The 70,423-nt window shown below is 40.7% G+C and overlaps 4 protein-coding genes and 1 long non-coding RNA gene across 12 annotated transcripts in view; 4 read left to right on the plus strand and 1 right to left on the minus strand.

Annotated features, from left to right (window-relative positions):
• kcng1 (potassium voltage-gated channel, subfamily G, member 1) overlaps positions 1-5,118 on the plus strand; it is an 11,247-nt gene extending 6,129 nt beyond the window's left edge. For both annotated transcript variants that reach the window (XM_044211407.1, XM_044211406.1), the window contains exons 2-3: positions 485-1,321; positions 3,313-5,118. In XM_044211407.1, coding sequence (XP_044067342.1) covers positions 539-1,321; positions 3,313-4,092 — 1,563 coding nt within the window. In that variant the 5' untranslated portion in view covers positions 485-538 and the 3' untranslated portion in view covers positions 4,093-5,118. The remainder of the gene's footprint in view (positions 1-484; positions 1,322-3,312) is intronic.
• Positions 5,119-6,684: 1,566 nt separating this feature from the next.
• On the plus strand, positions 6,685-33,803 carry src (v-src avian sarcoma (Schmidt-Ruppin A-2) viral oncogene homolog). 4 transcript variants are annotated; one of them, XM_044210005.1, is made up of 14 exons: positions 6,685-7,098; positions 23,256-23,517; positions 23,650-23,749; positions 24,795-24,812; positions 25,452-25,550; positions 26,406-26,432; positions 26,629-26,732; positions 28,102-28,251; positions 28,422-28,577; positions 29,131-29,310; positions 29,778-29,854; positions 29,960-30,113; positions 30,518-30,649; positions 31,062-33,803. In XM_044210005.1, exons 2-14 carry the CDS (start codon positions 23,265-23,267, stop codon positions 31,268-31,270), a joined length of 1,659 nt encoding a protein of 552 aa, XP_044065940.1. In that variant the 5' UTR covers positions 6,685-7,098; positions 23,256-23,264; the 3' UTR covers positions 31,271-33,803. The 4 variants fall into 4 exon arrangements, with proteins under 4 accessions (XP_044065940.1, XP_044065942.1, XP_044065941.1 ...); XM_044210007.1 differs by lacking the exon at positions 26,406-26,432 and having other exon boundaries at positions 6,686-7,098; XM_044210006.1 differs by lacking the exon at positions 24,795-24,812 and having other exon boundaries at positions 6,686-7,098.
• A 1,173-nt stretch (positions 33,804-34,976) lies between these two features.
• Positions 34,977-56,646, plus strand: mical1 (microtubule associated monooxygenase, calponin and LIM domain containing 1). 3 transcript variants are annotated; one of them, XM_044209999.1, is made up of 25 exons: positions 34,977-35,139; positions 35,737-35,817; positions 38,391-38,700; positions 39,412-39,619; positions 40,926-41,033; positions 41,209-41,304; positions 42,031-42,186; positions 42,931-43,031; positions 43,295-43,552; positions 44,369-44,484; positions 45,440-45,566; positions 46,065-46,140; positions 46,348-46,495; positions 46,760-46,962; positions 48,009-48,115; positions 48,435-48,491; positions 48,607-48,862; positions 49,308-49,375; positions 49,663-50,488; positions 50,645-50,763; positions 50,863-50,976; positions 52,563-52,656; positions 53,170-53,263; positions 53,565-53,638; positions 55,232-56,646. In XM_044209999.1, exons 3-25 carry the CDS (start codon positions 38,443-38,445, stop codon positions 55,423-55,425), a joined length of 3,858 nt encoding a protein of 1,285 aa, XP_044065934.1. In that variant the 5' UTR covers positions 34,977-35,139; positions 35,737-35,817; positions 38,391-38,442; the 3' UTR covers positions 55,426-56,646. The 3 variants fall into 3 exon arrangements, with proteins under 3 accessions (XP_044065934.1, XP_044065935.1, XP_044065936.1); XM_044210000.1 differs by having other exon boundaries at positions 46,760-46,950; XM_044210001.1 differs by lacking the exons at positions 34,977-35,139; positions 35,737-35,817; positions 38,391-38,700; positions 39,412-39,619 and having other exon boundaries at positions 41,209-41,290.
• Positions 56,647-62,156: 5,510 nt separating this feature from the next.
• camk1gb (calcium/calmodulin-dependent protein kinase IGb) overlaps positions 62,157-70,423 on the plus strand; it is a 10,880-nt gene continuing 2,613 nt past the window's right edge. The window contains exons 1-9 of one of the 2 annotated variants that reach the window (XM_044210010.1): positions 62,157-62,457; positions 64,349-64,460; positions 67,824-67,949; positions 68,105-68,179; positions 68,279-68,417; positions 68,941-69,064; positions 69,271-69,346; positions 69,654-69,766; positions 69,882-69,960. In XM_044210010.1, coding sequence (XP_044065945.1) covers positions 62,334-62,457; positions 64,349-64,460; positions 67,824-67,949; positions 68,105-68,179; positions 68,279-68,417; positions 68,941-69,064; positions 69,271-69,346; positions 69,654-69,766; positions 69,882-69,960 — 968 coding nt within the window. In that variant the 5' untranslated portion in view covers positions 62,157-62,333. Of the gene's footprint in view, positions 62,458-63,072; positions 63,357-64,348; positions 64,461-67,823; positions 67,950-68,104; positions 68,180-68,278; positions 68,418-68,940; positions 69,065-69,270; positions 69,347-69,653; positions 69,767-69,881; positions 69,961-70,423 lie in introns of those variants that run through there. The other variant, XM_044210011.1, reaches the window with a different exon arrangement.
• LOC122882551 lies at positions 65,829-68,407 on the minus strand. The gene is made up of 2 exons (XR_006379394.1): positions 68,276-68,407; positions 65,829-66,466 (listed from the first exon to the last, which is right to left on the minus strand). It is a non-coding gene; the product is annotated as an uncharacterized LOC122882551 (long non-coding RNA).

A 70,423-nucleotide genomic window follows, 5' to 3' on the forward strand; every position in this document is an offset into this window, starting at 1 on the left:
CTTAAAAATATCAGTAACAGTGTTGGAATATTTCATATAACATATAATATGTTTTCACTACACTTCTTCAGTGAGTGGGTTGTTCTGCAAGCAGAAATTGTTTACATAGGGCTATGCCTCCTAATAATGACAAGTGGCCATTAGAATATAAATGCAAATAATCTAAGTGCTTCCTGCTGCAATAATGCTGCATTGTGGTATTACTCATTCTGGGTAAAAGGGTAACCACTGTAATTGTTTTTAGTGGTAAAGCATAGTGGCATAATGTTAAAGAAACAGTGTCGGTTTTAGTCTAACTTAACTCCCACAGTCCCTAAGAGTTTAAGTAGACTTACATTAAACTGTTAATGGATGCTCTTCAATAAATCAATCCATAAATATCTGTTTAATTAACTTTGTAAAATACATTGTGAAAAATCACAATAAGACTCTTTATGTCAGATGTGTAAGACTAATCTGTTCATTCTCTGTTTTCCCTCTGAAGGTGACAGTCTGATGGTGGCAGATTGAGCACAGGGATGTGAGCACACCAGTAAAGATGACCTTGTTGGCGGGTGATGGCTCCGACTATGACTACAGTGCCCTGAGCTGTGCCTCTGATACCTCCCTTAACCCACCTCCCCTACAAGAGCAGGAGGCTCAAAAGGGAGCCTTCTACAAGAGGGCGCAGCGTGCCCCTGAGCTCAGCACCATCCATGATGACACACTACTGTCCAGCGCCCGCAAACTCCACGCCATCATCAATGTGGGTGGCCTGCGTTACCAGCTGCCTTGGACCACCTTAGAGGACTTTCCCCTGTCTCGTCTGGGCCAGCTGCACCTCTGCAGCAGCTTTGACGAGATCATGGGTATCTGTGATGACTATGATGTTACACACAATGAGTTCTTCTTCGACCGCAGCCCCTGTGCCTTCCGTACCATCCTGACCTTCCTGCGGGCGGGGAAGCTGCGGTCCCTCAGGGAGATGTGTGCCCTCTCCTTCAGGGAGGAGCTGCTCTACTGGGGGGTCCCCGAGGAGAGCCTGGAGTGGTGCTGTCGCCGGCGTCTGCTGCAGCGCGTGGAAGAGTTTGAAACCATGGAGAGGGCGGAGGAGGAGGAGGAACTCCTGGAGGATCTGTTGGATTCAGACAGTGGCCACAGGGAGCATCCAGCAGAGTCCAGACTCAATCGGTGCATGGGCAAGCTAAGAGACATGGTGGAGAGGCCTCACTCAGGCCTCCCTGGGAAGATCTTTGCATGTTTGTCAGTGTTGTTTGTCACCATCACTGCAGTCAACCTATCCATCAGCACCATGCCTGCCATGAGGGAAGAGGAGGAGGCGGTGAGTAGGCTACTGACATTTAACACATCACATAGAGGGGAAAAAAGTTTCTGCATACAAAAACATGTTGCCAAGATGCCAGAGCAGAAGTGTTTTCATGTCATTGAGGAAAAGTAAAAATGAGGACATGACACCAACACAACTTCATTGTCCGTTGGGAATTTGTCTTATGTTTTCTACAGTCATACCACATCAAGAGACACCAAAGTATTGAGAATGAACATTTGAACCCCTCAGAGTGGTTTGTCTGTGTCCCTCAGCAGATTTGAATTGAGCTGTATTCAAAAGCTAAACTGAGGTAAATTGACATGTTATTTTGAAAAGCAGTCATTAAAAATTGTAATGATGGCATCTGTCATGTCATTTCAAACCTCCTTGCAGCGAGAAAAGGGAGACTGCTGAGAGAGTCAGTTGTTTTTGCCAGATTAGAAAAAAAATATTTGAAGACGTCTCAGTCTGCTTTTATGAAATGCTTTCATTATTATGTCTGACTTCAGTCACAACCATAATTAGCACACTGGCCTCTTTAGTCAATTCAAAGAAAAATGGAATATTTGAGCCACACATATTTTTTTCTTGCAGAGTGAAGTGCAAACAGGTTTTTAATGAATATATTCATTTCTATTAAATGCTTTTGATGAAATTTCATTCTACTTTGGATGGAGGTGGAGAAGATCTGCAACTACATTACTTTCCGTTTAAGAGACAATGTTTGAATGGTTTTCAAATTTTCTACTTTCACTAGTTCTTGTATATACTGAGGAAATGAAGTACAGATACTGTAGGTGGGTGGAGGGCAAAAGCAAAATCTCAACGGTTTTTATTTGAAAGTAACTGCTAACCACATTTCATGCTGCTGACTCAAGTTTCAGTTCCAGTAGGCCTGGTTTAATTTTGTACTATGACTCTGTATGTTTCATTTAGTCATGGGGCTTCTTGGAGCTCCAGTACATAAAGTAATGTGTTAAACAAATAAAAGAAATACAATGACTGTACTTGATCTGATGAAGTTAGTTTTAAATTTGACCTGGCATACTTGCTTTGTATTCACACTTCAGTATTCTCTGTATATTTAATTCAAAGTGCTAGTAATTGCATTCTAACAACTCCGCCGCCTCTAATTTCTTGCAGCCAGATAAAGTGTTGCATTAAAAGTGTTTAAGTGTTCCTGTCTCTGAGTGAGAATAGGTTTACTGGAGTTTTCAGGTGCTTGTATGGGTCTACTCAAACCATCTCCTCCTCTGTGGGAGTGTGTTTCATAATATTTTTAACTGATATGGACTGCGTTCAAAGGCTGTGTGCCACGTACTACGTGCTTTGAGATGCTTTGAACCTTCTAAGTGAATCAGTGTCATTAATGTGTCTAAGAAAAACACCCGTCTGCCTCTTTTCCAAAAAAACATACATCATGAAGAACAGCATGAACGTTTTACCAGTTTTGAGGTACCAGTTGCTCTGTTTTTATGACACACATCATACATTCAGAGGAGAGACTGTGAATATATTGGTAGAAGGATGCTGAGGTTGGAGCTGCCAGGCAGGAGGTCTAGAGGAAGACCAAAGAGGAGATTTATGGATGTAGTGAGGGAGGACATGAAGTTAATTGGTGTGAGTGAAGAGGACGCAGAGGACAGGGTTAGATGGAGGCACATGATTCGCTGTGGCGACCCCTGAAAGGGAACAGCCGAAAGGAAAAGAAAGAAGATCATACATTCAATCAAAATTTACATTACTAAAACGTCTCTTGCGGTCACATTTATCCAAATAATTGAAGAAGGCACATTTTGCGTGTGAGCTTAATTTATGATATCTACGAAATACTTCCCTTTCCTAATTTTGCTGGTTGTAGAACTATTTTGCGCATTTAAATGCAGCATTTCAAAATGCTTAGCTCCTGGGTATCACATTGAAATGGTTCCCTCTAGTGACCACAGCTATCACTCACACATGCTGGTGATGACCATGCTCACTCAAGTATCTTTCTTTACCAGGGCACATGTTCCCAGATGTGCTACAACATCTTCATAGTGGAGACGGTGTGTGTGGCCTGGTTCTCCCTGGAGTTCACCCTGCGCTTCATTCAAGACCGCAGCAAGCTGACCTTCCTCAGACAGCCCCTGAACCTGATAGATGTGGTGGCCATCCTGCCATACTACATCACCCTTGTGGTGGACAGCACCTCCAAAGGGGAGAAGCGTCCGGGCTCTGGCAGCAGCTACTTGGACAAAGTGGGCTTGGTGCTGCGTGTCCTGAGAGCCCTGCGTATCCTCTATGTGATGCGGCTAGCTCGCCATTCGCTGGGCCTGCAGACTCTGGGCCTGACAGCACGCCGCTGCACACGGGAGTTTGGACTGCTCCTCCTCTTCTTGTGTGTGGCCATCGCACTGTATTCCCCCCTGCTGTACTTGATTGAGAATGAAATGGGCACCACGCAGGAGTTCACCAGCATCCCTGCTACTTACTGGTGGGCTGTCATCACCATGACGACAGTGGGCTACGGGGACATGGTGCCGAGGAGCATCCCGGGCCAGGTGGTGGCTCTGAGCAGCATCCTGAGCGGGATCCTCCTCATGGCCTTCCCCGTCACCTCCATCTTCCACACCTTCTCGCGGTCCTACGTGGAGCTGAAGCAGGAGCAGCAGAGGCTGCTGCAGAGGAGGACACACTTTCTGCTGCGGAGCCGCATGGCTGGCCTGGGCAGCAACCTCTCACTAGAGAGTGATATGCTCTTCCCTATAGGGTCGTCTGACACCAGAGACATGGACGACTGAGACTGTTGAACAGGAAAGGACATAAAAACTGGGAGTAGGACAGAAAGAGAAGAAGAGGGAGGCTACAAAAGAGACGAAGAAGAGAGAGAGAGAGAGAGAGAGAGAGAGAGGAGGAAGGAATATAGATAGAAGGGTGGAAAGAGAAGTCTCTACAAACAAAATACAGAGGAGAAAAAGGATTTTTCTTCCCAGAAATGCAGGCTTGCTGTGTAGCAGTATACTTTCAGATTAACATGAAGAATACACAGAGAGGAGAAGAGGATGAGACGATTAGTATTAGCATTAAATAAATGTTTCCATCAAAAAATGAATTATCTCTGGATAAAATGTTTTATATCATATCATGGTCACAAAATATGAAATATAAGTCCAATTTACAGAATATAAAAAACAGGTAAACCTCATAAAGTATTCCAGCATAATGATGATTTATAGCATTACAACAGTCATTAAAATACATTGTGATTAAAGAGTTTCCCCTCGGGGATCAATAAAGTATTTCTGATTCTGATTCTGATTCAGAGATGTTATTATGAAATATGTTATTTGACAAAAGAAATAGAACTAAAGAGCACAAGCACGACGTCCTTATGATCCAACAACATAGTGATATTTTTCATCTCTGATTTCTTCAGACGTTTTAATGGATTTGTTGATGTCATGTGCTCCTGGGAGTTAACCAGTGTTACTTGATGGAAAATGCTCTCTGCTTTTGTTCCAGAGGTTAAATTGAATTTCTATCTAAGCTAAAATGTGACCCTTAATCCACTGATTATTTTCTGAATGACTGTGCAAACTCTGAATTATGTTGGGTTCCTTAATATTTCCTCTCTCTGGCACTGTCAGCATCCACATATTAATTATGATGTATTAATTGTCCTTCTCCTACTCCTTGAGGATCCATATGCAATTTTTGAATATTTTTGGACATTGAAGATAGCATTATTGTGCTTGTCATTACTGCAGTTGCTGTCTATAGCTGTTTATAATTATCATTTCTCTCCTTAAAGTGGATTCAAACTCAAATCTGTCTGTTTATTGTTGCTTCTCATTTTAACTTTAACTTTAAACTTTATAATCCCAGAGAGAAATTGGTTTGCAGTGTGTGGACAAAATTGAACATGATAAAAACACCATGGCAGACACCCAATACCAGTGACAGCATATACTGTATAGTGTCATACAGGCAGAAGGAAACCAATACAACATCAATAGAGGAAAGTAACTAAGTACATTAGCTCCACTAGATTTCAGAGGCAAATATAGTACCCTTACCCTCCATTAATCTGATTTTTTACTTTTCAGATGAAGAGTTTACACTGAAAACCTATGATGAGCTTTGAGAATGATAGATTGTTAAGGACTAAATTAGCCAACAGTACATAAAGTAGTTAACTGACTGATTGATTGATTGAGTACATGTGTTTATTTAAGTGTCCCGCATGGGCTTACAAGATGGGTGTCTCTGTCTTAGCTGCCGTGCATTTTCTATAAATCTAGCCAAAATAAAAGCCTCATCAAAGATTCAGCTCAACATGTCACTGGGTTGTTTAACTGATAACATCAAGATCATCAGTTTCATATGCAAATAATAATGTGTGTGGGTTGGCCCCTTGTGCAGCAACCCATGCTACCTCATTTTAACAGTAGGTGGCAGCATTGTGTCACCAAAGGGGAATAGAAGTACAAGAAAGCCTGTCATATATGATTTTTTTTTAACCACAAAATGATAGAAAATATGTTTATTTTGTACTGTCACGCACTCTAAGTCAGGAATAGTGACTTAATTAGCCCACATTATGGCTACAGTAACAGTAGATGGCTCAGTTTTGAAGTCAACACTTTTGATGCAAGAATCAAAGAATAAGTTTTGACTTTCAATTCAAAACGGATGCATGGTGTGAAATTGAGTTCACAAAATTTTAGGCGTTACATCTGGCATAAACAAAATCATAGCCTACAATATAAATAACCAGTGGTGGAATGTAACTAAATACACTTACTCAAGCACTGCACTGAAGTACAATATTGATTTTATGCAACTTTATACTTCTACTCCACTACATTTATTTGACAACATTAGTTACTAGTTACGTTGCAGATTGAGATTACTAATACAAAATATAAATCAACAAATAAATTATGATGTATTATGATAAAGCTACCCGGCAGTATATAAAGTAATTAACAGCTCCACCTTTACTAGCTGCAACATTAGTGATGCTTACACAATAATGCTTCACTAATTATAATCCAGTAATATAATATTATCAGTATGAAATGGGCCATTGTGCATAATGAGTACTTTTTCTTTAGGTACTTTATGTTGATGCCAATACTTTTGTACTTATATTTAAGTAAGATTTTGAAAACAGGATTTATATACTGTGGTACTTCAGCTTTCACTTAGGTAAAACATCTGAGTAGTACTTCTTCCACCACTGTAAATAATTGAACACTGTTTGAACCTGCACCCTCAGGTGAGGTTCCATGAAACACCATTCAACTACATCAGGGCTCAATTGTGCATAAAACAATCCCACCAATCAGAGCTTGGCGATATGCTCGAGTCTCCTCCCCTCCCTGCCTCTAATTCCACATCCCGGTGTTATGACCGTGGTGTTCCCGCACAGAAGCTGGCTGTCGCTCGTTGCCACGCGTAATGTTACATTTACATATGCGATAGGCAAACCGGGTCTTTGTTTTTTTTTTTTTTTTTTACTTCCATCTAGTTGATTTAGCCCATATATATGAGAATGCAAAATGTTTTCTTAGCTTCGGAGTCATTCCCCGTCATGACCTCACGGGGCCGCCCCTCCAGTTGAATGGGATCCCTCATCGCCTTTCTGTCGCTAGTTTTGGCACTGCCGCCGCTCCAATCCCCGATTTCAGGATCTGTGAGCTTTCGGTCTATCTAATCAGTTCATTAATGTTTTGATGCGAAATCCGCCTGTCTGATCGGCAGAAGAGCGACGACGCCAAATCTCCGTTAGCCTGCGCGTGAGGGTAAGTCGCCTAAACTTGTTATTTGTGTGAGTGACTTCAGTGACAGACAGGGATTCTTTAAAAATGAATGAGGGGTTTGATCGCAACAGTGCAGCAAATGGCTATGTTGTTTGGAGATGGACACTTTAACCTTCTTTTTAGACTCAAATTGCACCTCTGTGACCTAAATGTATCACTAATCTCTTGCTTTGTATGTAAAATTTTTGCAAATATAATTGCTTTTGTTAATTATGATCAGTAGATTGAGGTCACACTGTAATTTTCTCACTTTGTGATTCACCAAAATCACTGGTTGCAACAAAACCAAATCTGAGAGTTGCAGTGACTCATCAGAGCTTTTGTAAAATACAAGCTGCAGCCTTTGACTTAGGCTACCTACAGTACTGTACAGTCCCTAGTCTGCAGTACTTTTGGGAACATATAGAGCTTAATCACACAGCACTTTGCACTGTGCATATCCTCAATTTTAAGAGAAATGGCTCCCTGGGTGGAAGCCCTCACAAGACAAGACCGAAACCTGGCAGCTCTAGTTGCTCTGCAGTGAGAGTTTTTATGGGCTACCTGCTGTACTTTTACTGTTTTATGTGTGCGTGAGAAGATCAGAGCAGATGATTACTTTATATCTTTTAAGCAGGACTTGCTTTAAATCATTTCCTTTTTGCTTGTTCACTCAGAATGTCACATATTTTCCTTCCCCAGGATCCCACACACTTTAAAGACATGGCTGTCACGCTTAGGATTAGTCTCTCCCACTCAACATGACTCAAAGGCCCAAATATTGACTCTAATGTGGTGGTAACTAATAATAGAAAATACTAGGCATGCATAGACCTCAAAGTAATTGCATAGTCTGTAATTTATTGAGGTAAGCCATGTCCTTGAACATATAGATACAGGCCATATCCTTCCATATTGTTTGTGTCTAACATGGCGACCATTCATTGGCCTGTATATACTGTACACATCAGTCCTCAAGCCAGACTGCTGATCCAGGATCACCGCACAGATCTGCTAACTTAGTTTGTTGTCATCTATCTAGAAAGTGGAACCTGGTTTTGTGTCTAGACCAGATTTCCACTCAAAGATCAGATCTGTCAGTTTGTGCGAGACGTCACCGTATGACACATTTCTCACGATAGGTGAGATAAAGCCTAACTCTTTTTACAGCTCTTGTGCTATCAACAGACACACACACACACACACACACACACACACACACACGAAACTGCTGTACCACTATCGCAGTGTGTTGTTGCAACTTTTTGATCAGTCTCAAACCTAAATATTGTGTATTAACCCGCATTGAATTCCAGCTTGTTTTTTCTGTCTCTGTAATCCTGTCTGAAATCTGAAACATTTCACCTTAGACATATCTCAGAGAGGCATCAATCATTTTTTAATGAAAATAAAATTGCTATTACATTACATAGTGCATTAGACTAATCCTCCACAGATTTTGCTTGTTTTTGTGTGTGTGTGTGTGTGTGTGTGTGTTTTTCCTGAAGGAATTAGGATGTTTGGCAGCAGGCAGGCAAAAACATATTATATCCCATGGATTCAATATTCTTAAATTTTGTATTGGGCCAGTGACATGCAAACTGATTCTGGGGATGAAGCCCGGTTGTGTATTAACATCTCAGGGCATGCACAATGCCCACTTTTGCTTGCTGTTTGTTTTGATCATATATTCTGCTCAATTCACACATCTAACATTGGTCCCAAAGGGATATACGGTAACATAAGAACTTTCATCTACTGTGAAGCCCAGACAAAATGTTGCCAGTTTCACCAGGCTATTAGCATGCATTCTGCACCGGTCAAGGCAGGCAACCAGTGAGTGAGAAGTGTAGCAAGTGTATCAAAGTGGTACGAGACGGTCCATTGTTCGTTCTAACTGCCAGAATTCAGGCTCCACAGAGGGGACCTAATGCTCCTTGGAATCCCATGAATGCCCTCCAGTGAAAGCCATAGATGTTTATGTCAGCTCCAATGAGATTGGTGGAAAGTGGCTCTTGAGGTCCGAAATTCCTGCTAATTGGCAACGTGGCTGTGGACTGGCCCCTTTGTTCCCCCTTATAGTGGAGTGGTCTGTCTGTCAGGGTGATACACTGGGCCTGGTATCAATGAACTGCTTGTTTCCTCAGCTATCCGGCCCTGGAGAATCGGCAGCTTTAAGACAAGTCACTTCCACTTTCAAAATTGCCTTTGTACACCTATTCAGAAAGATGGAAGGGATCCATTTAGGGGTAGTCTACAGAGAGACTGTTTCTCAAGCATCCCAGCCAAGCATTTTGATCGTGATGTGTATATTTGCCTCTGCATTTAACTGCACTGAGGCGAACTGAGCAGTTGCATTGAACAGACTCCACAGCAGCTGGCGGTTTGCTGAGTTCATCATTTGATCTAGTGAGTGCCCCACTTTCCTTTAGGTCAGATGAGGATTAATTGGCATTGAACACTGAGGACATATTGTAATTGTTTGTGATACTATAAAGAGGAACTAGCTTATTGGCCACAGGGCTCGCAAATTGCAGAAGGATGGCTGTAAACGAGTCGGGGCTCTTGTGGTAGTAGTGCGCCTCTTCTTTGTTGAAACAACACGCCATTCCCTTTGGCTTTGGAGTACTTAACAAACAAAACACTTGTCTAATGCCAGCATCAACCCCTCTTCAGTGTGCCAATGAGATGTGCGAAAGACTCCGGAGAAAAAGAGATTGTATACGCGAAAGGGGGGCATGAGATTTGTGATGGCTTCCCACTGACAAAGGCTTTTGAATTTTTCATGTGGCAGATACTAAACTTCTGTCGCTCTGACCCAGATTTGGTGCTAATTAGTGCCCAGCTACTTTCAAGGGCATGCGGTTCAGCATGGGAATGCCAGTGCCACCTGTTCTCTCACTCTTTCTTTCCGTCTCACATCTCGCCCATCCTGTCAGGCTTTATCTGTCTGTCTCTCTCTCTCTGTTTAGACTTTATATGTCAGTGGCCTAGTTTTGTGTCAGTCATTGTTGTCTTCTTTACAGTGTACACTTTGCCAGCCATTAACCTAAAGGTTGTGTGTTTCACTTCTGTGCTAATTCTGCTTTGTAGCCCATGCTGTATTGTATTACTGCCTGAATTAGTGACCGCAGGAGAGAAGTATACACTGTTCAAACATAAAGCCACAAAGCCAGTCCACTGCTCCCAGTAAAGGCAGTTGAATGATAAGGATGCAGAATTGAAGCGCTCTGACATATCCCTCCAAGCTCTCTGTCAGAGGGGCCTGTGCTTGCTGGCCATTTGAATGAAGTATCTGATAGTGGTTTGATAGACAAACAGAGGAGGGCTTGTATCCTCCCAGGATCCCTGGCCACTTCCTGTCCCTCTGTTCTGGGAATGGGCCAGGGTGACACAGGCCACGCATCTCCACTCAATCCACCCACTGTTGCCTCTGTGGAAAAGCGATCACTCTCACACCCTCATTCCCATCGCTCCCTGCGCATTTCTTGTGACAGGAAAAGCGTCTTTGGCATTTAGAAAGATGCTTCTATGTGTGGCTTTGTGTAGGCGCAGCTGTGCGAGCCTGGTCAGGATGATGAGATGCTGGGAAGAGCACATGCTGCTCTCTCCCCATCCTCTGAGAATCACTGCAGTATATGTTGACATGGGAGTCTTTATGCAGATTGGGTACTTGTAGAGATGATTGACCCTGTCAGACTCAACCTCTAAAACCAGATAACAGGAATATATTTGTGTAGAATTTCCAAATCCAAATATACATTATGGGATGTCGGTTCACAATATGATTTCAGATCCTCTCACTGAGTCACATGACAGAATCTCGGAATGAACAGAAAATTGCCTGAATTGAATTTCTTTTTGTACTTCCCACGGTCGTGTCACTACACAAATAACTTGATTAGAGCTGAAACGATTATTTGTTTAATTAATTTCTATGTGTTTGTTTTTTTTTCAAGCAAAAGTGCCAAACATTTCCTAGTTACAGCCTCTCAATTGTGAGGACCTGCTCCTTTTCTCTGTCTTAAGTGATAGTAAACTGAATATCTTTGGGTTTTGGATTGTTGGTTGGACAAAACAGTCAATTTGAAAAAGACAGTGTGGGGTTTAAGAACTTTTGGTGAGCATTTTTCACTATTTTCTGATGTTTCATAGAAGAAACGATCAATGGAGAAAATAATATAATCTAATATAGTAGAATAATCCATAATGAAAATAATTGTTAGTTGCAGCCTTATGCTTTATGTATGTAAGTAGTTGCGATTCATTGTCTTGCATCAATATTAAAGGTGCAGTAATGTTTTACTGTCTCATATCACAGAAATACCATAATATGTCTGTGGGAGGTTGCTAAACAGTACCAATGACTCAGTGATTACTTTGCCAAGTGCCATGATTTCTCACTTTCAAATTTGGCTTTACAGCTCATGTTTTGGAGCAAAAATTCGGCACCTATTGGTTTCAAAATATGTTCACTTTCCACCTACTTGAATTTGGACATTGGTGCAATGAGCAAAGATCAACATTTTCATTCTTGATATGTAAATTCAATTGAAAAGCTGTGTTATTATTCCAGTTTTTTATCATTATATATCACCTCTTACCTTACCTTTTTGTATTCAAACTCAGCTCTTTTAAATGTGACTTTATTGCTACTTGCAAACCTGTACCAGTGACCTGTAATTCTTTGTAGGCCACTCCCTACTGAGGTTGTAGGAAGTACAGGATCTGTTTCCCCTCGGCTCTGACCTCTGGTGTCACCTCGTTCTGTCCTGATGTGAGTCTAGATGAGATACAGAACAGGACCATCTTCCTCTTTCTCAGGGGCAGTTTAGTGAACCCACCCTTCTGTATCTTATAGAAAGCTCCAACCACACCACCAACTCTCTGCTCTCTACTGATTGCCTCGCAGTCAGCGTCCCGTTCACTGCTTCACCGCCCCACTGAGTTGCATTTGAATATTGAAATCAGGGCCTTCTGAACAAAGGGGTGGTTTAAAAGAAATGGAGGAAATCACACCAGTGTTGGGGGGTCTCGCCCTCCAATCTGTTATGGAAATGTCATGGCTGGGAGCAGTTATGTTTTGATGATGAAGCGTGACATGGGCACAGTTTTAATGGCAAACCCTGGTGGGTGTTTCTGATTTTTTTTTTTTTTTTTTTCTGCTGTTCTTATTTGTCTATCTCCAAGGAAGCAGGGCTGGGATCTTTTGTGTCTTGTTTTCAGTTTGAATTCAGTCAAAGCAGCTATAGAAATGTTGATACAGGATGCTTTATTTATACTTCTGCATCTGCACATAAGCACAGAGGTTGTGCTGTTCGCCTGCTCTTAATGTTTTGTGGGATTTGTAAGAAGCCCTTTTCCCCACACACGAATATTCTGTTTTATCAGTCAAGACAACCTCAGTCATTGTTTAAGACTACATCTTTTTTTTATAATAATAATAATAAATAATAATGATAATAATAATAGAAATATTCTTGAAAATACTCAGCTGATGATCAGCCACAGCATGACGCCCTCAGCATGCATTTAATTTTGTGTTGACAATAAGCAGAATCTGGTCCAGAGCTTTTTCATGGCAGGATGAACAACCACAGTGCGTGTCGCGACTTTGACTCGCATTCTTCTTCTTACAACGTGGCTGTTCGATGCTGCTTTTCCTTTCCCTGACAGACGGTAAAGGGAATGTGTTGGGGTAGGAGGCATGTGTGGCTCGGGGCAACCTGGGCATTTGAACATCTTTGGCGGACGGTGTCTCTACCTGCTCCCTGTACATTCCTGCTTTGGGCTGTGGGAGCAGGAGAGGAGTTGAAACTCGCCTGTTCCTCCACTCTGCATTCCTCAAGCATGACTGGGCTCAGTTGCACCGCTGCCACAAACCTGGATTTTGCCACAATGCACACATGGCAAGATTTCCCATATTTGAACATGTTTACATGGTTATGTTTAGTGTCGCTATATGTACTGGGCTGCAGGGATTTCTCTTACTGCCTGGCTGTGCAGATGAGAAGTTAAACGGTGAAAGCCCTTAGTTACTGAAGCATGAGGCACTTGGGAGTCTCTGTGGACTTGAGCAGATAAAATGCTGCCTCTTTGAAATGTGATGAGAGGGGGTGAATTTAAGAGTTTGCTATCACACAGCTTGAGTTCACTGTAGGCAACATATAGCTACTCTGATGCATTAAAACATAAGCCCATATGATATTGCAGAAGATCTGAAGTGCATGCAGCGTCTCTTGTATCTTTGTCATGTAGCATTACCAGCTAAAGAGTTGGCATTTCCTTTTTGGACCCTTCCACTTTCTTTTGTCTCTGAACGTTTCCCCACCTCTTTGAGTTGACTACCAGTTCACTAATATTTTGGAAGCAGAAAAAGGATGTTTTTCCTCCTCACGTGACACATGGCTGACACATCAGAGGAATTCAAATCCTTTATTTCTACCATTTCCCTCTGGAAATCTCCTGAAAGGATTGAAGAAATGATGTGGGAAAGAGTGGGGGGCGGGGGTGGGGGGCAAAGCCCTTGAGGATTATCTTTTTCTTCCCCTCCATCTCAATCTCACTCCCTCTCTCTCCTCTCTGCTTCTTGTTTGAACACATGACCACAGCTCATCAGTCTCAGTTCACATAATGACCATATTTAGATGAGAGCAGGGGTGCAGAGGGGAAAGGATATGAGGCTGATGTCGGAGTAAGGCCCACAAGCAGCACAACCTGGATGTTTGTCAGAAGCAGAATACCAATACAGTAGTAAACTATTCTGTCTATTCTTGGTATTTATTGCACCACAGAGGAACAATATGTGACTTCGCACACCGTCAACACAATACAGCGAACACCTGGGAGTCCCTTCACGGCACTCACAGTACTGTGCATGCCATAGATGCCTCAGATCTCATAGTTTTTCAAGAGGAGAGATAGCTGCTGCTGGAGTTGGACATGTGTCTGTATTCAGTGACAAGGGAACAGCTGGGAGACCTTGAGTCATAAAACAGGGCATGTGTTCTAACGTGAGCTCATAATTGGTTAATGTTTCGTTTGACATGATGCTTTCTCTTCCTTTATAAACATGAAACCGTAAAACGTTTAATTGTGTAATGGTAAGTATCGGTTAATGTGCTGGAATTTATTTGCTGTTTTGCAACAAACCTGATGAACTAAGCGGAGGAAATTACAGTAATGTCTTCTGTCTGTCTCGTCTAAGCCATGCCTGTCACACCCAGTCTAGGAAGGTTAGTCAAAGGTCTCTGTTAAATCAGGTGACTACTTTTTGTGCACGTAGGCACTGTTTTTTTTTTTGCCAGGAGGGCAACAATCTAAGGTAACATAGTGACGGGTTTCAAGAATCTCAGAGGTGAGGATTTCAAAGCAGGACACAATTCACTGGTGCACTTTGATTATGTTGTTGCATCAAAAATGACGAGGGGGATGAGGACACAGACGACTCACAGGTGTACCCAGACTCTTACTCTACTGTATGACAGATAGGTGTCATGACACAGGGACTGGTCTGAACAGGTCATTTTCAGGGAACATTTTATACAACATGTTTACATGTGACGTGGCTTCTCCATTTTTAATCACAGTGCTCTGCCTGTGGAACTGGGAAGTGAGGTGTTGCTGTGTGGGCTTCGACATAATGCAGGGGATGGAGTGGGTGGAGCTGGTTCCAGATGAGCTGAAGGAGAAGGAGGAGATTAGTGGAGAAAATCAGGGAGAAAAGGTCTTGGTGGAGTCCACGTCTCTTCCTGTTCTGCTAAAGAAATGGTTCAGCATTTTGGGAAACGTGTATTCACTCTCTTCTTGAAAGTTAAATGAGAATATCAATACCAGTCTCTTATATGTCCATTCAGTAAGAGGCTACACCCAGCAGCCTGTTAGCTTAGCTTAACATAAAGCTAGCTTGGCTCTGTCCGAAGGTAACATTTATTTATTCCATATTTTGTTTATTCCTATTTCAGTTTAGTCATACAAAAGGCGAAGTATAAAAACAAATATTTGTCGAAGTCACTGCACCCAGCCAAGAAAAAGTCATATAACAACCCCCCCCCGTAAAACCACAAATTCTACTTTTACTTTGTTTGTTTTTTTCTGAATTAAACAAACAAGATATAATGTGTTTTTATAGGTGCTTTACCCTTCAAACAGAGCCAGGCTAGCTGTTTCCCCCTGTTTCCAGTCTTTATGGTAAGCTAGCTAACCGTCTGCTGGCTTTAGCTTGATATTTAGCATACAAACATGAAAGTGGTATTCAAGTGGATCATCTTGCGGCAAGAAAGCGAATGACCATATTTTCCAAAATGCTGAACTATTCCTTTAACAGACATGTTTCGGTAGGTCTCTCCCGTCACTGATTCCTTTTGCAAAAGCCAAGACATCACCTCATTTAAAATGGCCCAGATATATTTTCTTACTGAGCCTCAATCTCAAACCAAAATAATTTGATGTATGTCATACTCAGATTAGGAACAGGGGATAACAGAAAATCCATGAACCTACAGTTGGTGCCAGCAGTGTTTGTTGTTTGGAAGTGGACAAAAAAATTCCTCTGTAAGCACAGGGTTTAAGACAGAGCGGCCAGCTGCTCAGCTCTACGATCCCAGAGATGTCATATGATTTTAAGGTCGCGTTAGCTGTGGCGTTTGGCAAACAAAAGGTGATCTGAACACACTGTAGGTCGCTTTTTTAGCAAAAATACCAGGGATGACAAATGCACACACACACACACACACACACACACACACACACACACACACACACACACAGTGAAAGGGATAAGGGCTCACAGCCTCTGATCCTATTATAGAAGCCAAAGAACTGCAGGCTCCTGAGAGGCTGGGAAAATGGGTAAACATGATGTTTTTATGGGGATCTTCCTGTGGTATAACTGAAAACCTGGAAAGAATTTCTTCAGGAGAGCTCACCTTCTCTTTGTTTCTCTGTGTCACTTTCTCTCTCCGTCTAACCCCCCTCACCCCCCACCCCCTCTCGCTGTTTCTCTCCCAAATGCTTTCAGGAAGTGACATCCCACATAAATTAGAGAGACGGAGCCTCCGCTAATCTTGCCTTTTTCTTCATCAGATAGGCATGCAGTGAGCTTTGAGTGTTTTGGCCCAGAAAGTCTGTGTGCAACTATCCTACATCTGTGCAGTTTGTTGGTTTGTGGAATGCTTGGAATCGCCTCCATGGCAACGGCTAGGCTGTGTGTGTGTGTGTGGAGCGGTAAATATTGACTTCACCACCTCCCCATCCCTGTGTCTGTCCGTGACAGGAGCACTGGAGGGATCGGTACACACGCTTTATCCAGGACTCAGCAAAGTCCTGCCATCGGGGGCGTGTGTTTACCTTCAGACTTCCAAACACGGAGGAGCTTTCTGGCTCTAGAGTGGTTCACAGTTTGATTCAGTGTGTACTTAAAATACAAAAGAGGTGAAATGCCAACAGCTTTATGACTTGCTGTCTGCCGTGTTACTTCATCTTAGCTCTTTGTAATGATCAATCTAATGGCTAGGTAAATGGGAAGTGTGGATGGATACTAGTCAGTCGCTGAAACCTGAGTGGCAAACACATCCAAGCAGCCATTTCCTCTTTACATGTTTGTTGAAGAAGAGAAACAAAATGACATTCAAACACAACCAATGTCTGTCCAGAACCAGGAACAAGCCCACCTGTTGTACGTAATAAACGTGAAGTTACTTACTATCAAACTGTGTGACTAGCTTGTAAACTCTGAATATTTTGCTGTTTTCCCACAGCGGATGGATTTGTTCAGACAGGAAAAGAGAAGTGCTTGGAGGGCTAGCAACTGCAGTGTAGTGGTTCGACTGGTCTATCCTGTCATTGCTGCACTCGTGTTGTTTGCAGACCCCAGATGGAATGTCACCACAGCGTTTGGCGAATAAGATTAGGGAATAGATGTTGATAATCTGGACAGAACAAGCAGGACTTGGATTATGCTACGATTGGTGGCTGGTGACGCAGGAGCCAAAGCCTCCCCACTTGTCCCCTGTAGTAATTACATAAAGAGCATCGAGATGAAGGAATACATGCACCAGGCTGACAGTAGGATCACATGCACTCGCACACACAGGCACAGACACACTTGTATACTCTCCCTGTAGACACACACGTACTTCCTTTGCCTTCAGCTACATCAGTTGTTCCCTCTTCACTCAAATGAGACAAATGCTTAAAAAACAACAAGACTGAGATTTATCAGAAGTTTCCACAACATGCAGTGATTCTTTATTTTTACTCTACCACTGTCAAATGGAAAACCCCTTTGGGAGGAGGTTGTAATCGGTCAAGTGTGTTTGTTTGCACTATTCTGATTTTGATTGAGTACAGCTTGGTCATCCATTGACTTTTGTTCATGCTCTCCAGCACCCGTGAACAGAGCAAACATGCACACACACACACACACACACACACACACACACACACACACACACACACACACACACACACACACACACACACACACATTTTAAAATGTTTGATGTCTGCTTATGCAAAATGCAATAAAAACAGGATGATATCTCCCTTCTGTCTGGCACCTGTTGTTCACTCAGCTCGCTTGAGGACTTGCAGAGGCGGTCTATGGAGACTAAATGTTAATTTGTCTCTCTTATACTGTGCGGGACATGCCCTGAACAGTGGCCACATTCAGGATCATATCTAGCTTTGGTCTATTTTTTCAGTGGTCAAACTAAGGTCATCGCTGTCAGTGTCTGAGCCTGGAATGTACTGTTTGTCTGCTGAAGTACGCAACTTATAAACAGACACAAACCCAATTGGTAGAGTTAGTAGATCATTCAGGTCACTAAAATGTTCAGCAACTAAACATCTAGAAACTCATTTATATAATTATTTATTTATTTTAGTTTTATTTGATTCCTGCATATTAAAATGTTGGTCTTCATTGCTTTAATCTCTAAACTAGTCACAGTAACTTTAAGTTGCAAACAATAGCTAACATTGATTTTTGCTAACAAAAGTTAGCATTAGCAAGTTAACTTACCTTACTAACTTTAGCAAGGTGGCTGTCTAGCATAGTAGCAAATGGTAAAAATCTGCTTTTTGCCAAGTTCAAAGAAGATATAAAATGACCCTCATTAGTTGGCACGTGTATCAGTATCATTTACAATGTCTCTGATAAAATCATAAATTCTGAGGTTTCAAAACTTTCGTGATCTTTTCAGCTTCTTTATCCTCAGTCACAGAGCAGCGAGGCAACACAGTAAAGAGGCGGAACGTGATTGGTCCTCCTTTTTACATTCCGAGCACTGATTGGCTTCATAAGTCGGAACTTTTCAGAGCCCAGTTAGAGACTGACTTGGGAGATCGAACCTTTTTTAAAATTATATTGCCAATAAGGCATACAAGTAAAATAAAAAGTAATAATAAATCCACACAATTTTTGACAGGTAAACAATTTATTAAACAACACAGAAGAAACATTTTTTCCTTTTAAACTCAGTACGTTCTTGTGCACGTTCTTCTGTTGGTTTTTCATCTTTCGGGAGAAAAAATGCAAAGGGCTTCAGACTAATCCCATGTCGCTTGCCCTCAGTGATCCATCAGCATCTGTGAACAGGGACAAAAGAAAGAACTGTCATTATGCAGGAACACTTGTTATTCCTACAATGTCACAAAGTGTTAATACAGTACAACAGTTTCATTGTTGTAATTATAGCGTGATAGCAAAAGCTTAATTGTGACCTTTAACCTGTCGCCTGAGGCATTAAAGACTCTGGTCTTTTAGTGAAGGTACTGTAGATTGTCAGAACATGTATTAGACCACAGGCCACTAGCAACAAGCACTGAGGTAGAAGTGAGGGGTCTACTGTAGCTGTCATTGCAACATACAAGTCCTAACTTGCCACTTCATATAGCAGAGCTTCACTGTCTCTTTCAGTATTGCTTTGAGTTTTCTTCAGCTTCAAAGTGGGAAATCTCTCATTAAGCCTGCATACAGAACATCTGAAGCAAGCTTGTTCAATTTTGATGTTCATGACTATTTGATCCTTCCCAAAAGATGAAAAGATTTTTTTTAAATGAACCAAAGCACAGTAGACTTCATTACAAAGCCTGTGTTGTTTGGGGAAATGGACCAGTGTCATGATCCTGTCCTGACAAAGACTCCATCAGTAAAGCTTGTTAGTGGATGAATGACACCACATCCTTTCTCTTATTTCAATGAGAGGACACCATTCAGAGATTGTAATTGTTTTCTTTTCATAGGAAATGAAAAAGCAAGCAAAACAGGGATATGCAGCCTTCTGTAGGGGGGAAACAACCCCGGCAGCAATATTAAAAGACTATTCCCATTTACCAAAAGCCCAGGAGACTTGAAGGATTTGGAATTCATTGCCAGATCTTATGCATAATTAAACAAATCCCCCACCCAGCCAGCCACACCCCCGCCTTGCCAGAGGGATTTTCATCAGACAGTAGGTGCTTGTTACAGTACCTCAGCCATATTAGGCCAGAATCAGGCTCTCGTTATCATTAGCTACTGATGATACACACAGAGACATGATTCCTGCCAAACATGACATTGTTTGGCTTCATGACTTCCTTCATTTCCATATTTCCTGCTGGCTGTTAGAGCTAAAACACGCTAGGATCTGGCAGCCCAAAAACCACAGGCCACTAATGTGTCTTGTTCATGCCGCCTGCTGTGAGCTGACAAAAGATGGCTTTGTTGGAAACTGAGTGTGAAGAAAGGCCAGAAACTTCTTAATGCTCTGTTTTCTGTTTACTTGGTTCGGTCTTCCCTTTCCGAGAGTTTTCAGTGTCTTTGTCTGGATTCGCAGTCTGGGTCCGAGTATTACCACACTGTTGGCCAAAAGAGCCAAATTCTATTCAACCTTGAAATTTGCAAGTGGCTAAAATGGGTCTTTTTCATTTGTTCAGATGCTTTGTTACATGCACAGCTGCTGTCCTACAAGCATATTCCGCATGTCAGCATAAGTCACCATTACTTAGCAATTGTCTATCTACATAATGTGTTATTTAAGCACCATCTGCGTTATCTCAGGCAACATCCTTTAAGTGACAGCATCATCTGTGTGGAACGGGGAAGGCTTTTACACAGCCTACTACTGGAGATGAGAGAGGTTGCGTCTCTGTTGTGCTTTGCCTCCGATGGCTTGTTAACCATGACACCAATCTGCTCGTGGAGAACACAAATCACACAGAGCAGCTACCCGTCAGCTTTGTGTCTGCTCTGTTGTGTCTTTGTGTTACACTTGCTGGGATACAATCCTCTTCATGCAGACATGCCCTGGGGGGTAGATATCGACTGTCCCATCGACCCCTCTTCACTTCCTTGCCCTCCTCCCCCATCTCGCCCATTCATGATGCCAACCAAAAATTAATCCCCATGTTATGTTGCCTTACTCTCTCCTATCTTCTTTTCATTTCTCCTGCTGCTGCTTTCTTTTAATATTTATTTCTGAGCTGCATCACTGCTGCTCTCGATGAGTTCACGTTAGCTCTGTGCACTTGCACAAACTGTACATCCATAGGAATCTCTTAAACTGACTGAAAACACACCAGTAAGCCCTTGTCATCTATTTTGCGTCTGCTTCCACTCTCCTATCAGATTACCATTCTGTTGGGGGTAATGAGTACAGTGCAGGAGCAATTTCGACATGTGGACTGAGGGAAGCCGGTGTCGAACCGCCGATTGGTGGACGACCCGCTCTACCACTAAGCCACAGCCGCCCCCTTTGTGCCATTCCACCATATGTCACTGTATCGCTCTGACTGCTAGCCTGTGTATTGTAGCTTCTCCCTTGTTTAGGATTAGTCTCTTTGCTTGTGAATGAGAGTGTGCTCATGCATTGACTGACTCCAGTGTTAGATCCAACAGATACACGGCCTCCTAAATAGCAACAGTCAGGCAGAGGATGTCAGCAGAAGGCTGAGTAGCCTGACACTACCCATATGTACTCTGACCCTCATTTGCTTATCAGAAGGGCTCCCAAGCCACCCCACCTTAATGTTTTAGTGTTTAAATTAGCATGTACTAGTGGATCCCCCATGGCTATGTCTATCATGATAGCACAGGCTTGAGTCCCTAAATTATCCTTGGCTTAGTGTAATGATTTCCCTGTACTAAGCTGCTATTAGAGCTGCTTCATGAGCCTGAGTAGGCGGGGAAGCTTCAGAAATGAAGAGACACGGAGGAAAGCTATAACAATCTAAAACTGCCCTCTTGACCTTTGGTCTATTCTCATTCGGTCTTGGTAGAGTATCTCAAATTTTGTCCATTACTGAAAACTCACTGATGTTCAACACTGATTCCATCACTGATTTAGTCTATCTGGAACTACTTCACAGATACTGTTAAACAGTCAGCAACATGAAAAAATAAAAGCTATGTTCAAGTAATGTGCTGTTAAGTGTTATGATCTGCGTGGAGCACATAAATGGATCAGTGGCTGCAAAGTAGAGTTGCAACAAATGATTCATTATTCATTAATCTGTTGTATTATTTTAACCATTAAAGCTGCACTAATCAATAATTTTATATTAACAATGGATCAAATGAGCTATGTGTAATGTGAACGGGTCAGTTGTAGTGATGAAACCACAGAGAATTATCACCTGATTCTGCACTTCCCCTAGCTACAGAGCATTTTAGCATCTTTCAGGCTTTTTTTTTTTTTGTTTGTTTTACGGGCCCACAACTACTGTTTTGGTTCACTCTCATGTCTCCCATTAGCATTGTTTCCAATTGCAGCAGGCAACTGTTTTCAGCAAACAAGCTCTGATAAACCTACTGTTCGCTACCTCCCCAGCACCAAATGGCACACTGATAAAGTTTTCAACTAGCCGGTGAACATAGTGGAGCATTTAGCAGCTAAAGAGACAGATATTTTTGCAGGATTTGATGGAGACCAAAACAGAGCTAACATGAGAATGAATGTCCGACTTACATTTGTGAGGTGGCCAGAGACATGCCTTCAAATGAATGATGGTGTTGTTCTGTGTCTGCTGAATATGTAAATTGGCAAATGTTTGCTAACACGTTCAACACAGCAACTCTATAAGGTGATAATGTGTTAACATCTTATTCCAACCATTGATTGTTAGGCATTTTTTTAGCCACGCTTGAGTCATGACTCTAGCGATGGCAGTGTTTGGTCAGTCCATCACCACCACCAACAACTTTGGCGATCCCTTCACTTTTCATCTAGCGCCGTCAAAAATTCAACATGTCCAATACATTGGTTTATAACCAAATACCTGAAACTAATGACATTCCCATCAGCCTCAGCTGTACTTAGTGTTTTAGTGCTAATTAGCTAATTTTAGCATGCTAACATGCTAAACTAAGATGGTGAAAATGGTAAACATTACACCTGCTAAACATCAGCATGTTAATATTATCATGTGAGCGTGTTAGCATGCTGTTGTTAGCACAGCCTAGCAGTCCTGCTAGTGTGGCTGCAAATTATTTAGATGATTAATTGATTTATCATAATTGTTGGTGATCCATCTTCTGTTGATCAATTAGTTGATTCAGCACTTATACAAAGATGAAGAGCCTAGTACTTTTTAGTTCCCCCTTAATGAGTAAATTGGTGTGGATGTGAATAGGGTTTGGTGGGAGATAACCAGCTTTATAAAATAAAAAAACTGACTCATCTTTAAAGATCAGAATAAGGCCAAAGGAAGGACTGTGACACATCTGAATGGACACATCTAAATGCTGTTGCATGTCTCTTTATGTGCATCTGTGTCTGTCACATGTGCATGCAGGCATGTGCAACATGTCTTCTGTGTGTATGTGCTCTGCTGGTGGCAGTGGGGTGAAGTGGATCTCGTGTCTGTGTTGAAACCGAGGAGTGGCAGCTGCTCCACCGTCTGTGGGGAAATTTTGATTCATGCGGTCTACATGACACTGTGTCTCTGTGGGTTTAGAGCCATGATCTCTATTCCATCTCTGGTTTCAGCATCATGGCCTAGTAGCAGTCCAGAGAATGTATTCTAAGAAAATGACAGAAGAAAGCAGATCTATTTGCTGCAAAATTATTATGTAATTTATCTTTTACAGTGCCCTGAAATGCAATTTGAATTAAGTTTCTTTTTTTATCTGCTGTCTCACAGACTTTTTTTTTTCTCTGTCCTTGAATGCACTACAGGCCTTGGCCATGGGGGGATCCAAGAGTAAGCCCAAGGATGTAGGCCAGCGAACCCGCAGCCTCGATGGCAACCTCAGCTCTGGGGGAGGGGCTGGTGGCCATCACCTCAACTCCAATCAACAGTCCTTAACACCCAATCGTAGCCCTACTATGGATGGAGGTCTCAGTGGCAATCCGTCTACGGCCAATAATGCAGAACTGGCCCTGTTTGGAGGTGTGGATAATAATAGTGTCACCTCTCCTAACAGAATCACACTAGCAGGTGAGAACCTCAGCTCAAACCTTGGTTTTTGGATTTTGTGGTTTGTTGTGTAGGTTGTTTTAACATAACTGTATGCCCTATTTGCAGTATTACAGTATGTCTTTGCTAATAACCAGATTTCTCTCCTAATAGGAGGCGTGACGACGTTTGTGGCTTTGTATGACTATGAGTCTAGAACGGCCTCAGATCTGTCTTTCAGGAAGGGTGAACGCCTCCAGATAGTCAACAACACGTAAGGAAAATACAGAAAACGATCACCTGCCCTTTTTTTTTTTTTTTATCAATCTCTGACACCTCTCATACACATGTACACACTCAAACTCAAGAATAGTCCAAGAGCACTTTTTTCATACACATACACTGTGTGAATGATGAACAACTGCACATAGACAAGTCCACAGATTGTCTGAGTTATTGCTCAGTTGTCTGACTGGCTGCTTTGCGCCTCGAAATGCATGTCACTTGTCATCTCTCTGAAACCTCCTGTAACCATAGGAACAGGCTTCCCTCAGTAGAGCTGGATTTTTGTGTCGACTGACACGTTTCTGCACAATTTTTGTTTCATTCACAAAAGACTGATTGCATCTCTCTGCTCAGTCCACCTCAGTAAAGGACATGGCTATTTTGCTGACTCCTGACAAGTAGATGCAGTGCGAGACCTAGTTACTCAGTACAAATCTAACCTGTTTAAGGGGGGTCCTGCATGTTTCCAAAATAGGGGCTTGCTCTATGAATCAATAGAGGAGCAGTGAACCATATACTGTAGTGCTGCACCCCCAGTGCTGCTTGCCCACTAACAAACTGCTGACCTAGAAGGCAGGAACTGAGGACAATAGTGGATTATTGCTGCATCTGGCCCCTTAAGCCAAAGACCTGGATCATTATTGGGTCAAGTACACCAAGAATCCATTAACCATCTCTAAGATTAGTTAACGGGTTATCACAGTCAAATTAGGTGTCAGTCAGGCTCATCTTAGCTTTCTGATTGGTCTAGTTAAATAATATAGCCATGTACAGTGACCTGATAGACTTTTGTAATGCCTGTTTTTCTCTTAAACCCCCTTTTGTCTCATTATTGCACCTCCCTCATCTCCAAGTTATATAATTTATAGTTTTAGCATATATTGGCCGTGTTATGAGTCTGTTCTGTTTACTCTGCTGTTCTTCCACTGCTCATAACGTGGCTCTCTGTATTGCTTTAACCCCTTTCTTTTCCACCATTTCCCTTTCATCTTTCTTTTCCATTTCTCCATCACAAACCATCACATTTTTTATAGGAGGAAGGTGAACTGCAGGTTTGTGAAGCTTCTCTGGAATTGTATTTGAATGTGTTGTTTGTCTGCCTGTGTGTTTGTATCACCTGAAGCATATACAGTACTTTTGCACTGTAATATCACTTCACTAGCGAGGCACAAACCACATAACTCTGCCCATGCCCCATGAACCCTCAGTACAGTAGTCAAGGGAAGTTGGTGCAAAGCCTTGCAGCACTGTAATCAATTCAGGTTAACTGGAGGCAATTAATGTAAACTATAATTTTACTTTAGAATCTCTAAGTGAACCTAGTGCTGCAAAGCTACAGTAGCTCACTCCCTGATAAAGTGTAGCATACAAGCACCATCCCTCCCTGTTGTCATACCCACATGAATGCATGTTTGTTTATAATTACATAACTTCCAAATATATGTTTTTAACAGTAGAGATACCCGGGCTTGCATTTATCAAGCTTCTCCAGGAGCCAAGAGCTCAATTAGTGTGGGAACTAAAAAACTTCTGAGTGGCTACAGAAAATGTAAAATGATCAACATGAATTTATTTATACTCTGAGACACTTGATAAACACCAGCCCTTAAAGTCAGAAAGACTGTTTTACTTGTGTTTTGGATGTGTGATGAGCCTTGGTGAAGCTGTGTGTTATCGTTTCATCTGTGCAGAGAAGGGGACTGGTGGCTGGCGCGCTCCCTGACCACTGGAGAGAGCGGTTATATCCCCAGCAATTATGTGGCTCCATCCGACTCCATCCAGGCAGAAGAGTAAACCTTTTTTTTTTTTCTTGCTCTGTCTCATGTATCTGTCTTTCAACAAGCATATGAAAGTATTAACACTCAAATGTTGGATTCTTAAGAATTTTCTTGATTTTTATCTCAATGTGGATTTGAAATGGGCACTCAAATTAATAGTTTGACGCTTATTTGCTTTCTTGCAGAGCGTTAGATGAGAAGATCAATATGCAGTTACAGCCAGCAGCCAGTTAGCTTATCATAGAGGCTGGAAACGGGGAGAAACGGCTAGCCTGGCCTCCACCTTCCTTAACCTCTAAAGCTAACTCATTGGCACGCTATATCTCATTTGTTAAATCCATGCAAAAACCGAAGTGTGAAATGACAATTTGTGGTTTTAAGGGGGCGTTATGTGTGGGACTATTTCTTGGACGGCACAGTGATTCCTGGAGTCTCAGCGGGTTGCCTGGCAACCTCACGGTGAAGACAAGACTCCTGGAAGTCACTGCAACTGGCTGAGAAATAATTCCACACATAACCCCTCGTAATCCACTGGAAGGCAGATTTTTTTGGACAGTGCCCTCTGTTTCCAGTCTTTTTTCCAGTCATGCTAAGCTAAGCTAACCAACTGCTGGCTGAAGCGTCATATTTTCCGAACAGACATGACAGCGGTGTCAATCTTCTCATCTAAGTCTCGGCAAGAAAGCAAATAAGCATTTTTCCCAAAATGAGGAAGTATTCCTTTAAATGACTGTAGTATATTTTCTGCTCCTGGGGAACATGCACTGCTGGTCTTTACACGCTAACCTTCTTGCTTCTACAATCAAGCCACACAAACTAACTTTCGATAACATCTCCATTTCTCACTATTGCCTCCTGCCCCTCCAGTCATCTCAGACTGACTCTAGAGTCTAGGTAAGCAGATGTTATACTGTAGGCATTAGTATGCATTGCATCTGGAATGCAAAAACAGAGCTTTACTGATCTTTCTGAAACCATGAGCAGCAATTCACCCTCGCTTCGTCATTCCTTCTCTTCCACCCACACACATCTTCTTCCCCTCACCAACCTGCTCCCGTGTGTCCCATGTTTTTTCTCTGGACCTCACCAGGTGGTACTTTGGCAAAATCACTCGCCGCGACTCTGAGAGGCTGCTGCTAAGTTTAGAGAACAGGAGAGGGACTTTCCTGGTGCGAGAGAGTGAGACCACCAAAGGTAAGCATGTGGAGCTTAGGAAAAAAGTAATTAACTCTGCCTCTCTGGGTATCAAACCTCAGTATGTCTCGTGTCTCGACCAAAATGTGTTCTTTGCATCAAGTATCAAAAACTGTCAAATATCGAACGTTTGCTCCAAATGCTTGAAAATTAAACAAAAAAAAACGTGTTAATATTCCCCAAAAAGAAAAATTTCCATTGAATGGCGATGGACAGTAAGTGTTTCTGATTCTAATTCTGATTTTCAATAGTATCATGTTGATATTGTGCTGAAACTCAGATATCGTATTGCACCTGTACAAAAAATTCAAACGATACCCAGCCCTATTAAACAGTAGAACTATGCTAAAAGGGGCTCCAAGGAGTGTTCTGGCATCCTCTAACAACAGCCCAGGGGTTTCTAGAAGTGCCAATGGAGAGTGGAGTTTTCTTTTACACAGTGTATGGGAAAGTAAGTTTGTAAAGGTGAGAACTCTCAGGACCTGGGGAAATAGACCTAATTATTCAGTCTATGGTACTGATCAACAATCCTACCCAGACAGCATTTTCTCATTGAAATTTATGAAAAACATACTTGCTGCAACTTTATTTTTATCCCATTTATTACCGGTGATTTTCTTTCAAATGTAGTAGTGTTTTTGTAGGCTTCTTCGTGTTCTCTTTTTATGAACTTGTAAAATGTTCAGATCTCAACATGAAGCTCAGTTTGAATTCTATGACACGTCTTACTAAAATGCACCAAGAAGAAGAAAGCAAACTCTGTCTAGCAGTAAGACATGACACCCTGCTGTTCACTGTGTTCCCCGCTGCGCTGTGCCGGTCATGTGGCAGTGTGGGTACAGACGAGAGACGAAGCAGGCAGATGGGAAAAGACTGGATGTGATGCCTCTGGAGATAGTTCTGATAGGCAGCTGCTGCTGCGACTGCTGCAGCAACACTGCAGTCCCTACGGGTTCAGCTGGCTGTGTGTGTGTGTGTGTGTGACTTGTGTACACATGTACATTACAGGATTCCTGTTGTTTCCTGTTATTGGATATGTATGTAAGCTCTGCATAGAATAAGAAAAGGGACAAGGTGGGAGGGAAAGTGAGTAGATGAGTGAGCAGGAGCAGTGGAGAGGTACTGGGTGGGTGAGTCCGACAGAATTAGGTCAGTGTGGAGCTGAGGCTGAGGACTGTATAACCACGGGCCATATCACCCAGTTCAAACATTGAGAGAAGGGGGAGGCATCGCCTTGGGCCGCTCTGTGACTGTTTTTTCACCTCACTGATGCTGCCCTCTGGTGGCGCAATGAGCACATTGTCAAAGTTTGTCTTATATTTTTGTGAGCCACATCATGCTTTATCATATTTGCTCTTCTTCTTTTCAGGTGCCTACTGTCTGTCTGTATTGGACTATGACAACACCAAAGGGCTGAACGTGAAGCACTACAAGATCAGGAAGCTGGACAGCGGAGGCTTCTACATTACATCACGTACACAGTTCAGCAACCTGCAGCAGCTTGTCAATCACTATCGCAGTGAGTTCACTACGAATGCAGTGCTTCTGTTTTCTTTTAAGAGTGTAAGAACACTCTTATTTTCTCATATTGTCATATTTGTTTATTAAGTCAGGCACTCCCTCGGTTTCTTGTACACTCAGGAAGGAAGGAAGCGTGACCACTTTCCCTGTATTTCATGTGTCCCCCAGAGCATGCTGATGGGCTGTGTCACAGTCTAACAGACATTTGTCCCGTACTGAAGCCTCAGACTCAGGGCTTAGCCAAGGATGCCTGGGAGATCCCAAGAGAGTCCCTCCGTCTTGACCTCAAGCTTGGACAGGGCTGCTTTGGAGAGGTCTGGATGGGTAAGCCATGCTTTGGTCTATTTCTTGAACAAACCCTGTATCTCCAATCCCAAAAATATTGACAATAGAAAGTGCTTCTGCTGTCTTTCTGTTGAGACACTGGTTGAAGAAGATTAAAAAAGGATGTTTCAAGGCACACTTCAAGTAGCCATTTCAAGCCAAATATTTCAACCATTTGCTTTTAGCAATTTAATCATTACTTTTAGCTGTCTAATTTACCCATTAATATCACTTTTAGCTAACTATTTTAACCATTCATCTATTATTTCTATCTATTTCAACCGTTAAGCTAACTGTTTAAACTTCTCTGCTCGCTTCTTAATAGTTTTCACACACTCTAATTGCAACACGTGGTGTTGAGGTGTTCTTAGTAAGACTGTAATAGCCAGAAATACAGGTACCACTGGCTGGAAATCACTGGTATAGGCATTGTTCTGTCTGTAGCAGTGTTGTTAATTTGGTTTCACGTGACTCTGTGTTAGAAGCTGATAATTGACTGAGTTGTAACAATCAATACTGATATGACTCAGTCTTTTTAAAAATCTTTTATCAGGAACATGGAACGGCACAACTCGGGTGGCAATAAAGACTCTGAAGCCCGGCACTATGTCCCCTGAAGCCTTCCTCCAGGAAGCTCAGGTCATGAAGAAACTGAGACATGAAAAGCTGGTTCAACTCTATGCTGTGGTGTCTGAGGAACCGATCTACATCGTGACGGAGTACATGGGACAAGGTCAACATGATCGACTTATCATGCTTTCACATATAAACATTTTTACAGTAGAACTCCGGCAACAAATATGGTTCTTCATTATGTTTTTTCAAATAATTGTAGCCTAGTTAAATTGGTATTTGAGTAAATGTGCCAACTGAATGGAGGCTTACAGGTGAAATGCTGAAAACCTGCATGACTGTAAGGATTTGTTTATGACGGGAGCCATTCAAAACCAAGCTATGATGTGTTTGCTGCCTGAAAAAACAAATATATTTTAAAAATGTTATATTTTCTCAAAACCTTATTTTATTAAACACACTTCATTATGTATGTACAAAACTAGAAGAATAGAGGATGTGATGTGGTAGCACATCAGGAAATAAACACTAGATAAAAGCTGAAATGTCCCAATATGACCTCAACAGCTACAGTTTTGTAACAGATACAGTGTTATACTAACCTGCAGTTTATGTCCCTGCTAACAGGTAGCTTATTGGATTTCCTGAAAGGGGACATGGGTAAGATGCTCCGACTTCCCCAACTGGTGGACATGGCCTCACAGGTCAGCACAAATAATTTTCTGCCGCATCACTTAAATCCGTTCAAAATCGGATCTCTGATGTTTTCCTCCAGTGTAGACAATCACAAAGCTTTGTCTCTTAATCAGATTGCTTCAGGGATGGCTTATGTGGAGAGGATGAACTATGTACACAGAGACCTCAGAGCTGCTAACATCCTGGTGGGAGACAACCTGGTTTGCAAAGTGGCTGATTTTGGTCTGGCTCGCCTCATTGAGGATAATGAATATACTGCCAGGCAAGGTAAGACCACAGGAGGGTGTTGTTAGCTTTTAGCATTTGTTTTTTTTACACTGTTATGGTGGCGTGTATGTGAGTTGTGAGCAGTTCCACCAAAAAGTGATTTTTCAGATTTGAAGAATTTTCATAGGTCTGAAGATGTGAAAGTATCCAGTATTTCAAAGACAAAATTTTGAAAAACATAAACATAATTTTATGTAACAGAGGTAAATATTTTTTTTCCTTCTCATCCCTTTAATCATCTTATCACCCCTCAGACTTGGATCATAACACCCAAGTTGGGAACTACTGATGTAGCACCTGTGGTTATAAGGTGTTAGACTCCAGGAAACTTTATGTGCTTTTGTTCCAGTCTGTGCTACAATGATCACATTTTTTAACTTGCTGATAAACCTGTCCTCTTGCAGGAGCCAAGTTTCCCATCAAGTGGACGGCTCCTGAGGCTGCTCTGTACGGCCGCTTCACCATTAAATCTGACGTCTGGTCATTTGGGGTCCTGCTGACTGAACTGGCCACCAAAGGCAGAGTGCCCTATCCAGGCAAGGATCATTTTATTTAGGCCATTTTTCAGTCCGAGAGATTAACCTGTGTATTTTAGTTATCATAGAAAAGGTTTCAGTCGTAGTCATCTGGACACTGTTTTCAGAATCACAATTGAGAATGACTTCCGGATGGGAGCCGAAGCGTCTTGATTCTGAAAACAGTGTCCAGATGACTACGACTGAAACCTTTTCTACGATAGAACACTCCTGGACGAATGAGGGACTACACCGTCCTGTGTATTTTAGGTACAGCACATAGTGCTTTTATCACCTAGACTCATGTACTGATGTCATGCTCCACCAGTCCAACAGCATAAAGATTTATGACCGAGAGTATATTTAATCATAAGTAATCATTTGATTCAAATTGGGATTATGCGTTACTAACATCAAGTCTCTGCTATCCCAGGTATGGTGAACCGGGAGGTGTTAGACCAAGTGGAGCGTGGTTACAGGATGCCGTGCCCAGCAGAGTGCCCTGAATCTCTGCATGACCTGATGCTGACCTGCTGGAGAAAAGAGCCCGAGGAGAGGCCCACCTTTGAGTACCTGCAGGGCTTCCTGGAGGATTACTTCACCTCCACAGAGCCTCAGTACCAGCCGGGAGAGAACCTGTAACTGGGCTAAGCGTGGAAATGTGCATGCGTCATGCATGTACAAAACTGAGCATGTACAACTACTTCAGAGTGCATGCACAATTATGTGTGAGGGTATGTATGTACAGTATAACGGGGCAGAAAGCCGACTACATTTGGGTACAATCAGTAACTCTCTGACATCGTGGAGTGTCAGTGAGACATCAAACAATCAGCAACCTTCAGTTCCTGCCTCTTTCCAAAGTCATTGTCATGCTCTCCAATGTGTCAGCTCTGAGGGACTAAAAAACTGTGGTATTATTTTGAGTTTATCATACAGTACTTTATTTTGTTTGTCAGTCAAATCGACACTCTACACAGCCAAGCAGGTTTTTCTACCTTAATTGTGTTTGTAAGGCACCCTAATTATATACATACATTCCCCAAGCACTCTCCCTGTGTTATTTCACCTGACTGATCTTGCAGTTTGCCAGCTTCAACGCTGCAAGTGACACCAGACTATGACATAAAAGACTGCATGGGTCAAACATGGGAGTCCAGAGAATGAACATTGGATACAAGTATAGTCCTGCTGGAAGCACCACTTCAGGATGTCTATTTTTACTACATTGTCTTTGGGATACACACATGCTCAGTCTGTCTTCCATTTTGCCACTTGAGAAGCAACTATTTGGGTTTTAAATTTTTTTTAAAATTTTATTATTAGACCTGGATCAACTGGAATATTTTTAGGTGAAAGATATTATCTTAAAACCATGCTTCCCCTGTGCATCATTGAGGCTAGTTTCCCAACTGCTGTGAGATTTTGTATGAGACTGACACCCTTGATTCCCATCAGTGTGTAGTCTCACTCACCAGCTGGACAAATTGGTTTATTGCTGTGACCAACATACAGCTCAACACAAAGAAGAGAAGAGGCAGAGTCTGTCTCTCTATTTTCTAATTGTGACTTTTCTTACAAACAATGGCTACTGATCACCAATGGTCATCTCAGGATGGAGAAGACTAGAATTCTGCTGCAAGGAGTTTTGTGCCAATGAAAATCTCTTTTGTACTCCACTGTGTAAAAGTGTATTTTAATACTCTGAACTTTTCTTACAATGAAGTTTGAGTTGTGTAAGCAGAGGTTCTGCTGTTCTTCTTCTTGAAGGATAATCCACTGTTTTGAGATCCTGCACCTGTGTACAGTACCAACCAGCTCTCACCAGCATGGTTTCAAGGTGCTGATTTGTTTTCAAGCATTCAAATTAAAATCAGGTGAATCTTCTTTCATGTCTCCTTTCAGTTCTGACCTTCATTAATATGAAGATTTTTAATTTTTAATCAGTATTTCCCTAAATAGTGCATCTTCGAGCACGATCGTACACTGGAGATATTGTGTTTCTGTTCTCAGTGAAGATGATAAATGAGCAACAGAGTGATAGTGTGCTGAGTATGGTTATGCCTTCCTCCAGCCTGTAGGTTGCAGACCAGAAAGCCTTCCCATAAACAGCATGTATAGCAAATAAATTGGCATCTTGAAACTTAATTGTAAATATCCTTATTGCTAATATTGTTTGTATATATCATCTTTATAATTTATTCCTTTTAAAATAACCCAATTGTTTATTTTGCTTTTTGCATCATCATTCAAACTTTAAAGTGTTTATGGTACATTTATGGGTTAAATAACATCTGATAATAATGATATGAATATATATATTATAGAACACTTTTACTTTTTGTGCACGTATTTCTTTGAAACTTATCCTGGTTGTACATTTTCAATATGACTGACTGACTGAATTGGTGAGCAGAACTGCTCCGCATCCCCTGACTAACCTGTTTTTGGAGAAAAACAGTTCTGTCTTGTCAGATACTGATCATCTACCAGCATTACTCCTTCCCATAATACAATCAAAACCACAAATGTTTACATCGTGATAATCTTCGAATCATTTTGGTGCTGCTTCAGAGGCTGGTAAATGAGCAGGCAATCAAGTGTCATTTTCGTTAAACTGTTTTTCTGAGCACACCTGGCCAACATGGTGTGTGTGCTGCCATCATCTGTACCTCCAGGATTGGTCAATGGTTTGATTGACCTCTCCAGCTTGGATTTCATAAAGCACTACTGATTAGGATTAAAGAACCCCATATAGAGGATGATGTGACTGCCATGAATGGAAGGAGTTCGATAGCTGTGTAGCGTCTACTGTGTCCTGTGGACATGGGTTATGCCACACTTATCTGCATGGGTGTAGTCAGGTTGTCTGGCACCGTCCCCTTCTTTTCCCGACCCGTGTCACTGAATGCTGATCAGCAAAAATATGGGAAAAAGTGCTCAAAAAAGGTCATATTGTCTGTATGCAGCCTCGCTTACAAGCCAAGGACGTTTCCTGTGGGGTTCTGTGGGTCTTTTTTCTGGCTATGCAGATATTTTTTTTTAATCTGTGAAATTCATATATATACTCTTTTCTACTGTATTCAATGGGAATTTTCAGATAAATAGCTCTTTGTTAAATCCTACTGAATATTGTTCAAATTTGAAAGTACATTTGAATAAAATGTGTATATTGCCTGCTGTGTCCTATCTTGTTCATCAACTGAATGAATTCAGTTTCTATAATGAGAAAGAACTCACTGAGTTTGTAGTTGAAGTGAGTCACTACAACTGTGAACAAAGGTTATAGCCTATAATAAACCGTCTTTTTACTTTCATTATGTAGTTTTGGCAGTTGCCTCAGTGAGGGTATGAATCTTTAGCAGATGTTTCCCACATACAGGTACAATATCATGAATATTGTGAACTAAAACCACAATAATCTTATTATAACTTGTGGAAGGTAGCCTTGAATATTACCACAGCATAACTAGATCCAAGTAGGAATACTATAGTGGAATAGAAGCTTTTAAAAAAAAAAAATACCATTGAGCAGAAGGTGATATGAACAAACATAGTAGGACAACCAGATCAAATTAGATTATTTGATTATTATTAGTGATGCATTAACATGTAAACAGCATTTTTAATGTTGTAAATGGTCGAGGTGGAGCGAATTTGAACCACTTTGTATACTTTTGGGTAGTTTATTCTATTATTATTTAATCTGATGAAATGTTTTGCAGAGTAACTAGTAAATATAGCTGTCACATAAATGTAGTGCAGTAAAAAGTACGACATTTGCATCTGAAATGTATTGGAAGTATAAAGTAGCATAAAATGGAAATACCCAGGTAAAGTACAAATGCCATGTTCCAGATTAGTTCTGTTTGTGGTCTCAGAGACCCCAGCTGTAAAACACTAGATTTTCAGATGCTCTTTATCTGTGATTGGTGTTGATGGTACTTTTTACGCAGCATTAACCCCCTCAAACCCTGAATTTCTGTTATTAGAGTTTTACAACAGTTAATTCATAAATTGATTTTAAGATTATTATTAAGGCTGCAACTAACAGTTAAATTCATTGTCAGTTAATCTATTGATATTTTTTTCAATTAATCAATTCATCATTTAGTCTATAAAACGTCCGAAAACAGTGAAAAATGTCATAGTTTGCCAAAGTGATGTCTCCGAATATCTTGTTTTGACTGACCAATAGACCAAAGATTTACAGCAAATCCTCACCTTATTGTTTTATGTGAGAGATAAAATTCATATTTCTCAGTGATTCACACACGATGCCCCCAGGATAGCCATATCAGATTAAACACCTACCCCACCCTCGTCACGTGCGCTGTGCCTGTAGCTTTACCAGAACGTCCCGGAAGAGCCTCCACTCGTGCAGTACGAGCGCGAGGTGCAGGTGAGCTTACGCGCACTGTTTACCTGTAAACAAAGACAAAACAAAACATGGGAACGGCACCCAGGATACAGTTTCACGGATACCGGCTTCCTGCACGACTACAAACCTGGTAATGTAACTTCAGGACGCATTGTGTGATTCAACACTGTTCATATTTGACTTGGAAGGACATATTTTGTATATTGTGTTCATTGTTATTTTGCGAGTTACCTTGTAAGTTTAAAAGTTTGTCGGTGGGTTTTGTAGCCTAGTGCTGCTGCTGCTGCTCTCTGGTGACATTTAGTGTATCTTTTGTAGTTCACTTCCACTTTAAAATACATGAATGAATGGATTTGTTGGTGTAACATAGCTCTGTGTAAACCATATTTTCTGTGTCCACATATTTCAGCTCTCATAGCATTTCAGTGTTCTTTTAAAATCTGGCTGCTAGCACTTGGAACATGTTGTGACTGCAGCTTGCTTTGGCACGGCAGATCACATTCAGTGCCACACCTTCCTGTTCATTTATCAGCTTCCTATCGTTGTGAACACTTAACATTTATAAGGGTATATTTTAATGTCTCAGTACAAACCGCCGCGGATGTCTGTTGGAGCCAGATAAGTTCAGAAAATGACATCTCTTTCTTTTCTTTCCTCTCCCCTCTCTCTCCCTCTCATTCTCCATTATGTTTTTTTTCTCTCTGCGTCCCTCTCCAAAACCTGCCAGGCTGGAGATCAGTGTTTGATCCAACATCTTGATACACACAGCGTTGCCAGACACACTGGCAGAGCTTACACATGTAATAAGGTGGGTCAATCTAATCCAATCCACTGGCCCTGAGGAAAATCAGGTCAATTCACCTTTTAAATCCTGGTTGCTTCTGTCTGTTCTTGTCCACAGTATTCCTGCTAAAACTTGTCTCATTCTTAGAATTGCTTAACACAAGTCAGATGTTGATGACTGTGTATGTGTATGTGTCTGTGTGTGTGTGTGTGTGTGTGAGACTGTCTATCTGTCTGTCTCTACCTTTGCCACAGAAGACACCTCATTCAGCATGACTATCTGCAAACTATATTTAGCAGTGTCACAGAAGTTGATTTTTAACAAGGGATCTAGTTTGTGCTTTTATGTTTGTTTTAATGCTGCTGTACATCTTTCAAGATAGTTAAAACAGAAAATATAGCACAGAGTATAAATACAGCAGCCTCTTTGGGAATTAGATAAAAGTTTCAAGATGATCCTCTTGAGTTATTTTTATTCTTGACAGTTTGTCTTGTCATCACAGGCCATTTTATTCTTGGTAAACATTTTTATCTCTGGTAGAGACACTGGTGCCATTTGGAGACCGTGAGGCAATTTTGATTAATAATTTCAGACCAAAGGTCACACTACACTGTACATGGCAGGAGGCTTATTTGTTTGCTATTGTAGTGTCTAGACTGCAATTAATGAATAAGGAAACCGAAGACGGGATGAAAGTGGGAGTTTAATGATTTTTAATATAATTATCCTTCAAAAATCAAAAGTTTTAAATGTCTGGACTACGTTCACCTGAGCTATGTGTCCATGTTGAAGCCTCTGTGTTAGGCCAGTATCATTTGGGTCTCCGTGGAGACTTAGCAAACACCTCCAGAATTGTTTGCCTTTAGATTTATTGTAGGTAGTAACTTGTTTGAGTGATTGTCAACACAGATAAAGGCGGTAATGCAATAAACAGGAAGGCAGAGACATTTTTTTTTATCTTCTTGTCATGTTTGTTAATATCTACAGACAGTCGGTGGTAAAAAAAAAAAATGTGAGGGAGTAATGTTCGTCTTCAAAGCAGTTTAAATGCAGTTCCCATCAGGTTCACACACAAGCACAGTCGTGCACACATGCTGCAGTGGTCTGTGACTGTAATTATAGACTCTGCGTCGCAGGTGGAGGGCAGGGGCTGCAGAATTAGTAGCAGAGGGGGGGTTGTGAGTGTGTTATCTTCAGGAAGTGATGCATGCATGTTAGTTACAGGATATGTCAACCACAACTTGCTGTTACTGCAACAAAAAAGGTGCTATATATGTATTGTAGGAACAGTGCTTTAAACAGAGCCTTTATTGTTTGAGTATGATATTGACGTAAAAGATTAGCTGTTGCCTGTGGAGCCACTAGTTATTGAAAATAACCCTCCTTAAGTCAATTTTGACAAATAGATTGTGAGTTGTGAGCTCATATTATATGCCACAAATTTCTAACTACTCGAGTACAATCATGTTATATTTGTTTCTAAAGTTTTAGATATTGTCTAGAAAGCTATTGTACTATCAACATTACTGCAGGGCTGGGCAATAATTTATTCATCAGCTTTCACTGTCGTTTTACAAAATGATGTTGTTCCAACTTAATAACTCCAGGCAAATTGTAATTATCTGTTTAGAGCTGCAACGATTAGTCAACAGACAGGAAATTAATCTGCAACTATTTTTAGTAATTAATTCATTGTTGGTTCCAGGTTCTCTAATGTGAGAATTTGCCGCTTTTTCTTGTCTTACATTATAGCAAATTGAATATATTTGGGCTTTTGTTAGGACTGTTGTTAGGACAAAGCAGACATATGAGGACGTCATATGATGGACATTTTTAATTTTTTTTTTTATGTTTTATACACCAAACCATTAATTAATTAATGGAAAAAATAATTGTCAGATTCACCTATGAAAATAATCATCAGTTGCAGCCCTACTTGTGTTTAGCTTTGTCTAAAATAATACATGGTGTTTCATTACACTGAACTGCATACATTTGCCATAGTGTGATACAATATTTTAACAATACAATAAAACAGTAACATCTGATATTAATTTCAACTATCATCCAACCCTAGGTAACATTTACTTTTTCTTATTTGATTGAGGTGATACAGTGAACAGTTATCCCAGTCCAAACATACGGGAAAAGTTACATTCTCACTATGTGTTTTAGCCATATGTTTCCATTAAACTGTGTACCCTTGCATACTGACACTAATGGCACACATCCCGAGGCAGTGTGTGAGAATGACACATCAGCTGTGGGCGGGCTGTTCAGTGCAGAGCAGTCGTAAAATAAAGAAAAGAAACGGTTAGCCGCAAAAAAACAACTGAGGAAGTAAGTAATGAGTCAGCCGACCAGGTGACAAAAAAAGTTCTCTGCCTTTAAATATCTTGACTGTAAATTACATGAGGAGAAGACTTCCTCTAGCACAGAAGGTAGGAGACTTAGGCTGGACCACCTCTGTAAATGCAAACAACAAAGGCAACAAGGACTCTGTAACCCTTTAATCATTTACAGTAATCCTATCTCCACAGCCCAGTTATTTCCAGGTAGGAAGTTCTAAAACCACGATATAACCTCCTCTTTTACAGTTAACCAAGAAACCCAGTGACCAAAGGACTGGGTCAACCATCATCCTCCACTATGGCGAGCCAGGACCCTGTCAACCCTTCACATGCTACATTTGACTTCTTTGTCCAAGCCCAGACTTGTAAGGATGTGAAGCATCACTTTGCTGAGCTCTGCAGGCAACTGGACATCAATCCAAAGGATTTCAGGAGCTTCTACAGCAAGTTAAAGGAAAGACTGAACTACTGGAAGGCCAAAGCCTTGTGGACAAAACTGGACAAAAGGGCATCTCACTCAGATTACCAACAAGGAAAAGCCTGCACCAAAAACAAGGTAATGGCAGCCAGTGAATTTTTATTTCCATGATGATTAGACACACACTACACTGGCTTTTAATTAAGTTCAATGTCCTTTTTTGTTTTTGTGTTTTGTTCAGTTGTGTAAATAAATTCTTAATTTCTTCAAAATGACAATGTACTACATCATTTCACCCACCACTGAACAGGTAAAGTGAAGACTTTTTGTCATCCCATGATCTAAATGCTAGTTTTGGGGGGTAATTCTTGGGGGAAACACTGAAAACCCCTAATATTAGATAATTAGAAGATTTAAAATATAAATATTTTATATAAACATTGGTACAAAATATCCGTGTTGCGGTTTTAGCTGAACCCAAATTATTCAAACTGTAATTTTTCACCATACAATTGTAATAGTTAATTAAGAAGGGACTATGGATAAGTCATTGTCCCTCCATCTGTCTATCATGCAGATTTTGTGGGATTTGCTGCTGATCAGGTTTAGACCAAATATGTCAATGGTCCTTTCCAGCAATTTCCAAATCATACTGATTGGCTTATGGACGGTACTGCATCATTTGTTTTACTGTGACACACACAATGTTTGGGCTTGAGGTTTAAAAAAAGGACTTTGCCCCGCATGAGGGCATGAAAGCATTTAGTTTGACCTGATTTCCTCATTCTTTGATCAGCATCATATCATCCATGCTGGCTGTTTGTCTAATTTCCACCTCCTGTCTCTTAGTGTCTTGTGTTGGGTGCAGGGCCGTGTGGCCTGAGAACGGCCATCGAACTGTCCCTGCTGGGGGCTCAGGTGGTGGTGTTGGAGAAGAGAGAGGCTTTCTCCAGGAACAATGTTCTCCACCTGTGGCCCTTCAGCATTTATGACCTCCGCGGGCTCGGAGCCAAGAAGTTCTACGGCAAATTCTGCACCGGGTCTCTGGATCACATCAGTGAGTGACTAATGACTGTGCTTAATGGACTGTCCTTTACTGTGAACCAGGTCTGGTGTTGTTTTGAAATGCTCTCTTTAGGGCTGAAATGATTAGCTGATTCATCGATTCAGTAATCAAAAGAAAATGTATCTACTACATATTTTTTAACTTGTAGTTTGTTTTAATTTCAACATGTTGGTGTCCGGGGGTCAATTATTACAGTATGAGATAATATATGGCATGTAGATAGTTTAAGAGAATATGAAACTGATTGAATAACCTCCATTAACAGGGCCATTACAGGACTGCACCTCTTTATGAATCTGGGCTTTTGCAGCCTTGATGCATATGTGATTTGCTCCATCTCATAAAGATTAGATTAGATTCAACTTTAATGTCTTATTATTACACATGTACAAGTACAAGGCAATGAAATGCAGTTTAGGTCTAACCAGAAGTGCAATAAGCAAGTGCAGGATATAAAGTGTGTGCATAAATGCAGGATAGAGCAATGTTATGAACAAAGTTCCCATACCTTTTGAATCCATAGGTTTTATGACAGAGGCTCAGGTTTCAACCACCTAGTTGTGATGCACTTGAAGGGGAACTTCACCGATTTTAAACATCAGAGTGAAAAAAGATGTATAAAACCTTTGTGGCTCCAGAGGGAGCTGCATGAAGTCTGATAAATTGCTTCAAGTGATGTCACTTGAGTCGGCATCGGTTTGGAGTGAAGACTACAAGTTTGAAAAATACGGGGGTGTGGAGTTAGAAAGAAGTGAGCTTTCCAGACCTCTGTAGCCGTTCTCCTCATCTCTGCTTGAGGCTAGCAGCTCGAGGCCACTTTAAGCGCTACTAGCATAGCACACCCAAATCTCCAAATCTCTATAAAATTACTCTTAGAGGGACTACCTTGGGATCTTTGAGAATATCATGGTGGAACACTTCTTTGAGCAAACAAATCCTTTTTTTTAACTTTGGACATTACCAGAATCAACAACATTTGAACTGATCAAAAAGTCAATTATCAACCAAAATGGCATCTCAAATGTGAGATTGCTTTTCTCTGTTCTCTGACTGTTATTCGGACAAAACAAGCATATTGAAGACATCATATTGGGCTCTGGGAAATCATGATGGGCATTTTTCTCTATTTTCTGCCATTATAAAGTCTTAACAATTAATAGATTAATCTGTTGCTAATTTTTTTTTTTATGAAATTAATCATTAGTTGCTGCCCTAGCTCCCTTTAACTTTCTGTTTGTATGACTGACTGTTTAGTATCTTGGTTATCTCACAAACACATTTCCAATGATGTTTTCAGGCATCCGTCAGCTCCAGTTGGTTCTATTGAAAGTGTCACTTCTCCTCGGGGTGGAGGTGCACACCGGAGTGGAGTTTCAGGGCTTGATTGAGCCCTCAGGAGAAAACGGTATTTACATTTCCCAACAAGCAATCACTCCTTCCACTAGTTTTGCTCAGTATATCATCATCAGTTGTTTTTATGAACCAGCAATATTTGTGAACCAGCAGTATGTAAAGCAATACAGTTTTTATGAAATCTGCTGAGGCACATGGCACATAAAAGTTTGATGTGTTTCTGACAGGTTGGATGGCCAAGCTGCACCCTGGGTCTCATCCTGCTGCAACCTTCGAGTTTGATGTCTTCATCTCTGCTGGAGGAGGCAGGTTTGTCCCTGATGGTGAGACAAACACCCACGTACTCTTGAATCTAGGCCTGTCACAATAATTCCGTTTTTGACTTACCGTACGATACATACAATATGTAATTATCGCCTGTTATGATATCGACTTATCGTATATGGACATGACCTTGATCATTTTTGCCAACATGATGCCAGAATAAACAGCAAGGTTTCCCTACCATTACTATATTGCCTGGTAAAGAATGAATGACTCTTTAGCCTACCTCTGTGCCAAATATTTATTTAAGTGCAATTTTTGTTAACAGAGCCAGAGAGTCCATTTTATTTATTGTTTTGGTTGTATGATTTTATTTATGTTTTTATTTAGGATGTTTTAATATTTTTTTCACATTCCAATTCCAATGTCTGAATATTTTTAAGAATTATTATTATTATTAAGTTAATTGAAAGGGTGTACTTTCATTATTATGCTTACCATTATATCAATGGCATAAAATGGTCTTAAAATGACTTTAATATTGTTTATTGCAATTATTTCTGGGACAATATATCCTCCAACAAAAGTAGTTATCGTGACAGGCCTACTTGAATCATTTCAGTTCACACTGTTGAAATAGTGGGCACAAACAACTGCAATTCCACATTTTGCAAGGTCTGGGTGTTGTACATAGTCATAAAACGCAAGCTTCCATTGGCAGCCATATTCAATAAGTGAGCTTTCATCAGCCCAGTTTCCTCTTTTCTTCTTTCACAAACTATCAGGTTTTAAGCACAAGGAGCTGAGAGGCAAGCTGGCTATTGGCATCACAGCCAACTTCACCAACAGACACACGGCTGCTGAGGCCCAAGTAGCAGAGATCAGCGGTGTGGCCCGCATCTACAACCAGAAGTTCTTCCAAGAGCTGCTCACTGAGACAGGTAGGAATCCATATGACATCTGCAGTCATCTTCAGCTGGATGGAAGAATGACATCTGGATTTGGGGTGAAGCAGTCTGCTCTATTTCTGCAAACTGTTTTAAAAATTGAAGCATGAAAAGAGGAATCCGTTGCTTCAGATTAATTTATTTTATACCACGACTTGCACTAAGTGAGAACATGAATTATGAAGTAGAGTCACTCAACCAGAACATTTCTAATAAGAACATGAGTGCTTATTTTCATTTTATTGCTCTTCTGTTGTGCCTTGCTGAACACAACCCTGAAGGCATGAAATGAATGTTCACACTGTCAGGTCATGTTCAATGTGAAGTGTGAAAAGAGCAGAAAGGCTGTTAATCTGTGTTCCAATCCTCAGTTAATTTCCTGTGACAGCGTTAACCGTGGTAAAATCCACCCTTACTCTCTGACCTACTCTGTACCTATTGCAGCTTGATTTTGAACAAACCTTACAGGAACTGTGTGTCACCTTTATAACCCTGATCTCACCCAGTTGAACGACTTATTATTTCATTCTTACCCCCCTGTTTCTCCATCTTCTCCCCCACCCTCAAGTAAAACCAGTAGAAAAGCATAAGCAAACAAGCTAATGATAGAGAAAATATCACTCTCAAATATAAAATGTTCTTGATGTCAGCCTTCGTGATTCTCCCACTCTCCTACACTGGTCTCTCTCTCTCTCTCTCTGTTTGCCCACCATGCTCTCTCTCCATTCTCCATTCCAGGTATCGATTTGGAGAATATTGTCTACTACAAAGACGACACCCACTACTTTGTCATGACTGCCAAGAAGAAGAGCTTGCTGAAGAAGGGGGTCATTAAACAGGTGAGAACAACACATCCATTACCAAGAAAAAGTGTGATTCTTATTGGCACCAGCTGTATCTGTGGCCAGTAAAGAAAAAGAAACAAACTAGATAGATAAAACAACACTGCAGGTGCTCCTGAAGAGAGAAACTGTCAATCATCTCTTTATTCTCTGCAGCCTGGCCTAGTAGCTATTGCAGCAAACCAAGTATAAGACTTGTCACTCAGAATCAGAAAAAGGTGCCATGACTCATCAGATCGCACCTCTCACTGTCTCTACAGGACTACAGTGATGCAGAGGAGCTGCTGGCTCCTGCAAACGTGGATCATGAGGCTTTGTGCTGCTATGCCCATGATGCTGCCTACTTCTCCACAGGTGGCAAACTGCCTGACCTCCAGTTTGCTCAGAACCATGCCGGCAAGCCAGACGTGGCCATGTTCGACTTCACCTGCATGCACCGTGCTGAGAATGCCTCTCTGGTCAGGGAGAGGAGGGGGAAGAAATTGTTGATGGGTCTTGTTGGTGATTGCCTGGTGGAGGTAGGGGGCAACATTTTAAGTGATCTGGCGCAAATTTACCCTAGTTCACATTTTTAGCCACACTAGCGGCGTGGTTCTAGAGATGGTGATGATCTGTCCACCACTTTGTTCTAGACTGAAATACTCAATAACTATGGACAGACTGGCAAAGACATTTGTACATACAGTCAAAGTTGACGATGTAATAAATGTGTTGATCCACCGACTTTTCTTGTATCACGATGAGATTCACATTTGTGGTTTGAAATGAAATGTCTTAACAACATTTTAATAGAGTCCCTTTAAATTTGGAACAGACATTCACGTCCTACTCAGGATACATTGTAAAATTCATGTTTTTGACAAGCACTATCATTAGGTCAAGATTTTAATTTGTCCAATTCTTTGGTTTATAACCTAATACCTGCAAAACTAATGACATTCCCATCAGCTTCAGCTGTACTTTTAGTGCTTTAATTAGCAAATGTTAGCATGCTAATATGCTAAACTAAGATGGTGAACATGGTAAACAATATATTTGCTAAACATCAGCATGTAGCACCACTGTGTCTAACTACAGCCTCACACAGCCGCTAGCGTGGCTGAGGACTCTTAGTCTTGTTTACATAAACATGATGGCTGTTTGGAAATGTGATAAGCTCTTATGTAGAGTTTGAAAAGCTGGGCAGCTTTTCCTTTTTCTGTCCCATAAGTTTTAATAAGTGACACGTGTCTTGTGTGATAATCACTTACTGTATGAAATGTGTCTGCTCCACTTACCAATTGTGCGATTATCTTAATGCGCTACAATGAGTTCTTATGTTCTGTTCTTTGCAGCCTTTCTGGCCTCTGGGTACAGGTATTGCCCGTGGGTTTCTAGCTTCTTTTGACACAGCGTGGATGGTGAGGAGCTGGGGCATGGGGATCCAACATCTCAAGGTCCTGGCTGAGCGGTGAGCCGCAGCACACAATACAGACAATAGCATTTCATTTTTACATCATGAGCAATATCATGCAAAACACATTGGAGTTCATGATGCAACTACTTCCTGTTTCTTCACTACCTGCCATATTTCTCACCACTGACTTTGCTAATTTGTGCACTTCTCAAAAAGGGAACGTGTTACCTTCTGTTTCTCAGACACACAGTGAAAACCATAGGTTCTACTATTAGCACGATATTTGTATCGTACTAAACTGAACTAAGGATTCAAACGTTTAGAAAATGAATGGATGACCTTGAAAGTGTTGAAAAAATAAAGTGCCAAAATTCATCAGTATGCCTGTGGATGTCCTCCTCAGCAACACCTCCCATCCTGAGATAATTAGTATGATGGATAGTTGTTTTGATTGCATAGATGTAAGAAAATATTTGAGCATGATTCCTTGATGTGACAAGAATAAAACAATGAGGCTTCTGGTGTTTGACAGAAGTCATGTTTTGTCCATGAAATGTGCCAATTGTGAGCTTTTGATATTTACAAGACAATGAAAACTTACTAGAAAGTATTTGAATATGATTAGACTAAATCTGATGTGGTAAGCCTGAGGAGAATACAGAATAAAGTGTTGAGAACCTCTGGTTATTTTCAACCAACCACATAAATTATGGTCCTTTTTCTCATAGTTTAAAATAAGAAGGTGTACCTGCAGATACATTTTATACCAGACAAAAAAATTTTACACGTTAAAGGAATTATTTTTGCTCTGTTTCTATTCCTCTAGTGTGAAGTCAAAAATATGTATGGTCGAGTGATCTCTAAACTCACCCAGTTGTGTCATCACATCTTTCCTGTATTAGTGTCAGTTTCCTTTTCCTTTTACATTTCAATGCATCTCTGTGTTTAGTGATTTGGGGCTGTGCTTAGCTCTTAATCATTTTGCTTTCATTTCTTTAAAAATGAACAGAGAAAGTATCTACCAGGTCCTGTCCCAGACCACACCAGAAAACACCAGCAAAAACTATGCTGGTTATAGCATTGACCCCAAAACACGGTACACAAGAGTCAACCTCTCCTCCATCCAGACCAACCAGGTCAGGACTGTTATTCTTTATTTACTCAACACAGATTTGAATCAGAGTCACTTTAATCATTATGGAGGTTATTCAAAGATGCAGATTACAGTCTAGTAGTCACAGTCTCGTAAATTTATAGCAATGTTAACAGAATAGACTTTACATTCTGTTCTAATACTAAGAAAACAGATATTGGCCTGAGTTTAATGTGAAACTGCTCCATAGCTGTTTTCTTCATAATCAGGTGTTTTATATATTTGTTGTCAATGTAAAACTGCTAATATTCATAATTTTTAGGCCTAGACAGTAGTAGATTTGATTTCCACGCAAAGTATAATTATTATTGGATGGCTTACAGTAAATAACCAAAAATGTATTGATTGAATTAAAACATATCTTTATATGATTTACCAATCCTGATGTGTTCCTGTTTGATGAACTCAGTGAGCTGGTTAAAGGTTAATTTAGTCTGTGATCTCTGAATGTGTTGACTAATCTACCTGTCATTTCATTTAGGTGCAGCACCTATATGATGTTGACAAATCCAATCCATCGAGCAAGAAATGGAACAAGATGGCTCACATGCGTCAAGGTCAGCTGTTCTTCATTGTGCAGCCATGGTTACTCTAGTTATTCTTTCACTTTATACTCACCTGTGTTGAATTAAGCAGGAAGCACTGTGTGGCTTTGTGGCATTGACACGCCATAAAACAATTCACTCACACCATATTTACATATCAAAGACAGACTGCGAAATCACAAACAGGTTGTGGTTGAATTGGTCTGTTTGTCTTCTCAGATTCAGTCAGTGGTTCTGAAGAGTTGTTGAAATGGTGCCAGAAACACACCGTGGGTTATGAGAATGTGAATGTAAAAGATTTTACCCAATCCTGGAGGTCCGGATTGGCTCTGTGTGCTCTGATCCACCACTTCAGACCTCAGCTCATGTGAGTTGCTCCCCTGGCATTAGCTTGGTTTTCATCTGACAACACCACTAATGTGAAACTGTAGGATGCTGTATAATTATGTAGTGGTTCTAATGGTGTTAATTTGACCCAGTTCTTTGAAAGAAATTTACATTTAACACATTTTACCTAATTCAAATCCATAGCTAACCAAACAGTAACCAAAAGATAATGTAATGATCATCTTTGCTGTAAAAAGTATAATTAATACTGTAGAGTAATACCAGCTTTCTAATTTCTCCACAGTGACATGTCCTCGCTGGATGAGTCCAGTGCTGTTCACAACAACCAACTGGCTTTCAGCATCTTGGAGAAGGAGCTGGGCATCCCACCTGTCATGTCTGCCAGTGATTTAGCCAAAAGCGGTCAGATAGACAAGCTGTCCATGGTCCTCTACCTCACCCAGGTCCAAAATACCTTCACTGTGCCAGCAAAAGGTAAAAGTTTGGGTATGTGTTATTCACAAGGGTAAAAAGAATGTCAACCAAGGCAAAAGCCAAAAAAGCACTTTGCAATATACCACAATTAATGTTTTTATTAATTATGTCATTTTGAATCCGATTTATGTTTCGATATTTTCTGAAGATAGCTATTGGTGACAGCAGCATCAATCTTACATAACTCTGTTGCTTTAGCAGCATTTAACAGCATTAGCATCACCTTAAAAGGGTCAGATGTCCTCCCACTGAAATGTGTTGAGATGCTGAGAAGTGATCAAATCGCTGCTGTCTCTTTAAGAGCATGTTACCCAGAATTCATTTGGCTTAAGTGGCTAGTGATGTGCTCAGAGCCAGCCTCTACTGGTCGTGCTGCTCTCCTGCACTAAGCCAGCCCAGCAGCAGACAGAGCAAACATTCACGGTGGACCTGGCTTATCAGGGTCTGATGGGACTAGCGTCTTTTGATGGGGATCTACTATTCCTGCACTGAAGGAGGATTTTCTCCCAGCTGTTTGTAGTGGAGGTATTTGTAGTATGAGGAGTTTGTGCAGTGTAAATGTGAGCCCAGCGTTTGGAGCTCTGAATGAGCCGAAGTGGGTGTGATATACGCTCTCTGTGTCTGTGCTGCTGTGCTGCTGTGCTGCTCTGCTTGGGATCCGCTGACTGATGTGCAGGCAGGAGGGAGCTGTCATTCTCCGGTAACCTTATCTGAATGATGAAAGAGTGGGACTGGTAGTCAGATGTGGAGCTGAAGAGTTTTTATGTGGATTGACAAGTAAAATTCAGCTGCTGCTGCTGTGACGCTACAGAAAATGCAAGTAAGAGGGATAATTTATATTTCTGACAGAGTATCCGACATAAAAAAGATATACTTTGAAGATATTCAAAAAGGTACGATCAGAATATTTTTAGCAGCTGTATGCAAAGCTGCAAGTAGGCCAATAACAACGGTCTGGTGTTTTTAGGATTATAGCCTAGTGTAATAGTAAGATAAAGTGAATTTGGTGTGTGTCCCTCTCTGACATTTATCTTTCTTTCATTTTCTGCTGGCTACAGACCCTGTAGGCATCCTGCCATCGTCCAAGCCTCTGACTCTCTCCAAGACACGGTCAGCTGTGTTTTTCCTGAACAAGCTGAAGCACAACTCTCTGCAAAGGCGCAAGGTACGCCCACTGTGACTACAGTTCACTGTTTATACAGCACCCAGAAATGTTAGATAAAGATATTTTCAAACACTCTGGCTTGTTGGCTGGAGTTCACGTCTGGGCCTTTGGTCTGTGTTGTTGTGCGGTCTGTGACTCACATCTTTTTTTGTTTTTTTTGTTATTTCTCTGTTCGGGGCCAAATTGTTAGATGTTATTTCAAGGGACGGGTTTTCAAGTTAGTCATTAATATGGTTTGAATGTTTTTTTGAATGTTCTACACATAATCCGCATAATCAGGTCATATGAGAGTCAATAGTTTTTCTTATTTTCTGTGCAGGAAAAGCTGGCAGCTGAGAAACAAGAAAGAGAGACAAGGATGGGAGATGAGGACAGTGTAAGTTGTGTTTAAGTAATGAAATTCTACTTTAGAAGCTTTCTGTATCAATTCTGCTCTTCTCTTTTTTTGCCAATGTTGCTTCACTGAATTTAACCTTGACCTTTTCCCTCAGACGGTGGTGCTTCCTGCGTCCCCTGAGCTCGGTCCTACACCTGATCCTGCTCCTGCTCCTGCTCCTGAGCCTGAGCCTGAACCTGGTACTGGTGTGTTAATGACAAACAGTGAGGAGTGTTACTTCTGTGGTCAGAGGGTCTATGTGCTGGAGCGCATCAGTGCTGAGGGCAAGTTCTTCCATCGAAGCTGCTTCACCTGCCATCAGTGCGCCATCACACTCAGACTGGGAGGATACACTTTTGACCAGACTACAGGTGAGTACTTACTCTCTGTAAGACAGAGTTTCCCAAGTATCTGTCCATGCTGGGTGTAATATTTGGTCTTTTGTTATCTTTTTTTAGCAGCCTCTTGTTTGGTAATCTAGCAGTCCTCGATTGAAGCACTTGATGCTGTATTGTTGAGTATAAAGCACTTGTATTTCTGGTTTAACCAGCTATCGCACCTGTGGTATAACGTGTTCTCTTAAAGCCAGGATAGGGTTTTGCTACAATAAGTGAAGCACCGTTTATTTATTTATTTGTGTACTTAATATTATTTAAATTAATTTTGTGTAATTAATTTTTTAAAGGGGTTTCCATTTAGACCGAAAGGAGATTAATTATTTAAGAAAACAGCATGGTTTCTCCTCTTGAGCATGTCAACATTCACATTCTGACTTTTCAACTCCTTTTTGTGTTTCTATCTGTGATATCCCCTCAGGGAAATTTTACTGTGAGCTGCACTCTGAAGAGCTGGAGCTGGAAAACAGGGCTGAAACATCTTGTAAGGTGGGTCACCGAACGGAACAGATTAAAACCATTCTGTTGCTTGCTGCTGATGACTCCAGACTCCATGTTGAGTCCTTGTGTTTGTAGTGTGCGTGTTGCACAATCTTCTGTTGCATGATATATCATCCTTCTGGTGTCTGGTCCGATGTCATCAGCCTGCAGGGCTGACTTGCTCGCAGCCGTTACGCACAACTAATGAGAATGTTTGTGTCAAAGCATATGTAGTCTGTGGACCGAAACATATTAAACAGGGATTTGTGCTCTTTCTATGCCATTTCTGTATTCAGGATAGAGAAGGAAATCACAAAGGGACATATGAAGAGAATGGGGTTTCCAGTGATGATTATACACCATCTCCATCAGATGAGGAAAATGAGCACACTCTGGACTGTGGTCCCTCTACTCACACACAGTCACATAAACCTGAAGGACAGGACCGCCATATACTTGAATCCAAAGAAGAGTCCCAAGAACCACATGCATCAAAAACTCCAAGAGATCCTCCTTCTAAAACTGAGGTAGCAGGACACACTGAGGAGGAGACCGAAGAGCCTCCGCCCACAGTGCCCTATCCTGTCCCCAAGCCCCGCCACTCTCGGCAGACCACACCCAGCCCTCAGCCCTCTCCTCCAAGAGCAAAACCTCGCACAGTCCATCTTTTTAACCCCTCGACTCCAGAAAAACATTCATCTCCAACCCCTACAATAGAGATCTCCAAGGCAGCACCAGATTCCCGTCCGAAGCAGTCACTCCGAAAGCTTCAGCTGACCGATGAGGAGAAAACCCAGCTGGTGAATCTTCAGAGCTTCAGCGCAGATTCTGACTCAGAGACCCCTGGTGGATCCTCCTCCTGTTCCTCTTCCTCTGCAACTGCAGGGGGTCCAAGCCCCCCTAAACCAGAGGGACTGGATGGGCAAGAAGAGGAGGGCTATTGGAGTGGGAGCACCGCCAGTCACATGCGGGAGAAGAGGAATCGACGCTGCTTCAGGAGAAAAGAGATGCCAGGCGGACAGACCAGAGTACGATCCAAGTTTTCCCCCTGGAATCTCTCTTCCCCGAGGATCAGCAGAGACACCCGGCTCAGCGTCCTCATCAATCATCCAGGGAGAGTGGGTAGGTTAAGGACTCATCTCCTCTTTGATATTTGGTGGAGAAAAGTGGTTGCAGGGACAAAACCTTTTACTGTGGTGTTTTTGAGATCTTAGTTTATTGGGTTTATGGGTTTATTATGACACTTGTTACAATATCTTTCTTGCATTTTTACCACAGAAACAACATTCAGACATGTTCACAGCACCTCAGAAGAGGGGGTCGATGGGGATGATGATGATGATGACGACGATGATGAGATGTTTGCACAAGATGATACTGACCTATTTGATGAGAAAGTAAGAAGAGTAATGGAGCTGATGTTTTCATTTTACATGATAGTGAGTTGCTACATTTTAACCAGCAGTACACTTACAATATTGACACTTTGCCTGTAGTTTCAGACGGTGCCATCAGACCCTGTTGAGGCTGAGAAGTTGGAGTTGATGAAGATGAGGACACTGGAGCGGCGAGCCAAGATGAGCGAATTACAGCGATTGCGCAAAGCCCAGGTCAGTGTCTCTCTAACAGTGTCACAATACTCATAGTTTATCTATGTTTTATTGGCTTCTCCAACTTCACTCAATGAAGCACTAAACTTCATTGTACTTGCTCATAAATGTGTCAACACATTGAGGATAAGGGTAGCCATTTCTTCTGTTATCAGAATACTTGTTTGTTAAAGTTATAATCCATAAGATTTCTTTCCTGGTTGATTTGGTGACACCTATGGTTACTGGTGGTAACAGCAAGTGTGGTTTAATACAACAGGCCCCAGTATGCTGGGGGCAGCAAATACTCCTTCACTAGCTACTTTGTCAGAAATACAACAGAGGAGCAAGTGGTGTATCTGTTTTTTGATTAAAAAAAAAAAAAGTCAGCCAATAATTGGCTATCATACCATGAGCAACCATGGTCTGATTTCATGCTGCACACTGGGCAAGTAGTTTTCCACAGTACAAGGAGTTGTTTACCTTACTGAGGAGTTGGACATGGCAGCTCTTCATCTAAAAGCTCACTGTGGCTGCTCCTTCTCATCCCATTATTCCCTGCAATATTTAAAACAACAACCATGTCTTGTTTTGTAGACACAATTATTGATCGCTGTGACAAATATGTTTCCTGTGACAATAAAAGCCACCCTTTTTTTACACCAGTCGAATGCTTTTAATGTGAAGAAACAGCAGTGGGAAGTGTTTGCTTAGCAACTTAATAAACTCTGATACAGCTGTGGGAGAGTGAACAGCAAACACTGAGGCTGATGTCAATGAGATCAAATTAAAAACAGTAATGCTGGATTACATACATGCAGCGTTTCCTGTGAATGCCTCAGGCTTAAGTAGGCAATTTGAATCCAGCATGGGAATGGTAGAATCTGCCTCTAACAAGGAAAACTACTATATAGATAAATGATTATTGAATGTAAATATATTGAATGGCTATTGCAGAAAAATGGTGACCATAAATAATCATATACTGGGTTTGATTTAATGAAAATATTAAGGAATATAATTTTCTGTAAAACTTCAATTAAAAGCTGAGCCCCAATTAAACGCAGAGTCCCTTTTATTGGCTGGGTGTGGCTACATGTTTTGACAAATAAACGCAGGTCTCAATAAGAAGCGGGGTATGGTTTTCATAGAAGTTCTTTAGATGTTTAAAACCTCTTAAAGCCCACCAGGTTGCCCGCTTGAGCTAGTTAGATTGCTTAGATCGCGCATACAAATATTAATGTTACATCGTTAGATCGGTTATATTCTCCACAATTCAATCGTTCAGTTCATTTTACCAAAACCATGGGCACCAAAGTATAATTCATTCAGATTTACCGGCATGGTAAACAAGAGAGATGAAACCTACCTTTGAAGTGATCATAAAGTCCGAATATGTGTCCTTTCCTTAATTATTTACTGTTTTTCCCATCTTTGCTGATCAAGAGTTTTGTGCGAAAGGAATTAAAGGCCTGTCCCAGATATAGGCAGGTTGAGTTCAGTGATTGAAGCAAATAAAAGTCTGGGCTATTAATTGAAGTTTTACAGTAAATGCATTTGTCAAAATTTGCTTGAGAACCGCTCTTTCTTGTTTCTGTGGTTCACAGTCCATCCAGAGGAGACTGGAGGAGATTGAGGTGACCTTCAAGGAGTTGGAGGACAAAGGTGTAGTGCTGGAGCGAACTCTGCGAGGAGAGGCTGGTAAGCCCCAAACTTCAACAGCAGACAGATCTTTTATTTTTTTAAGAGCAGAACAGTTTCAACTAATTTTCACACAGATTTTATGTCCCCATGCAACCACTTTTGTAGTTTGCAGTAAATGAAGTCCTCTCTCTTCTGGTAATAGAAAGTGAAGAGAACAATGGAGAGAAAATATAAAATGAGCTGCTGTTGATTTATAAAAAAAAAAATAAAATTAAAAAAGGGTTTGAAAAGTACAAAACTAAACTAGAGAGTGGCTGCTCTAGAGAGTCAGCTGAATTCACGGGGAACAGCCTCCAGAAATAGAGATGCATGCTGCCAGTTTCTCAGACACGCTCTCTCACATGGATGCTGTGTCACACGCAGCACATAAATCTTGTTCCACAACACTATATCTAGAATTTCCATACAAACCTGTCTTCCTCTTCCCCCCCGTCCCCCAACTTTATAAACAAACATATCATCACACACAGATACCCAAACTCTCTCAAAACTTTATTTTTCCACTTCCAGGCAACAGCGGTTCTCCTGAAATGATCGAGAATTGGATCGAGCTCGTTCATGAGAAGAACGCATTGATTTCTGAAGAGTCTGACCTCATGGTGGCGTAAGTGTACACTTTTGTTGGCTCACTCGTAAATTCAAACAGTGATACACAGTAAAGGCCTGTGTAGTAATCCTGGGAATACAACACAGGCTTTGTGCAGAGTAGAAGTGACACAATAGCCAGATGGTCCATAACAGAAGACTTCCACCTCAAAACACTGTGGTTACTGGTTATTCTCACCATGGTAGCAGCCAATCTTCTTTACAGTCAAACTCTATTTGTCATATGGCCTTATGATGACCAGCAGCTATAGCAAGATGTAATGTTGACATGACTCAGCTGATGTTTGTTTTTCTCTCAGGTCTCGGCAGCTGGAACTCGAAGACAAGCAAAGCATGCTGGAGTTGGAGCTCAGGAAATACATGGAGCTGAATGGTGTGTAGTTTGGTGTGCACACATAAGCACATTTGTTGTTGAAGTTTCTTGAAAAGGCCTATTGATTGAAGTTAGAAGAGAGCAACCCAACTTAGAAACAAGCACCAGTTGTGTTTAGCCAAGGCTATTAAGTTGTGTTTCCACTTCTAATGAGATCATCAGTGCTGTGGCTTTGTACGCAGGACTGGGTGAACAGGACCACAATCAATGCATCTTGTAATATTGGCCTGAATATAAGACCATATCTGTTTATCGAAATTGCGTTCGAAAAGTGGGGGTCATATTATATTTGAGGACTAGACATTTACAGTATGTATTCCCAACATCAGATATCCTTTTTGAAGGCAGAGAGTACTGTTGTAACACCGGCTCCTACAGAGAATGTTGCATTATGGGTTCTTTGTAGCCTTCATGTTGCTAGGCTAGCAAGTTACTTCAAGTCCATTTATAGTGTGTCTTTTAGAGTTAGTCATCCTTTAAAGGACAGGTACAGACTGTGCCAAGTCTGTCTTAAACCACTACTCACATGCCCATATGTACGTTGAAAGCATAATTGGTTATTGTAATTGTTACTTTTGTCCAAACAGGCTGCAAAGAGATCCCCCACTGAAGTGATTTCAATGTAAGAGATAGAGGACACTGTCCTCAGTCCTTGTCCTTTGCAAAAATACATTCTAAAGTTCAGCTGAAGCTAAAATGAGGTTCAGCAGTCTGAGTTAATGAAATCAAGTGGGTACTGTCTGGGTAAAGTTACTGTCTTCTTCGTACCAAATTCCTTCTTCGTGTTCTAAAAAGACATTGATTTGATTAACTCAGACTGCTGAGGCCTCATATTAGCTTTGGCTGAACTTTGAAATGCATTTTTGCACAACAAGAGGACTGTGAATTTTGTCCCCCATCATTTATATTCAATTTGCTCTAAGGAGTGATCTCTTTGCACCTAGTATGCACAGGAGAAACAATTAAAGCGATGACCAGTGCTTTCCAAGTAATTATGGGCATATGAATATTGTTTTAAGACAGACAGGAAGCCCAGTTTAACCTACAGAAGTTTCTGATGGCTTCTGCCACAGTGGAAATGAATTCCTGACAAGTAAATACAAGTATCTCTGCAAATCTCATCCCTGGAAACTTTCCCAGCAAGACTAGTATGAAGATGACTTGGGGGCAGCAGAAACAAGTTGTGAACACAACATTGACGTATCATCATCACCTTTTAAGTTGATATGGCAAACTTGTTAGTAAACAGTTGCTTATTTACACATACAGCAGTTACATTAGCATTCATTTGGAGTCAGGTTTCTGGCCACCTGGTGAATCTAAGTCCAAAATTCAATCTCTTTTTTCCAAAGACGATGCTTTGTGAGAGTGAACCAAAACTGTAACTTTTGCGGGCCGAACAGCTAAACAATGAGCTGAAACTCGTTGTAAAGCTTCGTAAAGCTGAGGGGAGCTGCAGATTCAGGTGATAATTAACTACGAGCGATCCCTTTCACTGTCACATTGTTTTCACATTGTCATCGATACGTTGTTACTATTAAAATATTGATTATATATTTGTTATATGTGTATGCTTATGTGTTTCTCTGGCAGACAAGACGTCAGAGCAGCAGGCAGAAGAAGATCGGGTGCTTCAACAGATGATCGAGGTGGTGGACATGAGGGACTCCTTGGTGTCGTTTCTGGACGAGAAGAGGCTGAAGGAGATAAGCGAAGAGCAAGAGGCCTTCTCCATCAGGGAGGCTAAACGACACTCGAAGGCAGGAGCTCAGGTTCACTGGGCGTAAGGCTTTCACGCACACACTTACTCAGCATGAACCCATATGTACTGTACAGTAGATCTACTGTATGTGAGACTTGCTGCATACAGACTTGGAACCTGAAACCTAACTTTTGAAAAGCCAAAGATGATACAGAAACGTTGCGGAGGGTAACCCACCACAAGCGGTCCCTCTTTATCCGACTAGGATAAAGAGTTCAGGGTTATTGGCCAGAGGCTGAGTGAATATCAGTTGAAATCCGCACCCTAGAGGGAGACTTAAGCCTGGAGATCTGAGGCTTTGAGTTGACGCATCCAACAACTCTCCGGCTAAGCCCTGCCTGCCGTGATAGTGGGGTCACGGCAACGGACCACATATGAAAAAGGACCCCTTGTGTCTGCTGCACTATTTAACAACCACCACACAGCAGCTTATCATTACCCAGCCTGGGACTTGGCCTGGTTTGGTGTAAGAAACATGTGACTCAAGTGCAGACTAAGCAGCCAAGACTAAGCAGCGTAACATTACAGTGGGGAACCTGCAGTAGCTGGCTTTGGAGCCTTAGAGTTAGATCTAGGTTGAAAACACAGGATTGATTGTGTTTTTGAAAATACTTTGATGTTCATGTTGATTTTACTTGTGACATCATGAATAAGTGCTACTGTACACAAACACATAATATACATATCATAATTCTATGTTTAATATTTGTATACTGAATACATTTTAGAAATATGATGGTGGAGAAAAAAAACAAAGGTAGTTAAAATTAGAATAGAATTATTAAATTCCGTTATTAGTATTCATGATTTAATTTTATTGCCAAGTTTGCTTTGCTTTTATGAATTTTGTAGCACATCCTGCTGTTCACCATGTCCTTTCCTGATAGCATGTTGGATAGTTAATCTCAGGGGTTGATGGTTCAGTCCTCTGGGCTCAGAGTTGGAGTTTTCACTGATGGCCTTCAACAGTCGGCTGCTCTTTAAGTGGTGGTGTATTATATGAACACAGGGAGTTTGGGGGGGGTGAATGGAAAAAAGACTTAATGGACTGGTTCATCTATTTATAAATGCCATCATTTATCATTTGCAAGTGTTCCTATTCATGTGCTGGCAGAATAGCCAAAATCAAGACAAAGACCAGTTTGTTGTTAGTGAAAAGGAGCCTTATATATTCATTGTTCTGCTGCCATTTTGTGCCACCTGGACGGCACTTCACAGTATATCAAATAAAGATCATGCACTTTGATGTTTTAGTTTTCATGTTTTTGATAATACACTGAGGTCTTCGGTGGGGTAACTAATGCATGTCCAGTCTCAGGTGTTTTGTTTAGTTATTGGACATATTGCAATAACCTTGGCCATATACATACCTGTAGTTATATAAAGGATTTGGCTGCCCCTGCTATTCTAACTTTTAACCTCTAGAGTGCACACTTGTCCCTCTAGATTGCCAGTTAACTTAATAAGACTGTAACACTTGAGAAACTCATCTTATCAGAGGTGGAAGAAGTATTCAGATCCTTTACTTAAAACTTAAAAGCAGCAAAACCACAATGTAAAAATACTGCATTCAAAATTTTACTTAAGTAAAAGTTCAGTTCAAGTATTGTCAGCAAAATGTACTTGAAGTATCAAAAGTAAAAGTACTTACAAAGCAGTGTTATATTGTTGCATATTATAATATTGGATTATTAATATTAATGCGTCAATTTGTAAGCAGCTTATTAATGTTGTAGCTAGTTGATGTGGCGCTAATTTGATCTATTTTACATACAGTTAAATACTATTAAAACATATATTTAATGAGGTAATATGTTTTTTATGTAAAATCTTACTATATAACTGTCAGATAAATGTGCAATATTTCCCTCTGAAATGTAGTGAAGTAGAAGTATAAAGTAGCATAAAATGGAAATACTGAAGTAAACTCTACTTGGGCTATTAGTACAGTAAATAATACTGAAAAATAAATCCTACAATTTTAAAAAAAAAAAAAAAAAAAAAAAAAAAAAGATCTTTCAGGGAGATAACCGGTACAAGATGCTACTTGACCGAGTTTAGAGGAGCTCACACACTGATGTCAGCCTCACATTCACGTCTCAGTCAGCTCTTTATCAGGCTGTTAGATGCCCATTCTTCTCAATCCACAGCTGATGCAGAATAGTGAGTCAGACAAAAAATATATAAAGAGTCCCATTCATGTCCAGTATGTACATTTAGAGAGAAATCCTTATGTATGTTTTTAATAGCACAGAATTAGATTAAGAACAAGATACTAAATAACTAGTTACCTTAAATCATTTTACAGACCATGTCCTAGAAATGTGCAGACCTGATGGCTATTTTTGAAAATGCAAAAAAAAAAAAAAAAAGCTGTGTGTGTGGGCACTATCAAAGCAGAAAAATAGAAAAGTGTTTATCATTTTAACCTCAGAAATAGCCTCAGTAACCACATACTGTAAATATGTATTAGACCTTGTGATCTTACGCCTGTGTGGAGGATGAAGACTATTTCTGGATGTTCTGAAATGAAGCCTAAAGGTGAATAATTACAGTAGATGATTACAGCAAGACTGCCCACATGCTTATAAATAATGTTTATTGTATAATACTCTCTAAATACACTTTTCACAAAGAAAAAGCTCTGAACACTCGGCAATGAGCTCATTTTTTTTTTTTAAATCTTTCTTTTTTGGCCCAGTGATTAATTACTTTGTATAACCTTGATTGTGTTCAGATATCACATGTGGGTCATTATTTTCATGCAATCACTAACTTCAATTATGTGAGCAGGTTATGTGAGCAATGAACAGTTTTAGCACCAATTAAATTAATTTATGTAACACTCAAAAGACTATCAAAATAACTTTTTGTTCAGTGCATTTAAATCCTAATTACGCCAGTTGAATCATTTTTTGAAGGGCTGTAGATGTGATGAGTCTTCTATGACTCTTCTTTATGTGGCAGCTGCTTCACTTTAGCTCTGAACACTTTTCAGTAACAGACCAGGTTATATACGGCTTTGAACATTTACCTGATCCCTTTAGTGTAATCCCATTGACTATTAATTTAGTCGCAATGGATCTTAAGAGCCTGAGGCGGTGTTAATTGTTTTGCTTTTCTTCTGAGCAGAATGGACTGCTTTGTTTTACATCAGTTTAATGACATAATTGAAGCCGGAGTCTTGGATAATCCCACTGGCAGGGCTTAAAAGGTTCAAACCATCCTGTTGGTTTCTCTTGTAAGCTTGTTGGTGATGTAAGATTACACAAGTCTGGCCTGGTGTCAGTGCTTTATCAATCTCTATAGACACGACACTGAAGAATCTGAGGATTCTTCAGTAAAAGTATCAGTACTACAGTGTAAAAACACTCCATTACAAGTAAAAGCCCTGCATTCAAAATTTTATTCAAGTATTATTAGCAAAATGGATTTAAATGCTAAAAGTACTCACTATGCAGAATGGCCCCTTTTGTTACATTATGAAATTATTATTACTCATGCATTAATGTGTAAGTAGTATTTTACTGATGTAGTTGGTTGACGTACAGCTAATTTTTACTATTTTACATTCTGTTTAGTAGTTTAATCAGCAATCTTATCGACATTTCTGTCTATATTTGAGTCCTAACATTTTCTTAAGTGAAAAAACTGCCAATGAAGTAAGAATACTATTGACCTGTACTCTATTTTAGAAAAGACTTGAAACAAGTTGATTTGCATCGAAAGCGGGTTGGAATATTCTAGCTCTAGCATATTTTTTCTTTCTTTTCTTTTTTTTTTTAAAGAAAATAAGGCTTTAAGGACTCAGTTACTGACTAAAATGATTTTTTTTTAATCCAGCTTGCATCATATTTTAGAAGAAAACCTAGTAGCTGTCAGATACATGAAGTGGACTAAAAAGTATAATGTATATTTCTGAAATGGAGTGTAGTAGTACAAAGTACTACTATACAAAGTACAAAGAAGCATAAAATGAAAATACTCGAGTAAAGTACAAGTACCTCACTACTGAACTGGAGTAAATGTACTTAGTTGCTTCCCACCACTGATAATGTTGCTGCCTCCATGTTGCCTCTATTAGGGAACTGAATGTACAACACAATGCTTGTAAGTCAGAGGATGTAATATACTGTAATTGTGTCTTAAGCTTCTTGCAGGACGACTCTGCTGTAATATATTTTAATCAGACCGATATTTTGGATTCACTCCTGAAACACACAGTTAAATACTTAATTACAGAGTATAACTTAAACACACATTTTATTCTTATTACTTAATTTAAGGCTGCAGTAGTAATGAGACAATTCTTGAGAGATTGTAAAAAGGAGGGGTTTTTTTTAAACAAAAACAAATCTGACACCAGGTCTGGGGGGGCGTCCCATGAGGGTAAAGTTACACCATAGGACTTCGTAATGGTTTGGACAATATGACAACACATACCATGACACAATATAGTTTGAAAATGTCGTCATACTCTTTATACTATGGTATCTATCTCTGTAATATCTATGGGTGTATGAGGTTATTGTGGGCAATGTTGTAAATCAATGAGCAGGACAGCGGAAATATCAGATTTTTCTATAATTTTTTGCATCAATGGGATGAAGCACCTTGATATGTCAGGTCTTTCTCTTGCTGGATTAGCCAAAAAAACTATTTGTGTGTCTGGTTATTTTATCCATGAGCAAATGTTACATCACATGCACTGCGTCAGAAGATTTTTTCCATATTGCCCACTCTTATGACCTTTTCAAAGCACCAAAGGTGATGTGACATTTTGTCTGCTATTTACTAGATTACCTTTTGAGTGTTGAAGATCGATCTTATGTAAAACAATCCAGATAAAAACCCTGAGAAGAAAAAGTTCGCATTTAGCTGGTTTACCTAAATTAAAATGTATAATTCTTATACCTAAAATCAGTTAAATTCGTCAGGATTTAAAGTGTAAATCGTGTGAGTAAGATGGGAAATAAAGTCCTCTCCCAGTAGAAAACTACACAAAACCAAATATTCATTTAAAAATGTTGCACAATTGGTATATAAAGTAGCAGGAGAGGATTTGGAGGACAACAACCTTTGTGGTCGTGATATCACTGAATTATACATTTATAGAATTGTATACATTTAATCTCCGGGGTATGACAGAATACAATTTTATATGTTTTGCATGATAGCACAGATTATAAAAACTAAGTAAAATGCTTTGAGCAGCTATTTCCTGGTCTTTGTAACTGTTCTTTAGTGCTGCTCAGACGCTCTGTAATTGCATCCTGTAACATCCAGTGACTGCTCTGCTTTTGTGCAGTTTAACATCTATCATCAAACCTGACACTCTCATTACAGATGCTGCTGTTTCCTGCAGGCCTGATGCCTCTTCTGCTGATTGGAAAAGACATTTCATCTCATTATGGTTCTAAAAAAACACACCTGAAATGGAAGATGACCATGACAACCTCCTGAACCAGTATCCATGACAACATTAACCAGTCCAGCTATTGATATTCTGTTTCACTATTTACAGCACATGCCTAAAACTCAGGTAGTTTGCAGTTTTGAAGCTATGAAAGTCCTGGCAGATATGGTCAACGCTGCAGCCTTGGATGGTAGATAAAATCAGAACAGCACGTTTTTATTTATCTTCAAGACATGCCTGCATTGCTGTAGCTGTGCCTTTTGATTAGGAATATTTGTGGATAATTTCCTTTGCATGGCACAAGAAGTCCTTATCCTTTGTGTGCAGTGAAAATTAGAACAGAGAAGGCCAACTGTGTTATCAACGTGACCTGTCACTGCCATACTGTGTGGCTCCTTGTGCGGCAGGTGAAATGAGCACCTGATGCAGATTAATCCATAAGCCTAATCAGTCTGTGGGCCAGGTGAAAAGTGAAAACAAGTTTACAAATACATTTCCTGCGACTGTTATCTGTACCACTTTCTAATAAGGCATAATAAGGGTTTAAAAAATGTAACGAATGGCTTTCTTAATAATGGCTTTACCAATGCTTCATAGAGCATTAAGACACTAATACAACATCTTTTGGGTTGCCAGGTTATGAAAAACCTCTCTAGATGAGTTGTTTATCCTCCTCCAGTATGACAATTATTACTTTGTCTGTTCGGTTAGCTCCTTATTATCAGGTAAACGTTTGACCACTTACCAAAAGAGCTGCCTACTGTAGTACATTTACAACTTTAGATTTGATGAATTGAACTGTGAAAACGCTTTATTAATTACATATTAACAGTTGCACATATAGACTTGATGGCTTATTAAGTAAAAAACTGTGAATGTTTATTAATGCATTACAACAGCATTTATAACTGCCTTATTACCAAATAGAAAGGATTTTTATTACAACCTTATTATTGTCTGATCTGTAAATCATTAGTTAATTATTTATTAATTATCTCAGTGCCTATAAATGTATTCCATTTGTATAGTCACCCTCTTTTATAGGACACACCTAAATCATAACGACTTCTATGAAAGTTGCATATTTAGTTAAATGGAACTGCTCCAAATTGTCAGTATTTGATGCATCTACCAATCACTGACCTGGAGGGGGGAATACTAATGCAAACATGTATTTTGTATCTAATTAATTAATTAATTGGCAGCCTGTTGTCAAAGCAATAATCGCTACTGATCGTGTATTTCAAAATGGTAGTCCACTCCAGTGCTGAGACGCCTGCACAACTGATGCGCGAGTGCACATGCGCACATGGAGTGAGCTGTTGAATGAATCGTGCACTTGCGGGAAAAGCTGCTCATTTCTGCGCAAGACGCGCGTTGTTTACATCAAACTGTAGCTGTGTTGAACGATGAATGATGCTGCGGTTAAAGCAGCAGCTGCAGCCCGAGGTGACGCCTGTGCCTTGAGTCTCAATGAGCACCCGTGAGGCTGTCGGCCCCTCCCCTCGGCTCTCCCCATGGATGTAATCTCTGACTTAACAACAGGTATTTGTGAGGTCCCAGACAAAGTAAGCTGTTCAGACCTCGGCGAGCTGTTGGCAGGAGAGTCAGAGCAGAGCTCCTGCAGCGCAGAGTCTGTAGGTAAGTCTCAATCAGTCTGCTGGTGAATGAACCGCTTCTTTATGAAGTCAGTCACTTGGATCCGGATGACTCAAACTATTATTGGTTTAATTTGTGGAGCAGCAGGTGGGGACTGTTTTAGTTTTTTTTCCAGCCAATAACAAGGTAGAGGGCCAGTGTTCCCTAATTTCTATTCTGTTTGGGTAGTTTTGAGTGTTCTGCTTTAACATTCAGCATCATGAGTCATTATATGCGTCCAAACTTGCTCGTATTTAGCGTTATGTTATTCAGGCGTGAGAGCTGTGTGGTTCAAGCTTGATCTGAATATCTGGTGGTTCGCCTCCTTGCCGCAGATCGATCTTTCCGCGGATGCCGCAGCCAACTTGGTCTTGCTGGTGGCATGAGAGTAGAGAAGAGGGGCTGCACGACCCCGGCCGCATCCTCTGCCACTTTCTATCAGATCAGCCAGTCTCTGTGCTTTCTGCCACGTCGTTTGTTATTATATTTACATCGAGGGGTGTTTTTGCGTCACGGTAAAAACGCGTTTCAAGACTGTAAACCTGCAGATGAGGGAAGAGTAGAAGACTCATCTGTAGAGGAGTCACTGCGTTGAAATCTGGATCACTGCTGCAGGTTTTGACTGTGCAAATTAGTTTTGCGTTGCTGTTTGTGGTTTTGGACGTATTCTCCAGCATGCAGTGGGTTTCTCTGCGTGAGAGTGTGCTGCGCTGCTCTTGTGCACCAGCGATTTTCTGCATCTTCTGACCCTCTCTGCTAAATAACAACACAATGCTGCGGCGAAAGAAAGAAATACTGCAGGGAACAACAGGGGAATAAAGGATGCAAGACCTTCTGTTGTGTGCAGGGAAACACCAGACCCTCAGAGCTCACCTGTGTGAATAGGCATTATTTGAATGAATGTGAGGATACATTAGTACACAAATGTCATGTCTTAAATGTATTGTAACAATGTATTGCAACATGTGAGTTAATGTGGACAAAAATGGACAATGTGAGGAAAAGTGAAAGTGGGATCGATTCAAAACCTGAGTCAGGTTTTTCTTCCTCATACTGTATGTTCAACAGTACCTTTTTGTGGTAGTCACTTTTTTTTTTTTTTTTAAAGTTATTTGTTTCGAGGCTACACAAAGAGTGTGACAAGGTCAGGTCTCCAGATCAAGAGTTACTAATCTCTTATATAAGAGAAAAGAGGGCAAGGAACCAAATTGGGTGACCTGCTCATTTAAAGTGTTCCTAATCCTTCCCAGTACCTTCAGTTTTATTGGTTAAGTCATTCTTCCTGACTTTCTAATCCTTATAGATTATTTGTTATTTAAGCAAAGACAAGTGTTTTGCGTAACATAAGAACTGGATATCGCTGTATGATGATCAGAGTTACGCAGGGAGCTCTTTTAAGAATAATTTAGCAACAGTTTTGATCATTCTTTTATTTCCAAGTGCACACGTTCTGACAAATGCAGACAAATCAAGGCAACAGATTCCTCTTACTTTTCTTCTTGTTTGACAGATTATTAGTCAGCCTTAATCATACACTGCAGTATCATACAGTATCATCTGGCCCTGAGACAGCATGTGCCGGACGTAGCACGGCTTCATACCTTCCTGTGTGCCAGTTGCAGCGCAGATTAGTGTGCTAACCTTTTGTGTGCCAGACTAAGACTCATGTCTGTCTCATCTGCTCGTCCTCCTGCAGACAGTCTGAGCAGCGCAGCAGACACACCAACCTTCAAACCTTCTGTCTCATGACTCCTCATTAATCCCAGAGGGCTTTCTGTTTATGATTATGATGATGAGGGAGTCTGGACATTAAGCCAGGATTATTGCAGTGCATTGTGGAACTTTGGTGTCGACATCTATTCTTACCTCTTTTCTTTCTCCTTTATTTTGAAAGAAATCCCCGTCGAAAAGTCTGCAGGCATGGGTCGTCAAGAGGCCGACTATGTGTGGAAGAAGAACACTGAAAACATCCAGGAGATTTTTGACATCATGGAGGAGTTGGGATCGTAAGTACATTTTACTCCATGTAAGATAGCAGCATTTATTAACATGCAAAGTAGTGATTCGTTCAAGAAAGCCTAATATTTATTGAGCTGTTATTCAGGTTTTGTATAGTACCCCTGGGAATATTTTGTTTTAGTGATATTGAGGGCAACTACAGTAAAATGTATTTTCTTGACTTGCTGTGGATGTGGCATGACTATAGACCCTCAACATGCTGTTTGAGTCAGAGGACAGATTACTGGTTTGATTGGCCTACTTTACTGAGGTCTTAGACAACAAGACGCTGTTAGAGGGTTAGTTAGTCTGACTGTCCTGATGGTGCCTGGCTGTGAAGTCAGCTTAGCAATTCATTTACATGCAAAAAAAAGCATTAAACTAAAAACATTTTTTTCACTTTAAATCATTTTCTCTAAAGTCTCATTGAATTGTGATACTCTGCTAAAAAAAAGAAGAAGAAAATATAAAAATCTGATTAGAAAACTGATTAGTAGAACTGCGACAATTAGGGAATTAATCGACTAGTTGATCGACAGAAAAATAATCAACACCTATTCTGATACCTGATTAATAATTTAGGTCATTTTTTTTAGCAGAAATACCAAATATTCTCTGGTTTCAGCGTCTCAGTAGTAAGGATTTGCTGCCTCTCTTTGTGTAATGTGATAATAAACTAAATGTCTCTGGGTTTTTGATTATTGGTTGCACAAAACAAGACATTTGAAAACATCACCTTTGGCTTTAGGAAATTGCAATGGGCATTTTTTAACTATTTTCTGACATTTTATAAACAAAACAATTATCAAAGAATCAAGAAAATAATGAAGTGATTAATCGGTCGTGAAAATAATCATTAGTTGCGGCCCTAAAGGCAAGGAAACTGATGAAATACCAGTTGGTGTGCATTTTTTTAAGTTACCTGTTTTAAAGTTCACCTGCAGTAATTTTAAATAATAATAAAGAAGATAATGTTTTGCAGCACTACGCACACACTCCGTTAACAGTGTTGGCCTAATTTCTGTGAGGTCAGCATTGATAATCAGCAGGTCTTCTAGCACTCTCAAATACTTAGCGAGTAGCTGGAGAACAGCAGATCAGAGGCCAACAGCAAATGAAGGTGCGAGCAAGCGAGTGCTGCCAGAGTGACATCAACATGTTGCTGGAAAACAGAACGGATCTGTGCCGAGAGCTGAAGAGGCTGCTGAGAGGTTTTAGATGAACACATCAGCGGTAATTGGACTGTGAAGGAGGCGAGGGCCCTCCTGAGTACAGGATGTGATTTAATAATATTAGTTTGCAGCGATGACTTTTATTTCCTCAAACACTTTGAAAAACAAGTCCGGGAGTTTTATGGAAAAGTGGGCGAAGACATGTAGAAGCACTTGTGATAAGTTTATTTCCGTACCACCTCATCTAAAGTATTGACAATGAATTTCAAGACAAACTGATGCTATACAGTTTGCAAAAAAATTCAAGACAAGCAACCAAAAGAGAGACACAAAAGTACGTTGAAGGATTACTGTCTGAGCCACTGAATGATTTTTCTGCTTTCATTTCTGTTGAAGGTGTCAACAGAGTGAACCCTCTGAGCTGTTTTGCCCATTCTCAGGTATACGGTTTAGTTTTTTTGTCTTCCTGTCTTCCATCACAACAAAAGAAGGAGAATCCAGAAGGGACAGGAGATTGCGTAGAACATCACATACAGCCCTTCCCATTGGGCCCCATCACACACAGTGTAAACAACATCCTAATGGTTTCCTGGCAATCAGGACGCAGTCTCTTCAGGGGTAAATGTAACTCCCAGAATGTCTCAAAAAGCACAGAGCAATTTCATTCTAGTCAACGTTTGTGAATTTTAAGCTTGCAAATTTACATACTCGTGTCGAGTTAGCGTGTCAGTGATTTCTCATTGCCCTTTGTCTTTTTTGTAAAAAAGGATGCTGTCTGGCATTCGTGTCCGGGGCTTGATTGATGATTTCTCTTGAGGGTCGCAATAAGCTTTAAGGAGATCCTAGGAAGAAAATGAGCTCTGGTAACCAAGGAGAAATCAGTTGAGCAATGGGATGTGAAGTGCTGTGATGATGCTGCGAGGCCAGCTTGTTCCTGTCTGCCTCCCTGAGCTGGTATTAGGCAGTGTGTATGAGTGTGTATTACAAGCATTTGCAACATTGCTTTCTAAATGTGACACAATACACTTATGAGAAAAGATGCAAAGGAAATGAAACTGAAAACAGTTATGATTCACATTGTGCTGTTAAATAAATACTATTAAAGGTACTCAGATCCTCCAGCAGGCGCATGTGTTGGGCTTCATACATTCCTTCATCCTTCAGGGTCAGTGTCATTACCTTACAGACAGAGGGGAGGGTTCTGATATCCCATGTCTGCCCACAGTCCTTGACACCTGTCTGTGACATGGCCTGTACCATCTGTAGGAGCTTGTTGTTCCCAAGGAACCCTGCCGCACATGCTCAGTTTCTGACCTTTGGGGCTAGAGCCCTCTGCCCGCTGTTTCCATTGCGTCAGGGATAAAGGGCCTAATCCACCTGGTAGAACAACTATTCCCAGACAGAGCTGAAGATAGCATGGACACAGAGCAGCACAGGGCGGAACAATAAGCCTCTGACATGTGAATAGTTAAGCCACAGAGGATGGATCTTAACTGAACCCCTTGATATTGCTATTTCTGCCGTGTGTTTATTTTAATTCTGATGCTCTCCAATAAATCGAGGCAGTTTCCATGTCAGTGTGACGCAAGTAGGCAAAGAGGAATAACATGATGAAACTATAAAATCCATAGTAATCACACATAGTTACGAAACAGTTTTTGTTTAGTTGACATTGTTTTTACACCTTTGGTTTTTGTACAGATCCAGTTTCCATCCTGTTTCCAGTCTTTATGCTAAGCTAAGCTAACCATCTCCTTGCACCAGCTTCATATTGAACCGATAGATATGAGAGTGATATTGATCTTTTCATCTAACTGTCGGCAAGAAGTGTATTTCCTAAAATGTCAAACTAATTGTTTACATTTACCCATACAGACAAGACACTTCCATACTCTAAATCATAAAGACTTATTCTATTTGAGTCACATTTGACAAATGAACAAAATAAAGAAATGGAAGCAAGCAAAAAGAATCCCTGGGACTGGCTGAGAAAAATGGAAAGGAGACTCAGCAAGAGGCTGATACTCTATGCTGTTAACGTACCCATATTTTATTAACAATTCCCCTATTCTAATAAGAAGGAAGATTCATTTCCTCTTGCTGGGGGAAACTTATTAACTCTTCCTGTGATGTTTCAAAGCAATCAGTGACTACATCATCACGAACTCATTTTAAATGTGTTTGCGTGTTAATGAACAGGGGGGCGTTCTCAGAGGTGTACATGGTAAAGGAGAAGAAGACGGGAAAGCTGTTTGCCATGAAGTGTGTGAAGAAGAAACAGAAAAGAGACCTTAATCTGGAGAATGAGATTGCTGTGTTGAGAAGGTAAATAACAACTTTCATTTCAGATTCTCTCAGTAGTCAGCGTGGGAAGGAATCACATTGATCAGCTTTCTCTTTTGGCTGTTTATATTGAAATAGTGTGAATTCTGTTATGGGATTATGTCATCATGAAAGCACCTTGTTATTTTCCTGAACAGAATCCAACACGAGAATGTCGTGGGGATGGAGGATTTCTATGAAAGTCGGACCCATTACTATCTTGTCATGCAGCTGTGAGTTTTTCAGTTTGTTCTGTTATTTAAATGAGCAGGTTAGCCAATTAAAATGGGATTTAAGATCACATTTTGATGGCAGTGGTGTCTTCTTACCAGTGTTTCAGGCGGTGAGCTCTTTGACCGTATACTGGACCGGGGGGTGTACTCAGAGAAGGATGCCAGCAGCGTGATCCAGCAGGTGCTGCAGGCCGTTAGCTATCTGCACCAAAATGGCATAGTGCACCGTGACCTCAAGGTATGAATCAGATAATATAACAAAATCATACATTTACATAGGCTGAAGCACTAGTGTTTTTCAAGTACAAAGGTGGAATGTTAAAAAGTGTTTTTACTCAAGTACACTTTTGGGACAAAGCCACATTACTTTCTGGATTTTGTTACCTTTGGACTTTAACTGTTTCCCCCTGTTTCTATTCTTTATGCTAAGCTAAGCTAACTGTCTGCTGGCTGCAGCTCCATCTTCACCGTACAGACACGAAAGTGGTATTCTCTACAAATAAATGTATTTCCCAAAACATTGAACTATTCCTGTAAGTTAAAATCTCATTAATAAGCCTATACTTGTACTTAGATATCATTTTTACTGCAAGACTTTTAATGGTACAGCTCCATTTCCAGCAGTGGTACTTTTATTGGAAGATATTGAGATATTTCAGAATTTGTTTCACAGGTTTCACAGGTGAAGTAACACTTTGAGAAGTTGTTCATTGAGGACATCAGTGTGTGAACAGCTCTCCTGTCTGTTTGCCCCTGTGCAGCCTGAGAACATCCTGTACTACAGCCAGGAGGAGACCTCCAAGATCATGATCAGTGATTTTGGCCTCTCCAAGATGGTAGACAACGACATCATGTCGACAGCCTGTGGCACCCCAGGATATGTAGGTAAGGAAACATGCCTGTCTAATGAATGATGAGTCGACACTTACTGAGTGGGGGGCTAAAATGGGTCAGAGAAATATAAGACGCACAGGGGTGTAACACTAAGATAGTACAGACAATTTAAAATATTTATACCTGTGTTTTTCTGTATACAGGCCTAATTAGAGTAATCACTTGCATAGCTTTGACATTTTTTTCCTCACTTTCAGCTCCTGAAGTTTTGGCACAGAAGCCCTACAGCAAGGCAGTGGACTGCTGGTCTATAGGAGTTATCACCTACATCTTGTAAGTATAAAGCCACGGCAAATGTGTGCACACATCAGTAGACTGAGATAGAAAGGAAAGATTAGATTCCTAAGATTGTAAATCAGCTCCAAGTTTCCCTTTATTAAGTGGCAGGATGTTCACATTAAAAGCCGCTGCTGGTCGTGTGCGTTTAGCATGACACAGTTACCTAAATACAGAATAATGATGCAGTGATTGAGCCATAGCACCACCTAGCGAGCATATACTATACATACTTGCACACATTGGTACATAAACACGCACGCTGTTGTAGAACATTGAACAATGATACATGCTTATGTTGCAGACTCTGTGGATATCCCCCTTTTTATGAAGAAAGTGAGACACGACTGTTTTCCAAGATCATGAAGGCGCAGTATGAGTTCGACTCGCCCTTCTGGGATGACATTTCAGAATCTGGTAATTACACTGAGCATTAACACAGACAGATTGTATACCTTGCTAGCAGCTGCTTTATTCCTCCATACAGAGCGCAGTCCCAGCCCTGATCTGTTTCTCATCTTTTGATCTGCAGCCAAAGATTTCATCCGTAACATGATGCAGAAGAATCCCAGCATGCGCTACACCACTGAGCAAGCGCTCAGACATCCCTGGTGAGTGTCATCATCATCAGCCTTGTATCATGGGAGGATTTTGATACAAATTTGGTTATGACGCATCGAATTAAACTCTTAAAGTATAAAATTGTCTCATCTTTTTACCCTTAAATTCATTTTATAATAGGAGTAAATAATTCCCTGCAACATACAGTAGTTGCATTTCTTGAGCAGAGTTAGACTGTTCTTGATGGATTTTCACAGTAAAATGGCTATAGGCTACTGTGCCATAGTTAAAACAACATGTAACAATTACATTTTTTTTATTATTTTCATGTATTGAAAGTTATATCAATCTAAAAGATTTAATTATGAGTTCGTATTGCTTTTTACTGTGCAGCTCTAATCCCAAATGGCAGTTGTTGTTCTTCTAGAAAAAGGGACAGTGAAACAAAATGTATTATAATCCTGAGATTTATAACATTTTAGTGACCCTACAAACTCATACTCACATTCATGA

This window comes from Siniperca chuatsi, linkage group LG10 (assembly GCF_020085105.1).
Source record: "Siniperca chuatsi isolate FFG_IHB_CAS linkage group LG10, ASM2008510v1, whole genome shotgun sequence".
NCBI classification, from domain to species: Eukaryota; Metazoa; Chordata; class Actinopteri; order Centrarchiformes; family Sinipercidae; genus Siniperca; species Siniperca chuatsi.

Excerpts from the sequence above, each read along its gene's own strand:
- src (XM_044210005.1), top strand. The coding sequence starts at position 23,265 with ATGGGGGGATCCAAGAGTAAGCCCAAGGATGTAGGCCAGCGAACCCGC. Across the intron at positions 28,578-29,130 it reads CTTTGGAGAGGTCTGGATGG|GAACATGGAACGGCACAACT; the intron begins GTAAGCCATGCT and ends ATCTTTTATCAG. Across the intron at positions 30,114-30,517 it reads TGAATATACTGCCAGGCAAG|GAGCCAAGTTTCCCATCAAG; the intron begins GTAAGACCACAG and ends GTCCTCTTGCAG.
- mical1 (XM_044209999.1), top strand. The coding sequence starts at position 38,443 with ATGGCGAGCCAGGACCCTGTCAACCCTTCACATGCTACATTTGACTTC. Across the intron at positions 48,863-49,307 it reads CACTTTTGACCAGACTACAG|GGAAATTTTACTGTGAGCTG; the intron begins GTGAGTACTTAC and ends ATATCCCCTCAG. Across the intron at positions 49,376-49,662 it reads GGGCTGAAACATCTTGTAAG|GATAGAGAAGGAAATCACAA; the intron begins GTGGGTCACCGA and ends TTCTGTATTCAG.